Here is a 72,089-nt window from a genome sequence, read left to right as displayed (position 1 = left end):
TGAGATAAAAGTGAAGGTTATAGTTTTCTACATCATTACCTCTGTGACAGAGCATCATTTAGAGCAAAGTAGGTCTCATCTTCATAAATAACTTTATATACATGAAGTTCTGTATGTACACATATGCTCTAATCTCCTTTATATAAAAAATATGGATATTATATATCTTCATATAGATAATTACATATTCACAGGTCACTGTCTATACAGTCTGTCACAACCCACAGCAGTTGGAGTAAAATGTAGGGACTTACTTGCCTTTATGGCCCCTTACCGTTTCCCAATTATACTGTGTGCTAATATTTCTCTACTTACTTTGAGAATCACATGGAATTTATAATTTTGCTCCAACTGATATTTTGCTTCAAATATCAAACAATTTAGAGAACACAGTGAAGGAAAGTCCATTATACCTATGAGAGTTTTATTCTTTCTTTTCTTCTCTCTTTCTTCCTGATGATTCAAGATGCCTTCTTTTGCCGTTTCTTCTCTTTAGGAGTTCCTTCAGAGTGGGTCTGGTGGTGATACATTTTCTCAGTTTTTCTTTATCGAAGAATGTCTTGATTTCCCCTGCATGCCTGTTGATTTTTCTGGTGGATAGTCAATGGGTTTTATTATTTTTTTTTTATCAAAAAACAATGTTTTCTTTTTGTTTTTGTTTTGTTTTGTTTTGTTTTTAGAATCACGCAGTTAGTGTCTACAACTTTTCTGTCTTGCTAGCAGCCATTTTTGTGTTATTTTGACTGGAGAGAAAAAACATTGTGGAGACTTGAGTGTGTACCTGTTGGTGTCTGTGGTTTGCTAGGCTCTCTGACACCAGTCTATGTGAGGTAGAGGGAAATTCCGGGGAGCTCACCACCATGCCATTCCTCGGGTCTCCGGTGCTGGGATCTGTCAGCTTTCTCATTACCTTTCTAAATCTTATGTCATCTTATGTATAATGCTCAGAGATTGTAGCTGTATTGGTGGGAGGACTAGGGAAAAGTCTATCCACTCTTTCTTTCCAGAACAGGAATCTTGTCTGTGGTGGTTTTATTTTGAACGCTCCTAAAGTTAATAGTGTTCAGCATCGTTTCCTGTACTCACTTGCCATCTATACATGGTGTTTGGTGAAGTATCTACTGAAAATTTTTGCTAATAATTTTACCTTTTTTCATTGTATTTTGAGCATTCTTTATGTACCCTGGCGGCAAGTCTTTTATTAGATGTTTGCTTTGTAAATGTTTCTTCACAAGTTTATGACTTTCTTATCTCTTCAAAGAGCAGATATTATCTTGATGAACTACATTTCATCAATTCTTCTTTTATAGATTATGCTTTTGACATTCTGTCTAAAAAATCTCTCACCAACTGTAGGTCATGCGTTTTTTATAAAACATTTGAACTTTTTTATGTGTGATCAATTTTGAGCACTTTAATGTAGTAAAAAGTATATAATCATTAATCATATTTGATAGTCCATTGTTTCCAGAACATGTGTTGAAAAGACTCTACTTTCTCCACTGAATGGCTTTGCATTTTGGTGGAATTGTGCATTTCGTATTGTGTGGGTACAAATGTTGCCTTTCTCATCTGTTTAATTAATGTCCTTATGTATTTTTATGTCTGTTTTGTACTTGAAAGATCATCTTTTTTACTTTAAATGTTTATTAATTTATTTTGAGAGAGTGAGAATGCAAGCAGAGGGAGGGGCAGAAAGAGAGGGAGAGAGAGGCAGAGAATCCCAAGTAGGGTCCATGGTGTCAGCACAGAGCCTGACTTAGGGCTCCATCTCAGGAACCATGAGCAGTAATCAAGACTCAGAGGCATAAATGACTGATCTAGCCAGGTGCCCGCAAAATTGTCCTTTTTTAAACGGTGAATTTATTCAAGTTCACTTTCAGAGCTATGCTACCTATTCAGGATCGTTGCATGGATGTTTCCTATTCATTTATATCTTTCTAAAGGTTTTATGTAATGTTTATTATTTATTTATTTATTTTGTGTGAGAGAGAAAGTGCATGGGAGAGGGTCAGAGAGAGAGAGAGAGAGAGAGAGAGAGATGGAGACAGAATAACTTCCCAGCAGGTTCTGCTCTGTCAGTGCGGAACGCAATGCGGAGCTCAAACTCTTAACCCTGAATCATGACCTGAGCCCAAATCAAGAGTTGGACACTCAACCAATGAAGTGCCCAGGCACCCCGTTAGAAAGGTTTTTTAAAAATAAAAATAAATATTAGTTTTATCATTTACCTTCTGTATCACGGAAATCGCATCAATTGATCTTCTTTGCTAATGTGATAAATGAAGATTCTTTATGGCATTTCAAATATAATTACAAATGGCACTACTTCAATAAATCTGCTTATCATTGTTCTGATATGTAATTTCCTTCTCTTTTTAGTATTCCCATCAAAATCTATATGACACATATTTTATTAGCCTCCTTTTCTGACCTTACAATGATTTCTTTTTGCTTTTTAAACTGGCATTACATTTTTCTTTATTCATAAACATCTAAATACTTTCTAAGTGAGTGTGAAAAGTTTTCTGAATTACAGACAAAATTGTATTAGAAATTTTATTAAAAAATTTTTTTTAACATTTATTTATTTTTGAGACAGAGAGAGACAGAGCGTGAACAGGGAAGGGGCAGAGAGAGAGGGAGATACAGTATTGGAAGCAGGTTCCAGGCTCTGAGATGTCAGCACAGAGCCCGATGGGGGGGGGGTGGGGGCGGGGGGGTCTCGAACTCTCTCACGGCGAGATCGCGACCTGAGCCCAAGTTGAACGCTTAACAGACTGAGCCACCCAGGCGCCCCCTGTATTAGAAATTTTAAGACACTTCTGATATTTTTTTGTAGTTCTTTTGGTTCACACGGTGTATTTGGTAGGACTTTTTCCAATGTTCCCTCTAGTTTTAAATATATTTGCATTTCTTCATAATATTCTCCTTTGATACTTTTACTGTGGTACAAGGCACATACAGATGGGTCACATGGTACACGTGCCAACAGAGGGCCGAGTTTTCAGTGTCACACTACATGGAATGAGAAAATGAATATTACCAACACTGCAAAATGCCCCTATCAACTTCTTGTCTGCCTTTTGAAAACACTTTATAGAAATGGAATCATAGAGTATGCATATTTTATTTTTAGCATTTTCAGGCGAAGCCAAACTTGTGTGGTTCATCCATATGTAGCTGCATGAAGTTGTCAGTGGTCCACATCTCTTTGCTGTTCTGTTGTCCGATTGTCCTACGTTGCATTCGCCCATTCTATTGCGGATGCTCTTGGATATTTGGGTATTGGTCATTTGGGGCTGCTTTGAGTTATTCTACTATACATCCTTCACAATCAGCTTTTAGCTAAATGTATGTGTGTCGTTTCTTCCTTCTATAACCTTACCTGGCTCCTCTCTTATTGCTGCTTGAGAGGGAAGCAATTGAGATCGTGCATTGATAACATTCTTCCTTTGTGTGTGATTGACAAAGGTACCCATTGTCTGTAAACACTACTTTAGCTTCATCCTAAAAGCTTTGATGTATTCTCAGTTTATTATCATCCAGTACAAGGTAATTTCTCTCATCCAGGACAAGATACTTTCCAAGGTTTCATCTTTGAACTGTACATGTTTCAGAAGTCTCTCACTTTCCACATGTTAGGAAATTTCCCAGATTTCTTTCCATTGTTTCTTCTCATTTATTTCCTTGTCTTCAGAGGAAATACTTTGAATATTTCCATGCTTCTGTCCTTAAACTTTTTGATCCCTATGGATGACCTAGAATACTTTCTATATATGTCGGTTAAGTCAAGCTGGTTCCACTGTTTTGACAGTCTTCCACAGTCCTCCTGCTTTTGTGACAACCTGGTCTTACTGAAGGAAGAGATTTCAGTCTTCAGCTATACTCATTGAATTGTTTGTTTACCCTTCTAATTCTGTCAGTTTCTATTTCCTGTGTTTAAGGGTTCTGTTCTTAGGTAAATAATATATGTTTTTAATTGTTTGATCTTCCTCTTATATTGACAGGCTTAACATTTGGAAATGTTTCTTGTACTTTCTATTACTATTTCTTGTTTTAACAGCTGCTTTGATATTAGAACAGCCATTTCTGCTCACATCTTTGCTTACTGTTAGTAGGGTCTACTTTTTGTTATCCCTTTATTTTCACCTATTTGTGTCTTTGAATGTACAGTGTGTCAGTTACAGACAGCGTATAGGTGGATATTAGTCTTTTATTCAGGATGACACTTTCTATCTTATAATTGGAATATTTATTTAATTCACATGAGTATAATTACTGGGAAATTTGGATTTAAGTATCCCATTTGCTCTTTATTCTATACTTATCTCTTGTTTGCCTCTTCCACATTACCTCCTATCTTTTGTATTAAACACATGCTACATTAGTGTTGCATTTTACTTCCTCTATTGTTGTCTTTAGTATATTCTTAAGTTATTTCCTTAGCAATCATTGTAGGTATTACAAATCTATCTTTTGTTTGTTTTTGTGGAGATGATATTGGCATCTAACATTGCATACATTTAATGCTGACAATATGTTCATTTGATAAATTTATGTTTTGCCATATGATTACTGTGGCCATGTTAGATAACACTTTTTCATGTCACATATTTATCATTTTTTGTAGTGTCGAGAGAAGCTAAGAATTCGTCTTAGCAACTTTGAAGTTGATAATACAGCAATGATGTCTGTAATCACTATGTTGTACATTAAACCTCCAAAAATTATCTACTAGCTGTAAATTTGTATTCTTTTTTTTTAAATTTCAATGTTTATTTTTTGAGAAAGGGGGAGAGAGACAGACATGATTGGTGGAGGAGCAGAGAGAGAGGGAGACACAAGACCTGAATCAGGCTCTAGGCTCTAAGCTGTCAACACAGACCCCGACGTGGGGCTCAAACTCAGAAACCATGAGATCATGACCTGAACTGAAGTCAGACGATTAACCAACTAAACCACCCAGGAGTCATGTAAATTTTATTCTTAAACATCTTCACAAACCACCAACCCACAGTCCCTGATAAACACATTCTAATCTTTGTTTTTACCAGTTCAGTCTATTAGATTTCATGCGAAAGACAATGCAATATTTGTCTATTTCTGTGTGATTTTCGTCCCTTACCATAATGCCTTCAAGGTCCATCCATTTGTTACAAATGGCAAGATTTCTTTCTTTCTCCTGGTTAAATAATATTTCAGTGTGAGGATATGTGTGTGTCTGTGTGTTTGTACTTGTATATATATCACAATTTCTACAACTTATGCTGGTTCCCAGATACTCAGGCTCCTTCCATTTCTTGGCTATTGCACATAATGTTGCAATGAGCATGGGTGTACAGCTATACCTTTGAGATGCTGATCACTTACTTTGTTTATTTTGAAAAAAATTTTAATGTTTATTATTTTTGAGGTCTGGAGGGGCAGAGAGAGAGGGAGACACAGAATCTACAGGAAGCTATAGGCTCTGAGCTTTCAGCACAGAGCCTGATGTAGGGCTCATTCATATGAACAAGGAGATCATGACCTGAGCTGAAGTTGAACACTCAACCGAATGAGCCACCCAGGTGCCCCACTGATCACTCTCTGAAACACATATGTAAGAGTGACATGCTATTTTCCATTGTGGCAGAACCAATTTACATTTCCTCCAAAGGACTGGAGGAATTGCAATCCCAAAGAATTGCATTTCCCTGATTCTTGATATTGAACACCTTTCATGTACTTATTGGCCATTTGTATGTCTTCAGAAAAATGTACACTGAGGCACTTAGCCCATTTTTGACATTGGATTTCTCTCTTTGTTTTTATTCTGTTGTATGAGTTCTTTATATATATTGGATATTAGTCCCTTATCTGATATTGCTTTACAGATATTTTCTTCTCTTCTCTCCGTGATCCCTCAACTATTTGATTCTTTCCTTTGCTGGGCACAAGGTCTCTAGTTTAATGCAGTCCCTCTTTTATTTTTTAGTTTCTTTTGCTGTGATTTTTATATCTTATCCCTGAAATCATTGCCTACACCAAAGTCAAGGGTCTTTTTCCTTTGGTCTATACCAGTGATTTTATATTTGTTATATATTTTAATGTCACCAATTTTTGTCTTTTTGTTTCAATTTAATGAAATCCAATTAGCATTTCTGTAGGGCATGTCTAATGTCTTCTGACACATGGCTTTAACAACCACCACTGGAGTCATGCTGCTGCTTTCCCCAGACTGCCATCTGTGGCGAAAGTTTGATGCACCATCTTCTCGGATGCCGGGAGGTCTATCTCTTCTTCATTTCTGAATGACAGCTTTGCTGAGTAAGGGATTCTTGGTTGATTTTTTTTCCCCTTTGACCACTTTCAGAATGTCATCCCTTTGTCTCCTGCTTTCTACAGGAAGAAGATCTTGTGAGATGATCCTTTTTGGGGTCTGGTATGGCAAGCTGACCTCTGAGCCTTCACAGCAGTATTGGATCTGTTGCCCAAGATCAGGCACAGATGGAACTACCAAAGCCACTGGCTTTTGGTGCATAGGTTCATTTGTTGTGGCTGTGGTGCTGGGGTCACAGTTGTAGACATGTGTAGATATTCCACGCAAACTGTACCTGTGTCTCAGGGGCTCACCATTGCGACTCTGGCTAGCAGAGGATTGTAGCAAGTACAGAGGCCCTGGATGACAAAATTCATTGGTGACTGGGGCCATGGGCAGTGTGTGGTAGTAGCATATGCTGGGGTCGGGGAGTCCAAGTTTCCACTCTGTCCCAAGTGGCAAGTCCAAGATAGCAGCAGCATGATCCAGTGGTGGCTTGTGAAAGCCATGTGTCAGGACCCAGGGATCTGGACACAGACCTCTAGATTCTTGGTCTCCAATGACAGCTAAGGCTTTCAGTGGACGCTGAAAGTGTGTCTGGGGATGTAGCGGTATAGCAGCAGCAATGGTGATTCAGAGCCCTACATTTGGACCGGAGAGAAGACACTCAAGGCAGTGGTGACTTGGCCTACCAATGAAGGGTCAGAGCCTTGAGCTACCATAGGTGGAGAAAAGTCTTCAGGTGTTAGCCATGGCAGTTCAGTGTCTAGGCCTGGGAGGTTTTGGGTTTCCAAACAGCAAGAGCATCCTTGGCAATGAAGACACAGGGTATTAAATGGAACATGGTGAGTGGGGCTCAAGGCAGCAAATATCTGCACCCATAGTGGCAGTTAAGGCACATCTTAGGATCTGGGGTCAGGTTTCAGGAAATAGCCCCAGTAATGTGACACAATGCCCTAAGCTGGGACCAAGAGTGGGCAAAAATCAGACGCAGTTCTAGTCTTGTGTACACGACGTGCTATGGCCACCAATCCCTAAGAGCAGAATTGGAGCCCTTGAAGGCAAGTCTCATCATAGCAACACCTCCAGCCTCTGGGAGGAGGTGTAGAGGGCACACTCTGGGCTGCTCCAACAACTGGGATTAGAATGGACGGGCCCCTTATGTTGCAAAAGCTGCAGACATCCCCATAGTTGAAGCTTAGTGGGTTCTCCTGCTCCCCTTCTTTCCATGAGGTGACTCTCCATGAGGGGATTCCTCCAGGTGCCAAGTGGCTCTCAGCTGCAGGGTTGGGTCATGCAGGCCAAATGCTTCCTTTTCTTTCCTTGGGACCATCCTGGATTTTTGATCGGCACCAGATTTTTGGTGTTTCTTTGTTGTTTAGAGCTTTCCCTGAGCCATTTTTAGTTTGGAGTTGTTTAGTTACTGTTCTGACTGATTTTGTGGGCAGATGAGCATTATAACCTCCTAGTCTCCATCTTGCTAAAGGCACTCTTTACACATATACAATTAACTGATTGTCATCTACGCCCCATGAATCCTGACTAATTTCCAATAAAATATATTAAATTACCACTAACAAGCTCCTTTCCACCATCTATTATAGGTATGCCTCAACTTTCCAAAAATTTGGATTACCTCACTTTGCTTCTCTGAAAGCCCTACACCAATACCAGTTTTTGCTGAACAACAGAAATCTGAAGGGGATTTTTGTGTTTAGGACAAAAGGCGAAAAGTGAAAATTGTGTTCAGGGCTAGTTTTACTGTTTAGTGTCAGCTCACACCCCAAGCAGCAAGATTCGTCCTGTCAAGTTCATTTCTCAGAAACTATATAATCTGTATATCAGTATCAAGCATAGGTTTGAACTGTATTTTTGAGTGACTGTGCTTCATCTCAATTTATCTTTTGTATCCACTCACAAGGCGTGTCTTGAGGTGTCAGAAAAGCCTAAGGAGGTTATATGTGTTATGGGTTTTTGGGGGGTGGTTGCTTTTTATATCAGGAAATGCTCAATCATTTTTCCATGTAAATCAATGTTATTTGCTTTTTCACTTTACACCATTTCAGCTTCGGAAAGTTTTCATAGGAACAATCTGCTTTCAGAGAGAACGGGAAATCCATCCTTCTACCCACGTTGTAATGAGGCCAGCTAGCACTGGTTACTGAACACCAGTTATTCATCAACGTACCTTCTCTGCTTTCATGATTTCACATTAGAGACCTGAGATGAGGCATTCGTGTTGACTTTGCAACACAAACATTTATAACTGCTAAAAAATATAAGGTATATGGTATACACCCGACCATACAGTGTTATAAGAATGGCCTTGATAATCTTCTTTCTCAACATAATTCAGAGAGAAAAATACACAGGTTTTGAAATTTACTGACACATCTATCGTTTCTGCTGATCTCTATTCCTCCTCGTGGGTATGCATTACCATCTACATCAGTTACTTTTAGCTTGAAGAACATTTCTGAAAGGCAGGTGTACTAAGAAAAATTGTTAAGTTTTGTGTTTGATGTGGGGTCTTTATGCATCTTTTCTTTCTGAAAGACAGCTTTGCTGAATTATAATTCTTGTTTGACAGGTCTTTTTGCTTTGTTTTCTTTTGTTTTGGGTTTTTATGTGTGTGTGCGGGGAGTTGGTTTTGTTGTTGTTGTTGTTTTGTTTTTTTAAGTATTTTCTTGGTGAAACTTATCTATTAATCATATTGTCATTTTCCTAAATATACTGACTTGTTTTTCTCTTTCTCTTGCTATGATCACCTATTTCTGTTGGCTTGCCTTTCATTTTATTCTTAAGCTGTTGCAAACAAAACAAAACACAACAAAACAACATTTACCACATTACCCATGTTAAAAAAATAGACTACTTTGTTAGAGAAGTTTTAGTTTCATAGCAAAACTCAGACATAGCACAGAGGTTTTCTGCATTCCCCTACTGTCTGTGTGTTAATGCACAAGCAGTTCGTAGACTCATTTTCAAAATCCCTCAGTGGGTGGTTCACTTGCTACAACTGATAAACCTGTACTGACACCTCTTTATCACCCAAAGTCCATTGTTTACTCTCAGGTTTACTCTTGATGTTGTGCATTTTAAAAGTTTGCAAAAATATATAACGACACGTATGGAGTTATACAGAATAGTTTCCCGTCCTTCAAAATGCTCTGTGCTCCACTTATCCATCCTTCCTTCCCCTAAACCCTGTCAACCACTGATCTCTTTACTGTCTCCATAATTTTGTTTTTTCCAGATGGTCATATAGTGGGAATCATACAGTCTCACATCTTACATTGCATTTCACTAGATCATGCATCTTAACCAACGTAAGCACACATGTTAGGAGTGTTAACTATCACATTGTTGCCCAAAAGATATCTACAAACTTCACCTTGTAAAACGGAAACTCAACGCACTGAACAATAATTCCCCTTCTCCTCTTTCCCCTCAACCCTGAGCAATCACTATTCTACTTGCTCTATCACTTTTACTACTTTGGATACTTCATATAAGTGGAATCATGCAGTTTTATTTTTTACTTCGTATGTATGACTGGCTTATTTCACTTAGCATAATGTCCTGGAGTTTCATCCATACTGTAGTAGGTGATAGGATTTCCCTCATTTTTACAGCTGAATAATACTATAGTGTTATGTGTATACCACGCTTTCTTTTTCCATTCATCCCTTAGTGGATATTTGGGTGGCTTCTACCCCGTGGCTCTAATGAATAATGCTGCAGTGAGCATGGGTGTATATATATCTTTGAATTCTTGCTTTCAATTCTTTTAGATAGTTTCCTACATGTGGGATTGCTGATTCATGTGGTAATTGTATTTTTAATTTCTTGAAGAAGCTCCCTACACGTCTTCATAGGGGCTGACCAATTTACATTCCCAACAACCATGTGTAAGTCTCCTCCTTTTCGACCTCCTCACTGACACATTTTTAAGAAATGTTTATTTATTTATTTTGAAAGAGAGATAGAGAGAGAGAGCAAGCAGGGGAGGTGCCGAAGGAGGGAGAGAGAGAGCATCTGAAAGCAGATCCACACCATCAACAAAAGCCTGATGCAGGGCTAAACCCACAAACTGTGAGATCATGACCTCAACCAAAACCAAGATTCGGACTTTACCAACTGAGCCACCCAGGTGCCCCAACACATTTGTGTGTGTGTGTGTGTGTGTGTGTGTGTGTGTGTGTGTGTGCATGTTGCATCAATCACAATGAGTGTAAGGTGATAACTCATCGTGAATTTGATTTGCACTTCTCTACTCATTAGGTATATTGAGCATCTTTTCATAGGATTTTTACCATTTGTAGATATTCTTTGGAACTTTGTGTATTTCATTTCTTTATCCATTTTTTAATTGTGTTTCTGTGTTTGCTGTAGTCATTACCAACTTGTAGATTCCTTATGTATTTTAGATATGATTCCCTTGTTTGATATATGATTTGTAAGTGTTTTTTTTCCACTCTGTATTTTCATTGCTGATCATGCCGTTTAATGCACAGAAATGTTTCAGGTTGATATTGCCCACTTATCTACAATGGACTTTTCCTCTGTGTTCTGTGGTTTTGGTGGCATAGCCAAGAAATCATTGCCAAATACAATGCTGTTTAATATCCCCCCTTCTTTCTTTGAGGAACTTTATAGTTTTACATCTTACATTTATGTCTTTAGTTCATTTGAAGTTAATTTTAGTATACAGTGTAAATGTAAACATCCAACTTCATTCTTCTGCATGTGGATAGTCAGTTTCCAAACACCCTTTGAAAAGGTCCATTGTTTCCCTATTGAATCGTTCTGGCATCCTTATCAAACCTGATTAGACCGATTATATGTGGGTTTGTATCTGGATATTTTTAAGGGATTTTTTCCATGGGGGATTAAAGATCTGTGTCTTTCTTTTCCTTCATCTTGCTGCTTGTATCCTGTTCCAATCGGAACTATTGTGCAGGGCAGGGGTATGGATTCTGTGGTAGATAATGTGGCGTAAGGCTGATGGAGGTGGAAGACGTGTCACCCATCCCTGATTTTCACACTGACTTAAGTCACTTCACAATCCACTCTGTTCCCTCAAGACTATTTCTTTGTCTGTATTTGCCAGTGTTCTTTGGTCATTTCATTATGATGTCATGAGATGTGGATTTGTACGTGCTCATTCTGTTAGCAGTTGCTACGTCTCTGGTGTCTATAAATATTTTAAATGATATTAGTAAGCTGTTCATTCGTCGTACCTTAAGATTGTTGTCCTGTTTTTTTTTTCTGCCTCTTTTCTTCTCACGTTCTACTTAGCCTGAAATTGGCTTTCCTGACACTGTTTTGAAAGTCTCTGAATTCTGTAAATTCTTCTCTTTTTTCTGTCTCAACCCAAGATATAAATAAATTTTGTTACCCCTCCAATTTCATCAGTTCTTTTCTATTGCATCCCAGATTTTCTGTAGAGAAAATTTAGTGAATTTTCTATTTTAGGTATTTGTTCACTCAGATTCTCTGTGGTTTCTTCATATACTTTTATTTGTCTATTGATATTTCCTACTTGCTAAATTACTGCCATCACATGCTCCTGTAATTATTTCAACTAAGTTTTCTTATTAGTTTACATATCTTTATAAGTAGGACTTTTCAATGCTTTTTTCTAATATGTGCAACAATTACCCCATTAGAAGTTTCTATGACATATGCTTTCCCTTTGTTGGAAGGTATTTTCCAATTTCTCTTCACATGTTTTAACTTTTTATGTAGACACTTTTTAAAATACAGCTTAGTATATATGCATTCTGTTTCATTTCTACTAGATTTACTATGTTTTTTTGTTGTAAAAACTTTATGGCAGCATTGCTTACCTTTATGACCTTGTGACTTTGAAGCCTTGATGTTAATTACTAGTTTTTTGTTTGTTTGTTTGTTTGTTTGTTTGTTTGTTTAAGAAAGGATGTGTTCAAACACTGCAGGTCAGTACAGCTTCCACGTTCTGCAGTGTGACATCAGTGCCTGTGTGTGAATGCGGGAGGGGACTGTTCAGACCTTTACTCTCAGTTCCCAAGTGTCCTTGTGCTCTTACTTTCTCCTGGGTTCCTCTTGGTCTCCTCTCCATGTGTGTCTATTTTTTCCATAAGCTAAGAGTGTTAGAAAGCCAATGTCAACTCTTCCATTATATTCTCACATCCAGTATTTTTCCATTATATTTATGGGGGTCACAGTGCTTGACACAAACATAGCAACCTCCGACCAGGACAAGTATGGGTTTTCTTCATCATTACCGAGCGAAATCAGCACATGGAGCTGAAATTCAATGGGTACCCGTCCCATCCCCAGTGCTGATCAGGTCTCCCCCTGTGGCGCCAGCACCCTTGCTCTTTGCAGCTTCTCCCAGTTGTAACAGCTTCAGTCTTCTTATCACCGAGCCAGGGGTGGGCAGGTGGTGAGACACGGGAGCATCCTAGGCGAGAAGATGACAAATGTGCTTCTGTCTTGAATCTCCACTGTCCATATTTCATAAGTTACTAACCTTTGATCCATTTTCTAAACTCTGAAATTGTTTTCACGGTCAGTTTGTCCTCTTCACTTAGTCCTACTAAGATAATTTTATACTTTCGTGTCCACTGTGTAACATTATATTACAATTTGAAAGTGTCTACAAAGGAAGAAAGGATGAACTTTTTGTGTTAGTACAGAATTCAAATGAGTATAAGAGCTTGTATTTGACTCCCAATAAATTTTATTTTCTCATAGTTTTTGTTGAATTTACTCTCTATTACTACATGGATTAGAGGCTCCCAGAGAAGCAATCATAGTTCACCTGTGCAGCCAAAAGCCTTAACATTTTCTCCCGAAGTGTAAGTCCCATGACAACTTTTTATTTTTTGCCTCACAAGAATTGTTCTTAGAAACAAAAACAACAATGTGTGAACAATCGGATAAACACAGTAGTTGAAAGTTTTCCAGAGAAAAATGGTATGGGAAATCTTGAGTTGGAGATATATAAGTATCAGTCAAAATGGATGGTTAATTCATCAAAATACTGTGGTACATTGTAAGAAATATAAGTAATCTTATGGTAAGATTAATGAGATTTAATTCTCTGTATTTCAGGTTGTCAGTATCTTCAGAGATTGACAAGAATTGTCCATATATAGATTTTCATACAAAAAAATTTTATTTTGCACCGTGCTCAGTAAGAAGACGATATGTTTGTAAGCACCAGGCATTGTAGTTACCTCATTTTGGTAGAATGCAGTTTCACCATTGATAAGGAATCCATCACTCATTACTTCAACAGCCATACAATTGTTTTCATTGCACATTTTGAAGATAATGTTTTTTAGTGTAATTTTCGATTCACAACAAAACTAAGAGGAAGTTCCAGAGAACCCTCTATTGCCCCTGTCTGCACACGTGCATGGGGTCTTCCATTATCACCATCATTCACTAGAACGTTTCATTTTTTATCAAGGATGAATCCGTATCAATGCATATATATCACCCAAAGTCCAACGTGTACCTGAGGCTTCATTTTTGTGGTATAGAACTGTTTCTCAAATTTAATTATATTAATGTAAACAATATATACTGAGGTATATATTATTTGTTTCTTATGCTTTTGCTATTTAGTAACATTAATTATATGTATATGTCTGTGTGTATATATATATATATATATATATATATATATATATATATATTACAAATAATGATATTGTAAAAATTCTCAACAAAGTGAATAATTCCATTTGTATTTCCAAATTAATTAATTTGTCCTAACCCTTAAAGGACCTCAAATGAGGATTGAACCATCCAGGGTGATGAGGTTATCAGTCTGAAATGAGTCAGGAGACAGAAACAAGGGGACACTTGAAGTAAACATTTATCCACTTAAGAGAAAGTTTACTAAAAGGAAAGGATACTAGTTAAAGAAAATTACAAAGAATATCCTAGAATTAAAGGACAGATCACTGAAGCCAGATCTACTCTCTGAAGATGGGATTCAGATGTCATTGAAGACGATGTGGCTACACACAGCTTCACGGCTGACAGACTCACTGGATTGGCATGGGACAGATCAGCTCCACACTCCACAGGCTGAACTTGATTAGGAAGGACTCAGGCTGTGACTGGCACACAGGAAGAGCTCCCTGTCAGAGCGCCAGGAGGAAACACCAGAAGACAGGAAACTGACAGATTGCCTACAAGAACTTGCTGGAGGACGAATACACGTGACTTCCTGCAAGACTGCCACTGGCAACCAAGCCATGGCGGCCAAATGAGAGACAACACCATGAAGCCAGGAAGAAGAGCCCTTTCTGCTGCACTGGCTCTCCATTGTCTTTTACTGACAAAAGTCAACTTCATGTGAAATGACAAGAGAGAAAATGGATAGGATCTTCCACTGTTATCTGAGAACAGGGCACAGAGGGTGGATTTGGAGCTGAGAGTACTAAAAGAACAGCCTCTTGAGGTTATCATAGAACAACCACAGGGATGCTGTATAAGAGCCATTCAGATTGGCCCACTTCCTCCGATGATGGAACCAAAGTGTACTCTCCAAATATCTCTTGGTACCACACTATCAAAGGTTAAACTCATTTTGAGGTAGAGATGGCTTTCTAGTTGGATAATAACCGGTGTCTTATTTGTTGTTTTCCTCACATGGATTCATATATTTTGGAAAAGATTTATTTTTTAATGTTTTCATGCACACACCTCTGTCAGTCTTTACGACTGTGCAAAAAAATACTTTGAGGCAAATAAATAAAATGTTCAGTAATAGAGAAAACAAAAAATTAAAATGTACAAAAATTAATGTGGGTCAAATCTTTAGTTATTGCCAGAATTCAAGACAAACTTGAGTAATTTGTTGACGATTCAGAGATATTTCTACCCTTATTCAATTATAAGAGGGAAAGAGATTAACCTTATTATTTGTAAACCAAATTCATATTTCACACATATTTATATCTGTGAAGTGAGACATATTCTTTATATTCTCTGTACATAATCCTTATAGTCTTCTAGAAAAATTATATCAATATTCCAAATGAATTGAATAGTTGTTAATGGGAACTGTAACTAATTACTAAAGTGTGTTTCATAGTACCCAAGTTTGCAATGACATTGAAAATTACACATTAATCTTTCATTTACCTGTTGTGGTTTGACTATGTTATAACTGATCAAGGCTGGACTTGACTCCAGACTACTTGTTATAGCTGATCAAGGCTGGACCTTACTCCGGACTGCATACACGTTCAGCTCAGATCCCTGTATAGATTTCATTTTGAGAAGATCGGGCTGCCTGGTCTATGATTTTATAGCAGAGATAACAGCTAGCAGAAATGTGTTTCTTAGTGCCTGGTCTCTGAAGTCATGAGCTATCACATTCCCACTCACATTACATTGTGAAAACAAGTGATCACATCCTTACATTATATTGTGAAAACAAGTCACAAGGGCCAACTTCTCGTGGTTGTCTGTAGAGTATACTCTTTTCAACATTGTCAGAGGGAAGAAATGTAGATTCACTGAAAATAACCTAATCTACCACTATAGCCATAGGAATGTTTTTTTATTATATTGCTTGATTTAGATAAATTTGTAAAAGAAAATATGGATAGTTTCTAAAAGATATGTTTGCAAAAGTAAATGATTGGGAAATGGATTAAAAATTTAGTACTTTCTTGGGGCGCCAGGGTGGCTCAGTCGGTTAAGCGTCCGACTTCAGCTCAGGTCATGATCTCACGGTCCGTGGGTTCGAGCCCCGCGTCGGGCTCTGTGCTGACAGCTCAGAGCCTGGAGCCCATTTCAGATTCTGTGTCTCCCTCTCTCTCTGCCCCGCCCCTGTTCATGCTCTGTCTCTCTCTGTCTCAAATATAAATAAACGTTAAAAAAAAAAAAATTTAGTACTTTCTTAACTTCCCAACTGGGTCTTTTTCTTCTGTGCTGAAAATCCTCAAAAGCAGTTTTCTACAGTGACAGACATAATGGTATAGGTGCTTTCACCACGGTCCTTGATCAACTTACAAATAAGGAATAAGCATAAAAGTGTAAAGTAAGGATATTGGCAGTGAACGCGGTCACTTCATGAAATTTCTAAGTGCACACTTGTAGTCTTGGGGCTCAGTTTTGTAACTGCTCTGGCTCAGTTTCCTCCTCTAGAAATTATGGAAGAAATAGTATCTTATTCATAGTTACTTGAAGAGTATTTGAACAGTACCTCTTGGCCCATGAGCGTTCACTAGATCTGAGTCGTTTTGGCTTAAGCGTTTGATGCTTTTGTGCCATCACCTGTGACATGATGACCTTAATTGTAACAACTTATGTAGGAATAAATAAAAATAAACAATATGATGCCGATAGATCCTTGAAATAAAGCCTAAGTCCATTAAGTTCTTCCTGTCTGTGATCTCTTCGTACTGTGCTTTTCTCAATGTTCAATAAAGGCCATTTTCCAATAAAACTGTTGTTCTGTCTTCTTCCTTCCCCCCAGTGAAATAGTAGGATATCAGAAATGTAATCTGACAACCATTTTGACCTTATACACCACAGAAATCTGCATCAAAAAAGGTGAGAAATTCAAGACACATCATGTATGGACAGTAGAGTAATTTCTTCCATATGTGTGTTTCATATTTTGAAATCAAGTCGCAATTACTGTTCTTTCCCTTATCGGCCAAGAACCCCAGTCTCCTCACAGAGTCTGTTATTTGGGCATATGTAAAGACTGTCTCTTTTGGATTTGAAGAATTTGAAAGGGATTTTCAAGCTGTGACACGATAGCCTGTTTGATTAGTAGATTTGGGGATCCTACATGGTCCAAGGTGAAGAAGGGATTGAAATGTCCTTTCCCTTCCAATGTTGGAGTATCCCATCCACAACTATGCATCTGTTACCATAAAGAATGGAGAAAAATAAGGGACGCTGCTAAATACATTCTGATGTAGAACCCCTCCCAGTTTTCTCCCAAAGCTTTTTTTACATTTCTACATACATGCCTAAAAGAGTGCAAAAATTATTACTTATACCCATAAGAAGGCATGGAAATTATTTATGAGCTTGGGTTAGGGGATCCACCAACACCACTGGAGATATATAAATATGGAACATTATTAGGGAGATGATCATTAAGAATAAATTGAGAATAGAAAGAATCACACAGAAATCAGGGATATCAAGATCAAATTGGTAATTTTCTCTGTGTCTACCTTGTGAGATTATGCATAGGTATTGTACATATTGGGCTCATTACTTTGGCTGCCATAATGCAGAAAGGACTGAGCTGTGTATCCAGATTCTCTTGTCCCAAATTTACTAATATTAAAATTTTGTGTTCTGGTAATTAATGGGTGTAAAGTTGGAGGTAAATCTCTGGGGCACCTGGGTGGCTCAGTCGGTTGAGTGTCTGACTCCTGATTTTGGCTCAGTTCATTATCTCATGGTTCATGACACTGAGGCTCACATCACATCAGGCTCTGCACTGACAGCTTGGAGCCTGCTTGGGATTCTGTCTCTCCCTCTCTCTGCCTCTCCCTCTTTTCTCTCTCTCCCTCTATCACCCTCAAAATACATGAAGTTATTTTAAAAAGAGTCCTTGAAAACTAATTCACCTTGCCATCATATTCCAAAGATATTTTCACATCTAGTTCATCTGTCGTACCTAGGTCACCTGGTTTGCCATTATTAGAAACATTACATACTTGATATCATAAAAAGTAAACTCTAATTACCCATATTATTTTGAGTAATTTTGAGTGTGGTGTTTTTTATACTGCTAGGCATAGATTTCATTAAAGTTAAACACCAAAAATGGGAACCCATGTGTCTACGTGTCACAAAGCACAATATAAATTGTTTAATTTAAAACGTAAATGTGTATAAATACAGGAATAATAGATGTAAGTACCTCCAACTTCAGAAGACATTAGTGAATTTTACATGATTCGGCATCATTGATGAATGCTTTGGATTAATCCTACCTATATATAGAAAGAAGCAGTCAAACAAAACGAGGAGATAGAGAAATACGTTCCAAATGAAAAAAAAAGATAAAATCTCAGAAAAAGATGGACATAAAAAGGAGATAAGCCATCTACCTGATAACCAGTTCAAAGTAATGATCATCCACATGCTCAGCAAACCCAAGAGAAGGGTAGATGAACACAGTGAGAACCTCAACAAAGAAATGGAAAATTTAACAAATGAAACAATCAGACCTGAAGAGTACAATGATGCAAATTAAAGACCACATTAGAATGAATCAATAACAGATTAGGTGATGCAGAAGGATCATCTATCTGGAAGACAATGTAGTAGAAATCATGCAAACAGAACAACAGCAAGAAAACATTAGTTTTATTTTATTTTATTGTTATTTATTTTTATCTTGGGGAGAGTGAGAGCATTTGAAAAGGGAGAGGGACAGGAGAGAGAGAAAGAGGATCTCAAGCTGGTTCCACACTCAGTGCAGAGCCAGACATGGGGCTCCTACCCTTGATCCTGTGATCAAGACCTGAGCTGAGATCACGAGTTAGAGTCTCAACTGATTGAACTACCCAGGCATCCTCATTCTACAAAATTTTTCAAGGGAGTAGACACCTCTGCATCTTAAATTAGTCTCAAAACTGAAGACAATGGAAAGTTTCCAAATTCATTCCATATGGATAGCGTTACCCCGAAACCAAAACCAAACAAGGAAATCAAACACACCCAGACACACACACACACACACACACACACACACACACAGTATACGCCAATATCCCTGATCACATGCAACAATCCTCACTCAAGTATTAGCAAACTGAATTCCACAATACAAAAAAAGGTTCAAACACCATGATTGCATGGGTTTATTCCACTTATGCAAGGATGCTTCAAGACCTGCAAATCCATCAACCTGTCACACCACGTTAACTGACTGAAACATCAAAATCATGTGTTCGTCTCAATGGATGCACAGAAAGCACTTGACAGAATTAAACATCCATTTATAGTAAAAACTTCCCAGAGTGTGTAGAGAAGGAATTTCCCTCCATATAATAAAGTTCATATATTGCAAGCCCACAACTAACGTCATTCTCAACAGGGAAAAGCCAAATCTTTCCTTTCAGATCAGGATCAAGACCAGGAAGTCCACACTTACCACTTTATTCAACACAGTACTGGAGGTCCTAGACACAGAGATCTGAAAAGAAAAATCAATCAAAAACATCCATGCTGATAAAGAAAATGCAAAACAGTCACTATTGGCAGATGACTTAATTTTCTAGAAAAAAAAAATGAGACACTACACCAAAGTAACCTATTATAATTAATAGGTGAAATCAGTCAAGTTGCAGGAAACAAAATTAATATATAGAAATCTTTTGGACGTTATACAGTGGTATTAATCTGTGAGAAAGAGAAATCAAAACAATCCCATTTATAATTGCAATTATAAGAATCAATTATCAAAGAATATTTTAACCAAGGAGTGGATTTCTTACACACTGAAAGTTTAAGCTAATGTTAGAAGAAATATGAGGATGACACAAATAAATAAATAGGAAGATATATACTGTGCTTATGGAATGGAAGATATAATATTGTGAAAATATCCCAGTTATGCAAAATGACCTATAGATTCAATGTAATCGTTAAGAAATACCAATAGCATTTTCACAGAACTAGAATAAATTACCTGAAAATTTGTATGGAACCACAAGAAACTCTGAATACCCAAAGCAATCATTAGAAAGAGGAACAAAACTGGAAGAAACATGCTCTTACATTTCAAAGACTACTACAAAGCTTCATCAATCAAAGCAGTATAGAACAAGAGACACATAGATCAAAGGATTGGAGGAAAAAGCCCAGAAATAAATGTGTGTCTGTGTGATCAATTAAATGTGACAAGAAGGCAAGATGGGACACAAGGGAACAGAGAGTCTTCAGTAAATGGTGTTTATAAAACTGGAAAAATATGTGTTAAAGAATCAAACTGGACTACTTGTTTATACCAAGCCCAAAAGAAACCTAAAATGAATTAAAGCGGTAGGGGTAAGGCCAGCAACAATAACTCCTAAAGAAAGCATAGGCAATAAACTCATGGAGATCGTTCTCCTCGGTATTCTTTTGTATCTGTTTTCATACAGAATGGCAGCAAAATGAAAAATAAACAATATGACAAACCACAAGGCATTTCCCTAGCCAAGGAAACGGTCAATAAAAGAAAAAGGCTACCTACTGAATGGGAGATGATATTTGCAAATGATATATATCTGACAAGGGGTTAATATCCAAAATATATGAAGAATTCCTCCATATTAACACAAAAGGAATGCAAACACGTGATTCAAAAATGGAGCAAGGACCTGAATAGATATTTCCTGAAAGAAATGCAGATATGCAGATCGCCAACAGACATGTGAAAAGAGGCTCAGTATCACTAATCATCAGGAAAACATAAATCAAAACCACAATGAGATATCACCTCCCACATGTCTGAATCCAAAAAACATGAAATAACAAATATTGGTGTGCATGTGGAGAAAAGGAAATCTTATGCACTGTTGGTGACAATTTAAATTGGTGTCGTCACAATGGGCAACAGGACGGAGGTTTCTCCAAATATTTTCCACATTTTTGACACAGTTGATGGATCTAGAGGGTTTTATGCTAAATGAAATGAGTCAGACAGAGAAAGGCAAATACCATATGTTTACCTTATGATGTCAAAACAAAAAGAAACAAACAAATAACAATAAACTCACATACAGAGAGACCAACTTTGTGATTTCTGTAGGGGAGTGGGGACGAGGGATGGCTGAAAGAAGCGAAAGAAAGTAGGTGGTACAAACTTTCCGTTATAAAATAAATAATTCACAGGGATGTAAATTACATCATGGAGAATAGAGTCCATACCATTGTATTAATTTTGTATGGTGATGGGTGATCACGATGAGTTATCATGATGATCATAGCATAATGTGTATAAATGATGAATCATTATGTCTACACCTGAACTTAATGTGATGTCACATGTCAGCTATACATCTGGGAAAATAAATACATGAAAATGAAAATAGTATTGTCAACCCATTTTGCCAAACACAAAACAAAACAGAACTACAGACCAAAGGAAACATGCACGTGAATATGCCCAAAATTATTACCAATTCAAATCCAACAATGAAAACAAAGGAAAGAATTCCAGTGATGCAAAGTAGGTAATTTAGATATAAAGTTTTATTGCTTGGATGTTCATGTTATTTAATTGTGTTCTGAAAGTACTTTTAAAAGTAGTTTCTCTGCCCTACACCAATATTTTGAGTTAAGTGAAATTGTTAAACACTCATTAATTTTCCCCTACAGAGTTAGACTTAGGCTTTTTGTTTTTTTGTTGATAACAAATATTCCTATTTAAATACAGACACCTAGTTACCATTGGAGAATGAATAAGTAAATAACATGAAAACTATTTAACATTCAAGTCTCTGGAAAGGTGCTATTGCTCAATATTATTCAATGTTTTTTCCCTCCCACAGGCATTTATTTTTTCCAGCATAAACTTTAATAACCTATTTACAAATAATACAAATGGAATGTAGGTATGTTAAAAATGAATGTAAAATTTGAGAAGATCCATTCAGAAATTGATGTCTTTATGGCAGTCGCAAAAAAAATTGAAAACGTAGTCATTTTTCACTCTTAGTGTCAAATATAATTAAACACCCGTCTACGGGTTGATGATTTTAGAATATTTTCAGTGAAATAGAAATGACATATCAAGGGCATAAGAAAAAGAAACACATATATCTAGATGTAGCAAATTTGCCTAAAAGTAAAACATAAGCCTCTAAGATATTTTACACAAGGCCTAAGTCCTCAGTGTTTGTCATTCAGATGGAAGTAAGTGAACAGCCTGGGTGGTTAAGTCTCTGACCCCAGCATCTCGTGGAACATAAAATTTGTCAGAGGCATTTGCTGAAGGACAAGCGAAATGCCACACTGCAAGCTCAAAGCCTCTACATTCTGGAGCTGTGTGAGGAGATAAAGTGTCTTCAAAATAGCCCAAGGACAAGAATTTCCTGTTCAAATTTGAAGTGACACATTGATGAGAAATCTACTTTTACCACTATTGCTTCACTCTCAGCTCTCACAGGGCCGGCAGGCTGTGAAGACCACAGACACTGTCTGGTCACGAGAGGAACCTGGTTCCCTCTGGACGGTGCATGACTGTCTGGCCAACGGAAGGTATGTGTCACCACGGTCCTGCCTTTCTAGTAGTCACCCCAGTGAGTGGGAGATTATAAATGCTGGTGGGATGCACCTGAGGCACAGCTAATATACAATGAAATCACAGAGAACATTGGTATCTGCATTCCAACAATTCAGGGTAACAAACAAGAATGAGTATGAGATACATTAGAGATCTTACAATATTCAAATTCTTGCCCGTGGAGAAGTCATTAAGAACATATGCATATACCTATGCATAGGTTTGCAAATCAATATAATTTAAGGTGAGATCACAGAAGCATCAGGACAAAGAACACATGATTTGGATTTGTCATCAGTTGTCATCAAGAATATATTATATATATTCGACATTGGTCCAGTCTTTAAAAATAAATCCCGAAAATGAGTCCATTATAGCATAAAGGTCAAATGGAAATCCTCATATATTTATTTCAATGAATGAAAGCAGTTTGATTCTTCATAAAACGCGAGGTACCTTGCGCAAAAATGCTAATTTAAACTTAACTATAAACAATCCAAAGACTTTTTATAAAACTGAACAAAACTTGGCCAAGAAAGATATTCAATACTGAAAGACGCTCTTGTGCAATGAATTGTTACATGGTCTAAAGTGATATGAATCAGTAATGATAAATGGTTACTGTGTTAAAAATAATTAAAATTGGGGCTCCTGGGTGGCTCATTCGGTTGGGCGTCCAAATTCTGCTGGGGTCATGATCTCACTGTCTGTGAGTTCGAGCCCTACATCAGATGCTGTGCTGACAGCACGGAGCCTGGAGCCTGCTTCAGATTGTGTGTCTTACTCTCTCTAACCCTGCCCACTCACGGTCTGTCTTACTCTCTGTCTCTCTCTCAAAAGGAAACAAAACAATTTTTTAATAAAAATAATTAAATCACTAACACATTATTGAGAACTTAGACCACTCAGATTGAGTTTAAGTGCTTTATATGTGTTATAGTGTACGTCTTTTAATTCCTATTTTAGATTACTAAACTAGATAGCTAGACATGAAATAAATCTTTTTAATTTTTATTTTTTTTAAATTTTTCATGTTTATTTATTTTTGAGAGACAGAGAGAGACACAGAAGGAGCAGGAGAGGGACAGAGAGCAGGAGACACAGAATCTGAAGCATGCTCCAGACTATGAGCTGTCAGCACAAGCCCCGCGTGGGGTTCGAACCCACGAACCATGAGATCATGACCTGAGCGAAAGTTGGTCGCTCGACCAACCGCTCAACTGACTGAGCCACCCAGGTGCCCAACGAAATAATTTCTGAAGGTGATACTTTGTACTTGGAGAGACAAGAATAATTCCAGAGATCACTGACTGCATCGCTCCTTGACTGAAGTCTGAAATTACATTTATGTGAGTTTTAGTATAACTATACAACTAGAGTTACCCTAACTGCCTTTGAAGTCATAGATCTTTCTAGACGTTTGTAACAACTGTGTTCTTCCATAAATGATCTACTCTATTATTTATCATTTTATGGTTTCATATCTTTGCCATTAAATCAGTTGTCACTCTGATGTTAAGTCCTCTTGTAAAAAACGCTTTGTTTCCTTTTCTTTTCACTATTGTTCCTGCTCTGGGCAATTTTAGTGTGTCGTGTAACATTTTGCAACATATGAAACATTTCTTCTTAAATTTAACAATTCTCAGAACTCTGCAGATGTTCAAAATAAAATATCACTTTGATAGCACTGCAGTCCTTTTTAGAAACACAATTTCAAACCACAAATAAAAGTCATTTGCAACAGGAAATTCCTATATGTGCTAAAAATTATATTCTCCCATCTAGGGGACTTAATTTTTAACCAGTAATGGGTTTTAACATTGTCAAAATTGATACAACACTTTTTTCAAATACAGTATTTTAATTACTCTGGTTATTCTAATAGTGTTGAAATATGTCTGTGGAATCTGACCTTACTTTAATGAGGACACTATTATTCATGAATTCCTTTCTTCTTCACTAATTTAGTGCTTTACATGTTTTCCAATCAGTATTATTATGCTATTATTGTAAATAAAAAACATTTATTCTATCATGAAACACTTATTTCAATCTCTACACAAGTTAGTACCAGACTTTATATTGTTCAACTGCAAATGAGTAGCATCCCTCACCCTGCACCCCACCCGGTGTCACTGTACTAGCAATGTCGTCAGCACATGACACACACTCTTGATCAAGACCTTCAGGGCAGTTTCATCCACATTGTAGCTGACACTACTCAGCTGCAGACATGAACAACCAAGGCGTGACTTATGCGGAACTCCATCATGCTAAGGGCTCAAAAAGACAGCAAGTGGAACCTAAGGGCACGAAAAGTTCCATTTCAGTAACTGAGGAGGAGATTGCCTATGCAGAATTAAGTCTTCAAAATGCTTCTCGGACCCTTCAAGGGAATGGCAAGAACTCTCCCTGCAAAGGTAAAACATTTAATACAAGCAGGTATATCTGTTTTAGGATGTGAAGGTAGGGTGCAGGTGTGGGGAAAGAGTAGGATTTCACATAGTTTTCATTTGTGAGGACCAGAGCTGGAGGTTGGAATATGGTATTGTAATTGAATGCATTGGTATATTCTGAGAGAAGATTCCAATGATAGTGATGGGTTTGAGGTGCAGGTTATTGTATGTGATTCCCTGTGCATTGTCGGTTCTTTTGCTTGTATATCTCCTAAATGATTGTTTCCAGGCATCCTTTCTCAGTGTTTGCCTTTCTCTTCCTACTACTCACCTTCATGTCCAGAGAAGCTCATTGCCGGTATCTTGGGAACCCTCTGCCTCGTCTTGATGTCCACTGTGGTAACAATAGCTGTTATTCCCTGTAAGTACGTGTTTGAATGACTAAAAGGGAATTTTCACCTTACTGATCATTAGTTCCTCAACATAGTGTGTAAACACTTTGAATTTATTGTCTCATTTTAATGCATTTTTAATGCATGCTCTAAGTGTGGAATGATTATTTAGAGGTTATCTAAAGTAGAAATAACAGAATACATTTAGGGAGAATTAAACATATATTTGGATTTAATAACTCAAAGGCAAGTCATAGAAGAGACTTTATGGTGAAATACTCATTAATTCTTGAGATTGCTTAAACCAAATATTGTAAGAGATGGCGAGATTTGGTTTTTTAAGCTTTTGAATTATTTTCTCTCTCATGTTCCTTACTGTATTAAATTTTTCTGGTAAAATAGCACACCTAATTTTAAACTAAGAAATTCAACATATTATGATTCATTTCATTTAATATTATGTTTTTTTTGTGAATTGCTTTATGTTCTAGCTACTGAAGGACCAGCGCAGAGCGAAACATCCCTGGAAACGACAATCCAGAAAGGTACAACATCCCTTGCAAAATTCTGTTATTAGTTTAGTGTCTATTTTAGCTCTATCTTCAAGTAGGCAAAGAAGATAACAGATTCTTTTGGAAAAGTGAATTCAAAAATTGCTTAATGATCACCATACCTGTTGTTAACAATTGCCCCACATTTCCTCCTTCTATAACATGATAAAACATAAATCATTCCATAAAGATGGTTTGTTCACTGACTCTCATGACATGTAAGAATGGACATTTTTGTGGTTGCTTTATTTGGGCACTTAAATTAGGAGATGAAAGCCTAAGTCTTCTCTGAGAGCGTGTGTGTTTTGTTTTAACTTTATCAGCTTGTGAAGGTATATGAATATGGAAGGTACACATACGTGTATCCATATACAGTATGTAAATTTTCATTTTGTAATATTCAAAGCTTTTTGGATAATATCTCGTATTATCTCTCTCCAGCGTGTCTCTGTTGTCATTGTCTGAAAGAGTGGTTTACGTATTCCAACAATTGCTATTACATTAGCACTGAGGGAAAATCATGGAACGAGAGTTTGGCATCCTGTGCTTCTAACAACTCTAACCTGCTCTACTATGATGATGAAGAGGACAAGGTAAGTTTTCAAATGTTTCCAGATTCTATTAAAAGCTTGTCATTAAATGGGGCTCCTGAGTGGCTCAGTGGATTAAGCCTCCGACTTTGGCTCAAGTCATGATGTCAAGTTTTGTGAGTTTGAGCCCCACAGCGGGCTCTGTGCTGACAGCCCAGAGCCTGGAGTCTGCTTCAGATTCTGTGTCTCCTTCTCTCTCCGCTTCTCCCCTGCTCGTGCTCTCTCTCTGTGTCTCAAAAATAAATAAATGTTAAAAAAAGAAAAAGAAAAAGGTTGCAATTAATATTATGCTTGTATAATTCATCCATAATTTTATATGTATTTGTAGTTTATTTCTTTTAAAATGTTTAATATTCCATGGTTTGACTCTATGACACATTATTTATAGTTTTATACCTTGAATATACATTTGATAATTTCCAGTTCTTGCTTTTCATAGGATCCTGTGCTTCTAGAAATGCTCTTTTGTCTGAAATTAACTTTACTATTTCATTTTACAACACATCAAGGAAACTAGACATATGATTGTACACATTGATTACAATAGACTTAGAATCACACAATTCTAAATTACATCAAGAGACAGAAGTTTAGAGCCTTTATCAGGCCTGTCCATTTTCCTTTTATGAAATATCTCTGCTTATTTTGGGGCTGTATATCAATGGAATCATTCAGGGTGCATTTTTATGTGTGTCTCCCTTCTCTCCCAGGTGCTACTTGTAATCCATCTTAGTAACACACTTGTCTACAGTTTGTGAATATTCACTGCTCTCATATGAATATGACATTTTAAAAACCATTCTCAGAAATTTAGTTCCTTTTTCGTATGTGGTTATTATGAATAATCATGTTAGGAAAAGTCTTTTCTATGTCTTCCTCCACATATCATATTGATAATCATTTATTGCACATAGCGACATATTATATATTTATGTAAAATAAATGTATGGTTTTTGTAATAAAATAATAATATGTAAATGTAACATAATTGTATTCATGTATAATTATACTACACTTCTCTGTAAGCATTAGTAGGAAATTGCACAGTGATAGATATGTGTATATTTCACTATTATAAATTATCCCTACATTTTTCTGTTTTATTGTGTAAAATACATTGTACCAAATAGGCCTTTGATCCGAAACTCAGCAGTCTCAGGAAAATTAATTAAATGTTCTGATGGTTAGAATGGTTAGAAACACTACCATTTTCCTGGGTTGCAAATCTCAAGGCTATTCTCTTTTGTGAGAATGAGAAGTGCTGGGTTGTGTCTCTTGCCCATTTCTCCAGGACGGTGTCTTCTTTTCACTTCTCAGGAGTCTTTGTCATATTTTAGATCTGAGCTCTTTTTTGAGCTTTTAAGATGCAAATACCTGCATCTGCATTTTTACTCTCATATTGGAGTCTTTTAAAGATCAGAATTTTAATGTTACCATGGTCCTACTTAACGTTTTGTATGTTACAATGAGTATTATGGACCTATTTCAGAAGTTAGCCAAAGTTCATGAATAGAATTTCCTATATTATTTTCCTGTATTTACCTTTTTCTTTATTTCTTTATATTTTAACTTTCCATTATGATTTATGATCCAATTAGAATTTATTTTTTGTGATGCTTTATGTCTGAGGCTGTGAGATAAGAGTGAAAGTTGTATATGTCTACATCATTACCTCATTGACGGAGCATCATTTATAGCAAAGTAGGTCTTTTCTTCATCAGTAACTTTATATACATAAAGTTATATATATATATATATATATATATATATGTGCTCTAATCTCCTTGATATAAGTAATATAGATATTATATATCTTTATATAGATGATTGTATATTCATAGATCACAGTCTACACAGTCTATCACAGCCCACAGCAGTTCGAGTAAAATGTAGAGACTCACTTGCCTTTACGGTCCATTACCGTGTTCCATTTATACTACAAGTGGCCTAAATATTTCTCTGCTTACATGGAGAATCACTGCATGTTATAACTTTGCTTCAACTGATACTTTTGCTTCAAATATCAAACGATTTCGAAAACACAGGAGGTGAAGGAAAGTTCATTAGACCTGGTAAGAATTTTATTCTTACGTTTGTGCTCTCTTTCTTCCTTATGATCCAAAATGCCTTCTTTTACCATGTATTCTCTCTAGCAATTCTTTCAGAGTGGGTCTGGTGGTCATACATTTTCTTAGTGTTCCTTGATCGGAGAATGTCTTGATTTCTTTTGCATGTGTGTTGATTCTTTTGGTGGGTAGTCCATGGTTTTTTAATAGAATCACCCAGTTAGTGTCTAAAACTTTTCTGTTTATCAAGCATGCCTTTTTTTTTTCTGTTATTTTGACCAGAGAGAAAAAATATTTAGGAGACTTGGGTGTGTACCTGTTGGTGTCTGTGGTTTGCTAGGCTCTCTTACACCAGTCTACGTGAGTTAGAGGGAATTTCCGGGGTGCTCACCTCCATGTCATTCCTCGGGTCTCCAGGGCTGGGATCTGTCAGCTTTCTCATTAGCATTCTGAATCTTATGTCACCTTCTGCATAATGCCCAGGGATTGTAGCTGCATTGGTGGGAGGAACAGGGAAAAGTCTATCCACTCTATCTTTCCAGAACAGAAAGTCTGGTGTGGAGTGGCTTTCATTTGAATGCTCCTAAGATTAATAGTGTTGGACCTATTTTTCTGTACTCACTTGCCATCTATGCATGGTGTTTGGTGACATATCTATTGAAATATTTTGCTAATAGTTTTACTTTCTTTTTCATTGTATTTTGAGCATTCTTTATTTACCCTGGCGGCAAGTCTTTTATTAGACGTATGGTTTGTAAATGTTTCTTCACAAGTTTATGACTGTCTTTTTTCTTCCAAGAGCAGATATTGTCTGGATGAACTACACTTCATCAATTTCTTCTTCTATGGATCGTGCTTTTGTACTCTATCAAATCTCTGGCCAACTGTAGGTCATGCATTTTTTTATAAAATATTTGAACGTTTTTATGTGTGATCAATTTTGAGCACTTTAATGTAGTATAAAGCATATAATCATTAATCATATTTGATACTCCATTGTTTCCAGAAAATTTGTTGAAAAGACTGTACTTTCTCCACTGAATGACTTTGCATTTTTGTGCAATTCTGCATTTCATATTGTGTGGGTACAGATTTTGCCCTTTCTCATCTGTTTAATTAATGTCCTTATGTATTTTTATGTCTGTTTTGTACTTGAAAGATCGTCTTTTTTATTTTAAAAGTTTATTAATTTATTTAGAGAGAGTGAGAATGCAAGCAGAGGGAGGGGCAGAGAGAGAGAGAGAGAGAGAGAGAGAGAGAGAGGCAGAGAATCCCACGCAGGGTCCATGGTTTCAGCACAGAGCCTGACCTGGGGCTCCATCTCAGGAACCATGAGCAGTAATCAAGAGTCAGAAGCATAAATGACTGATCTACCCAGGTGCCCACAAAATTGTCCTTTTTTAAATGGTCAATTCATTCAAGTTCATTTTGAAAGTTATGCTACCTATTCAGGATCTTTGCATGGATGTTTCCTATTCATTTCTATCTTTCTGAAGTCTTCATTCAATGTTTATTTTTTAGTTATTTATTTTGTGTGAGAGAGAAAGTGCATGGGAGAGGGACAGAGAGAGAGACAGAGAGAGAGAGAGAGAGAGAGAGAGAGAGAAAGAGAGAGATGGAGATAGAAAAACTTCCAAGCAGATTCCTCCCTGCCAGTGCAGAACCCAATGCGGAGCTCAAACTCACAGACCCTGACATCATGACCTGAGCCCAAATCAAGAGTTGGACACTCAACCAAAGGAACCTCCCAGTCACCCCTTTATAAAGGTTTTTTAAAAATAAAAATAAAAATAAATATTTTTTTTATCATTTACTTTCTTTATCACAGAAATCACATCAATTGATCTTCTTTGCTAATGTCATAAATGTGATAATGTGGGAATGTGATAAATCCCTCAGTGGGTGGTTCACTTGCTACAACTGATAAACCTGTACTGACACCTCTTTATCACCCAAAGTCCATTGTTTACTCTCAGGTTACTCTTGATGTTGTGCATTTTAAAAGTTTGCAAAAATATATAACGACACGTATGGAGTTATACAGAATAGTTTCCCATCCTTCAAAATCCTCTGTCCTTCACCTGTCCATGCTTTTTCCCCCCTAAACCCTATCAACCACTGATCTCTTTACTGTCTCCATAATTTTGTTTTTTCCAGATGGTCATATAGTGGGAATCATACAGTCTCACATCTTACATTGCATTTCACTAGATCATGCATCTTAACCAACGTAAGCACACATGTTAGGAGTGTTAACTATCACATTGTTGCCCAAAAGATATCTAGAAATTTCACCTTGTAAAACTGGAATTCAACGCACTGAACAATAATTCCCCTTCTCTTCTTTCCCCTCAACCCTGAGCAATCACTATTCTACTTGCCTGTCTATCACTTTTACTACTTTGGATACTTCATATAAGTGGAAGCATACAGTTTTATTTTTTACTTCGTATGTATGACTGGCTTATTTCACTTAGCATAATGTCCTGGAGCTTCAACCATATTGTAGTAGGTGATAAGATTTCCTTCCTTTTTACAGCTGAACAATATTACAGTGTTATGTGTATATTACGCTTTCTTTTCCATTCATCCATCAGTGGATATTTGGGCTGCTTCTATCACATGGCTTTTATGAATAATGCTGCAGTGAGCATGGATATATATATATATATATATATATATATATATATGTATATATATGTATATATATATATATATCTTTGATATCTTGCTTTCAATGCTTTTAGATAGTTTCTTATATGTGGGATTGCTGATTCATGTGGTAATTGTATTTTCGATTTCTTGAGGAAGCTCCACACATGACTTCATAACGGCTGACCGATTTATATTCCCAGCAACCGTGTGTGGGTCTCCTCCTTTTCGACCTCCTCACTGACACATTTTTAAGAAATGTTTATTTACTTATTTTGAGAGAAAGAGAAAGAGAGAGAGCAAGCAGGGGAGGTGTCGAAGGAGGGAGAGAGAGAGCATCTGAAACCAGATCTACGCCATCAACACAAAACCCGATGCGGGGCTAAACCCACAAACTGTGACATCATGACCGGAACCAAAACCAAGATTCGGATGTTAACCAACTGAGCCACCCAGGCACCCCGACACGTGTGTGTGTGTGTGTGTGTGTGTGTGTGTGTGTGTGTGTGTTGCATCCATCGTAATGAGTATAAGGTGATAACTCATCGTGAATTTGATTTGCATTTCTCTGCTCATTAGTGGTATTGAGCATCTTTTCATACGGTTTCACCATCTGTATATATTCTTTGCAAATTTGTGTATTTCATTTCTTTGCCCATTTTTTCATTGTCTCTTTTGGTATTGGCTATAGTCGTCACTGACTTGCAGATTCCTTGTATATTTTAGATATGATTCCCTTGTTTGATATATGATTTGCAAATGTTTTTCCCACTCTGTATTGTCTTTGCTGAACATGCCTTTTAATGCACAGAATTGTTTCAGGTTGACATTGCCCAGTTGTCTACAATGGACTTTTCCTTTGTGCTCTGTGGTTTTAGTGGCCTAGCCAAGAAATCATTGCCAAATACAATGCTGTTTAATATCCCCCCCTTCTTTCTTTGAGGAACTTTATAGTTTTGCATCTTACATTTATGTCTTTAGTTCATTTGGAGTTAATTTTAGTATAAGGTGTAAATGTAAACATCCAACTTCATTCTTCTGCATGTGGGAAGTCAGTTTCCAAACACCATTTGTAAAAGATCCATTGTTTCCCTATTGAATCGTTCTGGCATCCTTATCAAACCTGATTAGACTGATTACACCTGCATTTGTGTCTGGATATTTTTAAGGGATTGTTTCCATGGGGGATTTAGGGTCTGTGTCTTTCTGTTCCTTCATCTTGCTGCTTGTATCCCGTTCCAGTTGGAACTAGTGTGCAGGGCAGGGATATGGATTCTGTCCTAGATAATGTTGCGTAAGGCTGATGGAGGTGGAAGACGTGTCACCCATCCCTGATTTTCACACTGATTTGAGTCACTTCACAATCCACTCTCTTCCCTCAAGAGTATTTCTTTGTATTTGCCACTGTTCTTTGGTCTTTTCATTATGATGTCATGAGACGTGGATTTGTATGTGCTCATTCTGTTAGCAGTTTGCTATGTCTCTGGTGTCTAAAATATTTTAAATGATGTTAGTAAGCTGTTCATTCGTCGTGCCTTAAGATTGTTGTTCTATTTTATTTTCTGCCTCTGTTGTACTTCTCATATTCTACTTAGACGTAAGTTGGCTTTCTGGATACTGTTTTGAAAGTCTCTGAATTCTGTAAATTCATATATAAAATTCTCTTTTTTCTGTTTCACCCTAAGATATGAATAGATTTTGTTACTCCTCCAATTTCATCAGTTCTTTTCTACCGCATCCCAAATTTTCTGCAGAGAAAATTTAGTGAATTTTCCATTTCAGGTATGTATTTGTTCACTCAGATTCTCTGTGATTTCTTCATATAGTTTTATTTCTCTATTGATATTGCCTACTTGCTAAATTACTGCCATCACATGCTCCTTAACTATTTCAACTAAGATTTCTGTATAGTTTACATATCTTTATAAGTAGGACTTTTCAATGTTTTTTTTAATATGTGCAACAATTACCCCATTAGAAGGTCTATTGACATATGCTTTCCTTTTGTTGGAAGATATTTTCCAATTTCTCTTCACATTTTTTAACTTTTTATAGAGACATTTTTATAAATACAGTTTATTAAATATGGATTCTCTTTCATTTCTCCTAGATTTACTATGTTTTTTTGTTGTAAAAACTTTATGGCAGTATCTTCTCCACTGAAGTCTCTTTGCTGATAGTTTTCTTCAATTTTTCCATGTTCTTATTGCTTACTTTTATGACCTTGTGACTTTGAAGCCTTAATGTTAATTACTAGCTTTTTTTTTTGTTTTTGTTGTTTGTTTTTTTTTTGTTGTTTTTTAAGAAAAGATGTGTTCAAACACTGCAGGTCACTACCGCTTCCACGTACTGCAGTGTGACCTCAGTGCCTGTGTGTGAATGCGGGAGGGGACTCTTCAGACCTTTACTCTCAGTTCCCAAGTGTCCTTGTGCTCTTACTTTCTCCTGGGTTCCTCTTGGTCTCCTCTCCATGTGTGTCTATTTTTTCCATAAGCTAAGAGTGTTAGAGAGCCAATGTCAACTTTCTGTTTCTTTCTCCCATCCAGTATCTTTCCATTATATTTATGGGGGTCACAGTGGTTGACACAAACACCACAACCTCTGACCAGCACAAGTATGGGTTTTCTTCATCATCACCGAGTGATATCAGCACTTGGAGCTGAAATTCAATGGGTGCCTGTCCCCATCCCCAGCGCTGATCAGGTCTCCCCCTGTGGCGCCAGCACCCTTGCTCTTTGCAGCTTCTCCCAGTTATAACAGCTTCAGTCTGCTTATCACTGAGCCAGGGGTGGGCAGGTGGGGAGACACGGGACCATCCTAGGCAAGAATATGACAAATATGCTTCTGACTTGAATCTCCAGGATTTTTTCCAATGTACGTATTTCATAAGTTATTAACCTGTGATCCATTTTCTAAACTCTGAAATTGTTTTCACGGTCAGTTTGTCCTCTTCACTTAGTGCTACTAAGATAATTTTATATTTTCATGTCCACTGTGTGAAATTATATTATAATTTGAAAGTGTCTACAAAGGAAGAAAGGATGAACTTTTATGTGTTATGACAGAATTCAAATGAGTATAAGAGCTTGTATTTGACTCCCAATAAATTTTATTTTCTCATAGTTTTTGCTGAATTTACTCCGTGCTACTACATGGATTAGAGGCTCCCAGAGAAGCCATCATAGTTCATCTGTGCAGCCAAAAGCCTTAACATTTTCTTCCAAAGTGTAAGTCCCATGACAACTTTTGATTTTATGCCTCACAAGAATTGTTCTTAGAAACAAAAACAACAATGTGTGAACAATCAGATAAACACAGTAGTTGAAGGTTTTCCAGAGAAAAATGGTATGGGAAATCTTGAGATGGAGATATATAAGTATGAGTCAAAATGGATGGTTTATTCATCAAAATACTGTGGTACATAGTAAGAGATATAAGTAATCTTATGTATTAATGAGATTTAATTCTCTGTATTTCAGGTTGTCAGTATCTTCAAGGATCCACAAGAATTGTCCATATATCGATTTTCGTACAAAAAAAATTTATTTTGCACCGTGCTCATTTAGAAGACGATATGTTTGTAAGCACCAGGCATTTTAGTTACCTCATTTTGGTAGAATGCAGTTTCACCATTGATAAGGAATCCATCACTCATTACTTCAACAGCCATACAATTGTTTTCTTTTCACATTAGAAGACAATGTTTTTTAGTGTAATTTTAGATTCACAACAAAACTAAGAGGAAGTTCCAGAGAACCTTCTATTGAAGCTGTCTGCACACGTGCATGGGGTCTTCCATTATCACCATCATGCACTAGAATGTTTCATTTTTTATCAAGGATGAACCCATATCAATGCATCTATATCACCCAAAGTCCAACGTGTACCTGAGGCTTCATCTTTTGTGGTATAGAACTGTTTCTCAAATTTAATTATATTAATATAAAAAATATATACTGAGGTATATATTATTTGTTTCTTAAGCTTTTGCTATTTGGTAACATTAATTATATATATATATATGTATGTATATATATATATATATATATATATATATATATATATATATATTACAAGTCATAATATTATTGTAAAAATTCTCAACAAAGTGAATAATTCCATTGTAATTCCAAGTAATTAATTTGTCCTAACCATTAAAGGACCTCAAATGAGGATTGAACCACCCAGGGTGATGAGGTTATCAGTCAGATATGAGTCAGGAGACAGAAACAAGGGGACACTTGAAGTAAACATTTATCTACTTATAAGAGAAAGCTTACTAAAAGGAAAGGATAGTAGTTAAAGAAAATTACAAAGAATATCCTAGAATTAAAGGACAGATCACTGAAGCCAGATCTACTCTCTGAAGATGGGATTCAGATGTCATTGAAGACGATGTGGCTACACACAGCTTCACAGCTGACAGACTCACTGGATTGGCATGGGACAGATCAGCTCCACATTCCACAGGCTGAACTTGATGAGGAAGGATCTCAGGCTGTGACTGGCAAACAGGAAGAGCTCCCTGTCAGAGCACCAGGAGGAAAGACCAGAAGACAGGAAACTGACAGATTGCCTACAAGAACTTGCTGGAGGACGAATACACGTGACTTCCTGCAAGACTACAACTGGCAACCAAGCCATGGCGGCCAAAGGAGAGACAACACCATGAAGCCAGGAAGAAGAGCCCTTTCTGCTGCACTGGCTCTCCATTGTCTTTTACTGACAAGGGTCAACTTCATGTGAGATGACAAGAGACAAAATGGATAGGATCTTCCACCGTTATCTGAGAACAGGGCACTGAGGGTGGATTTGGAGCTGAGAGTACTAAAAGAACGGCCCCTTGAAGTTATCATACAACAACCACAGGGTTGCTGTATAAGAACCATTCAGATCGGCCCACTTCCTCCGATGATGGAACCAAAGTGTACTCTCCAAATCTCTCTTGGTACCACACATCAAAGGTTAAACTCATTTTGAGGTAGAGATGGCTTTCTAGTTGGATAATAACTGGTATCTTATTTGTTGTTTTCCTTACATGGATTCAAATATTTTGGAAAAGATTTATTTTTTTAATGTTTTCATGCACACACCTCTGTCAGTCTTTACGACCGTGCTAAAAAATACTTCGAGGCAAAAAAATAAAATGTTCAATAATACAAAAAACAAAAAATTAAAATGTACAGAAATTAGTGTGGGTCAAATGTTTACTTATTGCCAGAATTCAAGACAAACTTGAGTAATTTGATGATGATTCAGAGATATTTCTACCCTTATTCAATTATAAGAGGGAAAGAGATTTACCTTGATTATTATTTGTAAGCCAAATTCATATTTCACATATATTTATATCTGTGAAGTGAGACATACTCTTTATATTCTCTGTACATAATCCTTATAGTCTTCTAGAAAAAATTATATGAATATTCAAAATGAATTGAATATAGTTGTTAATGGGAACTGTAACTAATTACTAAAGTTGTGTTTCATAGTACCCAAGTTTGCAATGACATTGAAAATTACACATTAATCTTTCATTTACCTGTTGTGGTTTGACTATGTTATAACTGATCAAGGCTGGACTTGACTCCAGACTACTTGTTATAGCAGATCAAGGCTGGACCTTACTCCGGACTGCATACACGTTCAGCTCAGATCCCTGTATAGATTTCATTTTGAGAAGACCCGGCTGCCTGGTCTATGATCTTTTATAGGAGAGATAGCTAGCAGAAATGTGTTTCTTAGTGCCTGGTCTCTGAAGTCATGAGCTATCACATTCCCACTCACATTCCCACTCATGTAATGTACATTGTGAAAACAAGTGATCACATCCTTACATTATATTGTGAAAACAAGTCACATGGGCCAACTTCTCGTGGTTGTCTGTAGAGTATACTCTTTTCAACGTTGTCAGAGGGAAGAAATGTAGATTCACTGAAAAGAATCTAATCTACCACTATAGCCATAGGAATGTTTTTTTATTATATTGCTTGATTTAGATAAGTTTGTAAAAGAAAATATGGATAGTTTCTAAAAGATATGTTTGCAAAAGGAAATGATTGGGAAATTGATTAAAAATTTAGTACTTTCTTAACTTCCCAACTGGGTCTTTTTCTTCTGTGCTGAAAATCCTCATAAAGCAGTTTTCTACAGTGACAGACATAATGCTATAGGTGCTTTCACCACGGTCCTTGAACAACTTACAAATAAGGTATAAGCATAAAGGTGTAAAGTAAGGACATTGGCAGTGAACGCGGTCACTTCATGAAATTTCTAAGTGCACACTTGTAGTCTTGGGGCTCAGTTTTGTAACTGCTCTGGCTCAGTTTCCTCTGCTAGAAATTATGGAAGAAATAGTATCTTATTCATAGTTACTTGAAGAGTATTTGAACAGTACCTCTTGGCCCATGAGCGTTCACTAGATCTGAGTCGTTTTCGCTTAAGAGTTTGATGCTTTTGTGCCATCACCTGTGACATGATGACCTTAATTGTAACAACTTATGTAGGAATAAATAAAAATAAACAATATGATGCCGATAGATCCTTGAAATAAAGCCTAAGTCCATTAAGTTCTTCCTGTCTGTGATCTCTTCGTACTGTGCTTTTCTCAATGTTCAATAAAGGCCATTTTCCAATAAAACTGTTGTTCTGTCTTCTTCCTTCCCCCCAGTGAAATAGTAGGATATCAGAAATGTAATCTGACAACCATTTTGACCTTATACACCACAGAAATCTGCATCAAAAAAGGTGAGAAATTCAAGACACATCATGTATGGACACTAGAGTAATTTCTTCCATATATGTGTTTCATATTTTGAAATCAAGTCACAATAACTGTTCTTTCCCCTTATTGCCAAGAACCCCAGTCTCCTCACAAAGTGTGTTATTTGGACATAAGTAAAGACTGTCTCTTTTGGAATTGAAGAATTTGAAGGGGATTTTCAAGCTGGACACGATAGCCTGTTTGATTAGTAGATTTGGGGATCCTACAGGGTCCAAGGTGAAGAAGGGATTGAAATGTCCTTTCCCTTCCAATGTTGGAGTTTCCCATCCACACCTATGCATCTGTTATCATAAAGAATGGAGAAAAATAAGGGACGCTGCTAAATACATTCTGATGTAGAACCCCTCCCAGTTTTCTCCCAAAGCATTTTTTACATTTCTACATACATGCATAAAACAGTGCAAAAATTATTACTTATACCCATAAGAAGCCATGGAAATTATTTATGAGCTTGGGTTAGGGGATCCACCAACACCACTGGAGATATATAAATATGGAACATTATTAGGGAGATGATCATTAAGAATAAATTGAGAGTAGAAAGAATCACACAGAAGTCAGGGATATCAAGATCAAATTGGTAAGTTTCTCTGTGTCTACCTTGTGAGATTATGCATAGGTATTGTACATATTGGGCTCATTACTTTGGCTCCCATAATGCAGAAAGGACTGAGCTGTGTATCCAGATTCTCTTGTCCCAAATTTACTAATATTAAAATTTTGTGTTCTGGTAATTAATGGGTGTAAAGTTGGAGATAAATCTCTGGGGCACCTGGGTGGCTCAGTCGGTTTATGTCTGACTCCTGATTTTGACTCAGTTCATTGTCTCCTGGTTCATGACACTGAGTCTCACATCAGACTCTGCACTGACAGCTTGGAGCCTGCTTGGGATTCTGTCTCTCCCTCTCTCTGCCTCTCCCTCTTCTCTCTCTCTCTCTCTCTCTCTCTCACCCTCAAAATAAATGAAGTTATTTTAAAAAGAGTCCTTGAAAACTAATTCACCTTGCCATCATATTCCAAAGATATTTTCATATCTAGTTCATCCATCGTGCCTAGGTCACCTGGTTTGCCATTATTAGAAATAGTTAGATACTTGATATCATAAAAAGTAAACTCTAATTACCCATATTATTTTGAGTCATTTTGCGTGTGGTGTTTTTTATACATCTAGGCATAGATTTCATTAAAGTTAAACACCAAAAATGGGAACCCATGTTTAAACGTGTAACAAAGGACAATATAAATTGTTTAATTTAAAACTTAAATGTGTATAAGTACAGGAATAATAGATGTAAGTACCTCCAACTTCAGAAGACATTAGTGAAATTTACATGATTTGGCATCATTGATGAATGCTTTGGATTAATCCTACCTATATATAGAAAGAAGCAGTCAAACAAAACGAGGAGATAGAGAAATACGGTCCAAATGAAAAAAAAAAAGATAAAATCTCAGAAAAAGATGGACATAACACGGAGATAAGCCATCTACCTGATAAACAGTTCAAAGTAATGATCATCCACATGCTCACCAAACCCAAGAGAAGGGTAGATGAACACAGAACTTCAAAAAAGAAATGGAAAATGTAACCGAAGAAACAATCAGGCCTGAAGAGTACAATGATGGAAATTAAAGACTACATTAGAATGAATCAATAACAGATTAGGTGATGCAGAAGGATCATCTACCTGGAGGACAATGTAGTAGAAATCATGCAAGCAGAACAACAACAGGAAAACATTAGTTTTATTTTATTTTATTGTTATTTATTTTTATATTAGGGAGAGAGAGAGAGAGTTTGAAAAGGGAGAGGGACAGGGGAGATTGAGAAAGAGGATCTCAAGCTGGTTCCACACTCAGTGCAGAGCCGGACGTGGGGTTCCTACCCTTGATCCTGGGATCATGACCTGAGTGGAAATCACGAGTTAGAGTCTCAACTGACTGAGCTACCCAGGCGTCCTAATTCTACAAAATTTTTCAAGGGAGTTGACACCTCTGCATCCTAAATTAGTCTCAAAACTGAAGACAATGGAAAGTTTCCAAATTCATTCTATATGGACAGCGTTACCCCAAAACCAAAACCAAACAAGGAAACCAAACAAACACACACAGACATACACACACACACACACACACACACCCCACAGTATACGCCAATGTTCCTGATCAACATGCAACAATCCTCACTCAAGTATTAGCAAACTGAATTCCACAATACAAAAAAAAGTTCAAACACCATGATTGCATGGGTTTATTCCACTTATGCAAGGATGCTTCAAGACCTGCAAATCCATCAACCTGTCACACCACGTTAACTGACTGAAACATCAAAATCATGTGGTCGTCTCAAGAGATGCAGAGAAAGTAGCTGACAGAATTAAACATCCATTTATAGAAAAAACTTCCCAGAGTGTGTAGAGAATGAATTTCCCTCCATATAATAAAGTTCATATATTACAAGCCCGCAACTAACATCATTCTCAACAGGGAAAAGCCAAAAGCTTTTCCTTTCATATCAGGATCAAGACCAGGAAATTCACACTTACCACTTTATTCAACACGGTCCTGGAGGTCCTAGACACAGAAATCTGAAAAGAAAAATCAGTCAAAGACATCCATGCTAATAAAGAAAATGCGAAACAGTCACTATTTGCAGATGACTTAATTTCTAGAAAAAAAATGAGACACTACGCCAAAGTAACATATTAGAACGAATACATGAAATCAGTCAAGTTTCAGGAAACAAAATTAATATATAGAAATCTTTTGGACTTTATACAGCAGTAATAGTCTGTGAGAAAGAGAAATTAGGTCAGTTCCGGAAGATGGCGGCGTAGGAGGACGCGGGGCTCACAGCGCGTCCAGCCGATCACTTAGATTCCACCTACACCTGCCTAAAGAACCCAGAAAACCGCCAGAGGATTAGCAGAAGGGAGTCTCAGGAGTCAAGCGCAGACTAGAGGCCCACGGAAGAGGGTAGGAAGGGCGGCGAGGCGGTGCGCGCTCCACGGACTGGCGGGAGGGAGCCGGGGCGGAGGGGCGGCTCGCCGGCCAAGCAGAGCCCCCGAGTCTGGCTGGCAAAAGCGGAGGGGCCGGACAGACTGTGTTCCGACAGCAAGCGCGACTTAGCGTCTGGGAGGTCATAAGTTAACAGCTCTGCTCGGAAAGCGGGAAGGCTGGAGGACAAAGGGAGGGAGAGCTGCTGAGCCCCCCGGACGGCAGAGCTCAGCTTGGCGGGGAACAAAGGCGCCAGCGCCATCTCCCCCGCCCATCCCCCAGCCAAAATCCCAAAGGGAACCAGTTCCTGCCAGGGAACTTGCTCGCTCCGCGCAAACACCCAACTCTGTGCTTCTGCGGAGCCAAACCTCCGGCAGCGGATCTGACTCCCTCCCGCTGCCACAGGGCTCCTCCTGAAGTGGATCACCTAAGGAGAAGCGAGCTAAGCCTGCCCCTCCAGCCCCCGTGCACCTTGCCTACCCACCCCAGCTAATACGCCAGATCCCCAGCAACACAAGCCTGGCAGTGTGCAAGTAGCCCAGACGGGACACGCCACCCCACAGTGAATCCCGCCCCTAGGAGAGGGGAAGAGAAGGCACACACCAGTCTGACTGTGGCCCCAGCGGTGGGCTGGGGGCAGACATCGGGTCGGACTGCGGCCCCGCCCACTAACTCTAGTTATACACCACAGCACAGGGGAAGTGCACTGCAGGTCCTCACCACGCCAGGGACTCTCCAAAATGACCAAACAGAAGAATTCCCCTCAGAAGAATCTCCAGGAAATAACAACAGCTAATGAACTGATCAAAAAGGATTTAAATAATATAACAGAAAGTGAATTTAGAATAATAGTCATAAAATTAATCGCTGGGCTTGAAAACAGTATACAGGACAGCAGAGAATCTCTTGCCATAAAGATCGAGGGACTAAGGAACAGTCACTAGGAGTTGAAAAACGCTTTAAACGAAATGCAAAACAAAATGGAAACCACGATGGCTCGGCTTGAAGAGGCAGAGGAGAGAATAGGTGAACTAGAAGATAAAGTTATGGAGAAAGAGGAAGCTGAAAGAAAGAGAGATAAAAAAATCCAGGAGTATGAGGGGAAAATTAGAGAACTAAGTGATACACTAAAAAAAAATAATATACGCATAATTGGTATCCCAGAGGAGGAAGAGAGAGGGAAGGGTGCTGAAGGGGTACTTGAACAAATTATAGCTGAGAACTTCCCTGAACTGGGGAAGGAAAAAGGCATTGAAATCCAAGAGGCACAGAGAACTCCCTTCAGACGGAACTTGAATCGATCTTCTGCACGACATATCATAGTGAAACTGGCAAAATACAAGGATAAAGAGAAAATTCTGAAAGCAGCAAGGGATAAACGTGCCCTCACATATAAAGGGAGACCTATAAGACTCGTGACTGATCTCTCCTTTGAAACTTGGCAGGCCAGAAAGGCTTGGCACGATATCTACAGTGTGCTAAACAGAAAAAATATGCAGCCGAGAATCCTTTATCCAGCAAGTCTGTCATTTAGAATAGAAGGAGAGATAAAGGTCTTCCCAAACAAACAAAAACTGAAGGAATTTGTCACCACGAAACCAGCCCTACAAGAGATCCTAAGGGGGATCCTGTGAGACAAAGTACCAGAGACATCACTACAAGCATAAAACATACAGACATCACAATGACTCTAAACCCATATCTTTCTATAATAACACTGAATGTAAATGGATTAAATGCGCCAACTAAAAGACATAGGGTATCAGAATGGATAAAAAAACAAGACCCATCTATTTGCTGTCTACAAGAGACTCATTTTAGATCTGAGGACACCTTTAGATTGAGAGTGAGGGGATGGAGAACTATTTATCATGCTCCTGGAAGCCAAAAGAAAGCTGGAGTAGCCATACTTATATCAGACAAACTAGACTTTAAATTAAAGGCTGTAACAAGAGATGAAGAAGGACATTATATAATAATCACAGGGTCTATCCACCAGGAAGAGCTAACGATTATAAATGTCTATGCGCCAAATACCCGAGCCCCCAGATATATAAAACAATTACTCATAAACATAAGCAACCTTATTGATAAGAATGTGGTCATTGCAGGGGACTTTAACACCCCACTTACAGAAATGGATAGATCATCTAGACACACAGTCAATAAAGAAACAAGGGCCCTGAATGATACATTGGATCAGATGGACTTGACAGATATATTTAGAACTCTGCATCCCAAAGCAACAGAATATACTTTCTTCTCGAGTGCACATGGAACATTCTCCAAGATAGATCATATACTGGGTCACAAAACAGCCCTTCATAAGTTTACAAGAATTGAAATTATACCATGCATACTTTCAGACCACAATGCTATGAAGCTTGAAATCAACCACAGGCAAAAGTCTGGAAAACCTCCAAAAGCATGGAGGTTAAAGAACACCCTACTAACGAATGAGTGGGTCAACCAGGCAATTAGAGAAGAAATTAAAATATATATGGAAACAAACGAAAATGAAAATACAACAATCCAAACGCTTTGGGATGCAGCGAAGGCAGTCCTGAGAGGAAAATACATTGCAATCAGGCCTATCTCAAGAAACAAGAAAAATCCCAAATACAAAACCTAACAGCACACCTAAAGGAAATAGAAGCAGAACAGCAAAGGCAGCCTAAACCCAGCAGAAGAAGAGAAATCATAAAGATCAGAGCAGAAATAAACAATATAGAATCTAAAAAAACTGTAGAGCAGATCAACGAAACCAAGAGTTGGTTTTTTGAAAAAATAAACAAAATTGACAAACCTCTAGCCAGGCTTCTCAAAAAGAAAAGGGAGATGACCCAAATAGATAAAATCATGAATGAAAATGGAATGATTACAACCAATCCCTCAGAGATACAAACAATTATCAGGGAATACTATGAAAAATTATATGCCAGCAAATTGGACAACCTGGAAGAAATGGACAAATTTCTAAACACCCACACTCTTCCAAAACTCAATCAGGAGGAAATAGAAAGCTTGAACAGACCCATAACCAGCGAAGAAATTGAATCGGTTATCAAAAATCTCCCAACAAATAAGAGTCCAGGACCAGATGGCTTCCCAGGGGAGTTCTACCAGACACTTAAAGCAGAGATAATACCTATCCTTCTCAAGCTATTCCAAGAAATAGAAAGGGAAGGAAAACTTCCAGACTCATTCTATGAAGCCAGTATTACTTTGATTCCTAAACCAGACAGAGACCCAGTAAAAAAAGAGAACTACAGGCCAATATCCCTGATGAATATGGATGCAAAAATTCTTAATAAGATACTAGCAAATCGAATTCAACAGCATATAAAAAGAATTATTCACCATGATCAAGTGGGATTCATTCCTGGGATGCAGGGCTGGTTCAACATTCGCAAATCGATCAACGTGATACATCACATTAACAAAAAAAAAGAGAAGAACCATATGATCCTGTCAATCGATGCAGAAAAGGCCTTTGACAAAATCCAGCACCCTTTCTTAATAAAAACCCTTGAGAAAGTCGGGATAGAAGGAACATACTTAAAGATCATAAAGGCCATTTATGAAAAGCCCACAGCTAACATCATCCTCAACGGGGAAAAACTGAGAGCTTTTTCCCTGAGATCAGGAACACGACAGGGATGCCCACTGTCACCGCTGTTGTTTAATATAGTGCTGGAAGTTCTAGCATCAGCAATCAGACAACAAAAGGAAATCAAAGGCATCAAAATTGGCAAAGATGAAGTCAAGCTTTCGCTTTTTGCAGATGACATGATATTATACATGGAAAATCCGATAGACTCCACCAAAAGTCTACTAGAACTGATACATGAATTCAGCAAAGTTGCAGGATACAAAATCAATGTGCAGAAATCAGTTGCATTCTTATACACTAACAATGAAGCAACAGAAAGACAAATGAAGAAACTGATCCCATTCACAATTGCACCAAGAAGCATCAAATACCTAGGAATCAATCTAACCAAAGATGTAAAAGATCTGTATGCTGAAAACTATAGAAAGCTTATGCAGGTAATTGAAGAAGATATAAAGAAATGGAAAGACATTCCCTGCTCATGGATTGGAAGAATAAATATTGTCAAAATGTCAATACTACCCAAAGCTATCTACACATTCAATGCAATCCCAATCAAAATTGCACCAGCATTCTTCTCGAAACTAGAACAAGCAATCCTAAAATTCATATGGAACCACAAAAGGCCCCGAATAGCCAAAGTCATTTTGAAGAAGAAGACCAAAGCAGGAGGCATCACAATCCCAGACTTTAGCCTCTACTACAAAGCTGTCATCATCAAGACAGCATGGTATTGGCATAAAAACAGACACATAGACCAATGGAATAGAATAGAAACCCCAGAACTAGACCCACAAATGTATGGCCAACTCATCTTTGACAAAGCAGGAAAGAACATCCAATGGAAAAAAGACAGTCTCTTTAACAAATGGTGCTGGGAGAACTGGACAGCAACATGCAGAAGGTTGAAACTAGACCACTTTCTCACACCATTCACAAAAATAAACTCAAAATGGATAAAGGACCTGAATGTGAGACAGGAAACCATCAAAACCTTAGAGGAGAAAGCAGGAAAAGACCTCTCTGACCTCAGCCGTAGCAATCTCTTACTCGGCACATCCCCAAAGGCAAGGGAATTAAAAGCAAAAGTGAATTACTGGGACCTTATGAAGATAAAAAGCTTCTGCACAGCAAAGGAAACAACCAACAAAACTAAAAGGCAACCAACGGAATGGGAAAAGATATTTGCAAATGACACATCGAACAAAGGGCTAGTATCCAAAATCTATAAAGAGCTCATCAAACTCCACACCCGAAAAACAAATAACCCAGTGAAGAAATGGGCAGAAAACATGAATAGACACTTCTCTAAAGAAGACATCCGGATGGCCAACAGGCACATGAAAAGATGTTCAACGTCGCTCCTTATCAGGGAAATACAAATCAAAACCACACTCAGATACCACCTCACGCCAGTCAGAGTGGCCAAAATGAAGAAATCAGGAGACTATAGATGCTGGAGAGGATGTGGAGAAACAGGAACCCTCTTGCACTGTTGGTGGGAATGCAAATTGGTGCAGCCGCTCTGGAAAGCAGTGTGGAGGTTCCTCAGAAAATTAAAAATAGACCTACCCTATGACCCAGCAATAGCACTGCTAGGAATTTATCCAAGGGATACAGGAGTACTGATGCATAGGGGCACCTGTACCCCAATGTTTATAGCGGCACTCTCAACAATAGCCAAATTATGGAAAGAGCCTAAATGTCCATCAACTGATGAATGGATAAAGAAATTGTGGTTTATATACACAATGGAATACTACGTGGCAATGAGAAAAAATGAAATATGGCCTTTTGTAGCAACATGGATGGAACTGGAGAGTGTGATGCTAAGTGAAATAAGCCATACAGAGAAAGACAGATACCATATGGTTTCACTCTTATGTGGATCCTGAGAAACATAACAGAAACCCATGGGGGAGGGGAAGGAAAAAAAAAAAAAAAAGAGGTTAGAGTGGGAGAGAGCCAAAGCATTAGAGACTGTTAAAAACTGAGAACAAACTGAGGGTTGATGGGGGGTGGGAGGGAGGGCAGGGTGGGTGATGGGTATTGAGGAGGGCACCTTTTGGGATGAGCACTGGGTGTTGTATGGAAACCAATTTGACAGAAAATTTCATATATTAAAAAATAAAAACAAAATGTGTATAAAAAAAAAAAATAAATAAATAAAAAATAAAAGTACTTTCTCTGCCCTACACCAATATTTTGAGTTAAGTGAGATTGTTAAACACTCATTGATTTTCCCCTACAAAGTTAGACTTAGGCTTTTTGTTTGTTTGTTTGTTGATAACAAATATTCCTATTTAAATAGAGACACCTAGTTACCATTGGAGAATGAATAAGTAAATAGCATGAATAATTATTTAACATTCAAATCTCTGGAAAGGTGCTATTGCTCAATATTATTCAATGTTTTTTCCCTCCCACAGGCATTTATTTTTTCCAGCAGAAACTTTAATAACCTATTTACAAATAATACAAATGGAATGTAGGTATATTCAAAATGAAGGTAGAATTTGAGAAGATCCATTCAGAAATTGATGTCTTTATGGCAGTCACAAAAAAATTGAAAATGTAGTCATTTTTCACTCTTAGTGTCAAATATAATTAAACACCTGTCTACGGGTTGATGATTTTAGAATATTTTCAGTGATATAGAAATGACATATCAAGGGCATAAGAAAAAGAAACACATAATATCTACATGTAGCAAATTTGCCTAAAAGTAAAACAAAAACTTCTAAGATATTTTACACAAGGCCTAAGTCCTCAGTGTTTGTCATTCAGATGGAAGCAAGTGAACAGCCTGGGTGGTTAAGTCTCTGACCCCAGTATCTCCTGGAACATAAAATTTGTCAGAGGCATTTGCTGAGGCACAAACTAAATGCCACACTGCAAGCTCAAAGCCTCTACATTCTGGAGGTGTGTGAGGAGATAAAGTGTCTTCAAAATAGCCCAAGGACAAGAATTTCCTGTTCAAATTTGAAGTGACACATTGATGAGAAATCTACTTTGTCCACTATTGCTTCACTCTCAGCGCTCACAGGGCCGGCAGGCTGTGAAGACCACAGATACTGTCTGCTTACGAGAGGAACCTGGTTCCCTCTGGACGGTGCATGACTGTCTGGCCAACAGAAGGTATGTGTCACCACGGTCCTGCCTTTCTAGTAGTCACGCCAGTGAGTGGGAGATTATAAATGCTGGTGGGATGCATCTGAGGCACAGCCAATATACAATGAAATCACAGAGAACATTGGTATCTGCATTCCAACAATTCAGGGTAACAAACAAGAATGAGTATGAGATACATTAGAGATCTTACAATATTCAAATTCTTGCCTGTGGAGAAGTCATTAAGTACATATGCATATACCTATAAATATAGGCAAATCAATATAATTTAAGGTGAGATCACAGAAGCATCAGGACAAAGAACACATGATTTGGATTTGTCATCAGTTGTCATCAAGAATATATTATAAATATTTGACATTGGTCCAGTCTTTAAAATAAATCCCTAAAATGAATCCATTATACCATAAAGGTCAAATGTAATACCTCATATATTTATTTCAAGAAATGAAAGCAGTTTGATTCTTCATAAAACGTGAGGTACCTTGCGCAAAAATGCTAATTTAAACTTAACTATAAACAATCCAAAGACTTTTTATAAAATTGAACAAAACTTGGCCAAGAAAGATATTCAATACTGAAAGACGCTCTTGTGCAAAGAATTGTTACATGATCTAAATGCTATGAATCAGTAATGATAAATGGGTACTGTGCTACAAATAATTAAAATTGGGGCTCCTGGGTGGCTCAGTCAGTTGGGCGTCCAAATTCAGCGGGGGTCATGATCTCACTGTCTGTGAGTTCGAGCCCTACATCAGACTGTGTGCTGACAGCATGGAGCCTGGAGCCTGCTTCACATTCTGTGTCTTACTCTCTCTAACCCTCCCGACTCATGGTCTTTTTGTCTATGTCTCTCTCTCTCAAAAGGAAACAAAACAATTTTTTAATAAAAATAATTAAATCACTAACACATTATTGAGAACTTAGACCACTCAGATTGAGTTTAAGTGTTTTATATGCGTTATATTGTACGTATTTTAATTCCTATTTTAGATTACTAAACTACATAGTTAGACATGAAATAAATCTTTTTAATTTTTATTTTTTTTAATTTTTCATGTTTATTTATTTTTGAGAGACAGAAAGAGACACAGAATGAGCAGGAGAGGGACAGAGAGAGGGAGACACAGAATCTGAAGCATGCTCCAGACTATGAGCTGTCAGCACAAGCCCCGCGTGGGGTTCGAATCCACAAACCATGAGATCATGACCTGAGCAAAAGTTGGTCACTCGACCAACCGCTCAACTGACTGAGCCACCCAGGTGCCCCACGAAATAATTTTTGAAGCTGATACTTTGTACTTGGAGAGAGAGGAATATTCCAGAGTTCACTGACTGCACAATTCCTTGACTGAGGTCTGAAATTACATTTATGTGAGTTTTAGTATAACTAAACAACTGGAGTTACCCTAACTGCCTTTGAAATCGTAGATCTTTCTAGAAGTTTGTAACAACTGTGTTCTTCCATAAATGATCTGCCCTTTTATTTATCATTTTATGGTTTCATATCTTTGCCATTAAATCAGTTGTCACTCTGATGTTAAGTCCTCTTGTAAAAAATGCTTTGTTTCTTTTTGTTTTCACTATTGTTCTTGCTCTGGGCAATTTTAGTGTGTCATGTAACATTTTGCAACATATGAAATATTTCTTCTAAAATTTAACAATTCTCAGAACTCTGCAGATGTTCAAAATAAAATATCACTTTGATAGCAGTGCATTACTTTTTAGAAACACAATTTCAAACCACAAATAAAAGTCATTTGCAACAGGAAATTCCTATATGTGCTAAAAATTATATTCTCCCATCTTAGGGGACTTAATTTTAACCAGTAATGGGTTTTAACATTGTCAAAATTGATACAACACTTTTTTTTCTAATACAGCATTTTAATTAATCTGGTTATTCTAATAGTGTTGAAATATGTCTGTGGAATCTGACCTTACATTAATGAGGACACTATTATTCAAGAATCCTTTCTTCTTCACTAATTTAGTGCTTTACATGTTTTGCAACCAATACTATTCTGCTATTATTGTAAAAATCCACTTATTCTATCATGAAACACTTATTTCTCTCTCTACGGAAGTTAGTATCAGACTTTATATTGTTCAAATGCAAATGAGTAGCATCCCTCACCCTGCACCCCACATGGTGTCACTGTACTAGCAATGTCATCAGCACATGACACACACTCTTGATCAAGACCTTCAGGGCAGTTTCATCCACATTGTAGCTGACACTACTCAGCTGCAGACATGAACAACCAAGGCATGACTTATGCGGAACTCCATCATGCTAAGGGCTCAAAAAGACAGCAAGTGCAACCTAAGGGCACGAAGTGTTCCATTTCAGTAACTGAGGAGGAGATAGCCTATGCAGAATTGAATCTTCAAAATGCTTCTCGGGCCCTTCAAGGGAATGTCAAGAACTCTCCCTGCAAAGGTAAAACATTTAATACAAGCAGGTATATCTGTTTTAGGATGTGAAGGTAGGGTGCAGGTGTGTGGGGAAAGAGTAGGATTTCACATAGTTTTCATTTGTGAGGACCAGAGCTGGAGGTTGGAATATGGTATTGTAATTGAACGCATTGGTATATTCTGAGGGAAGATTCCAATGATAGTGATGGGTTTGAGGTGCAGGTTATTTTATGTGATTCCCTGTGCATTGTCGGTTCTTTTGCTTGTATATCTCCTAAATGATTGTTTCCAGGCATCCCTTCTCAGTGTTTGAATTTCTCTTCCTACTATTCACCTTCACGTCCAGAGAAGCTCATTGCCGGTATCTTGGGAATCCTCTGCCTCGTCTTGATGTCCACTGTGGTAACAATAGCTGTTATGCCCTGTACGTACATGTTTGAATGACTAAAAGGGAATTTTTCAACTTGCTGATCATTAGTTCCTCGACATAGTGTGTAACACTTTGAATTTATTATCTCATTTTAATGCATGTGTGCTCTAAGTATGGAATGATTATTTAGAGGTTATCTAAAGTAGAAATAAGAGAATAAATTTAGGGAGAATTAATCATATGTTTGGATTTAATAACGCAAAGGCAAGTCATAGAAGAGACTTTATGTTGAAATACGCATTAATTCTTGAGATTGCTTAAACCAAATATTGTAAGAGATGGCGAGGTTTGGTTTTTTAAGCTTTTGAATTATTTTCTCTCTCATGTTCATTACTTTATTAAATTTTTCTGGTAATATAGCACACCCAATTTTAAACTGAGAAACTCAACTTATTATGATTCATTTAATTTAATATTATGTTTTTTTGAGAATTGCTTTAATGTTATAGCTACTGAAGGACCAGAGCAGAACAAAACATCCCTGGAAATGACAATCCAGAAAGGTACAACATCCCTTGCAAAATTCTGTTATTAGTTTAGTATCTATTTTAGCTCTATCTTCAAGTAGGCAAAGATCATAACAGATTCTTTGGGAAAAAGTGAATTCAAAAATCGTTTAATGAACTTCCGGACTGAGGGGGAAATATTCATTCAAAATCACCGTAACTGCTGTTAACAATTGCCTCACATTTCCTCCTTCCATAACATGATAAAAGATAAATCATTCCATAAAGACGATTTTGTTTACTGACTCTCAGGACATGTAGATGTGGACATTTTTGTGGTTCCTTTTTGGGCACATAAATTAGGAGATGAAAACCTAACTCTTCTCTGAGTGTGTGTGTGTTTTGTTTTAACTTTATCAGCTTGTGAGGGTATTTGAATATGGTAGGTACACATATGTGTATCCATATACAGTATGTAAATTTTCATTTTGTAATATTCAAAGCTTTTTGGATAATATCTCGTATTATCTCCCTCCAGCATGTCTCTGTTGTCATTGTCTGAAAGAGTGGTTTACGTATTCCAACAATTGCTATTACATTAGCATTGAGAGAAAATCATGGAAGGAGAGTCTGACGTCCTGTGCTTCTAACAACTCTAACCTGCTCTACAATGATGATGAAGAGGACAAGGTAAGTTTTCAAATGTTTCCTGATTCTATTAAAAGCTTGTCATTAAATGGGGCTCCTGAGTGGCTCAGTGGATTAAGCCTCCGACTTTGGCTCAGGTCATGATCTCAAGGTTCGTGAGTTTGAGCTCCACATCGGGCTCTGTGCTGACAGCTCAGAGCCTGGAGCCTGCTTCAGATTCTATGTCTCCCTCTCTCTCCGCTTCTCCCCTGCTTGTGCTCTCTCTCTGTGATTCAAAAGTAAATAAGTGTTAAAAAAATTAAAAAGAAAAAGCTTGCAATTAATATTATGCTTGTAGAATTCATCTATAGTTTTATGTATATTTGTAGTTTATTTCTTTTAAAGTGTTTAATATTCCATGGTTTGACTCTATGACACATTATTTATAGTTTTATACCTTGAATGTACATTTGATAATGTCCAGTTCTTGCTTTTCATAGGAACCTGTGCTTCTAGAAATGCTCTTTTGTCTGAAATTAACTTTACTATTTAATTTTACAATACATCAAGGAAACTAGGCATATGATTGTGCACACTGATTACAGTGTAGTTAGAATCACACAATTCTAAATTATATCATGAGACAGAAGTGTAGAGCCTTTGTCAGGCCTGCCCATTTTCCTTTTATGAAATATCTCTGCTTCTTTTGGGGCTGTATATCAATGGAATCATTCAGGGTGCATTTTTATGTGTGTCTCCCTTCTCTCCCAGGTGCTACTTGTAATCCATCTTAGTAACACACTTGTCTACAGTTTGTGAATATTCACTGCTCTCATATGAATATGACATTTTAAAAACCATTCTCAGAAATTTTGTTCCTTTTTTGTAAGTGGGTATTATGCATAATTATGTTAGGAAAAGTCTTTTCTATGTCTTCCTCCACATATCATATTGATAATCATTTATTGCACATAGCGACAAATTATATATTTATATAAAATAAATGTATGGTTTTCGTAATAAAATAATAATGTGTAAGTGTAACACAATCATATTCATGTATGATTATACTACACTTCTCTGTAAGCATTAGCAGGAAATTGCACATAGATATGTGTATATTTCACCATACTAAATTATCCCTACATTTTTCTATTTTATGGTGCAAAATACATTGTACCAAATAGGCTTTTGATCCAAAACTCAGCAGTCCCAGAAAAATTCATTAAAGGTTCTGATGGTTAGAAACAGTACCATTTTCCTGGGTTGTAAATCTCAAGGCTATTCTCTTTGGTGAGAATGAGAAGTGCTGGGTTGTGTCTCTTGCCCATTATTCCAGGACGGTGTCTTCTTTTCACTTCTCAGAAGTCTTTGTCATATTTTAGATCTGAGTTCTTTTTTGAGCTTTTAAGATGCAAATACCTGCATCTGCATTTTCACTCTCCTATTGGAGTCTTTCAATGATCAGAATTTTTATGTTACCATGGTCCTACTTAGCGTTTTGTTCATACAATGAGTATTATTGGACCTATTTCAGAAGTTAGCCAAAGTTCATGAATAGAATTTCCTATATTATTTTCCTGTATTTACCTTTTTCTTTATTTCTTTATATTTTAACTTTCCATTATGATTTATGATCCAATTAGAATTTATTTTTTGTGATGCTTTATGTCTGAGGCTGTGAGATAAGAGTGAAAGTTGTATTTTTCTACATCATTACCTCATTGACGGAGCATCATTTATAGCAAAGTAGGTCTTTTCTTCATCAGTAACTTTATATACATAAAGTTTTATATATATATATATATATATATATATATATATATATATACACACGTGCTCTAATCTCCTTGATATAAGTAATATAGATATTATATATCTTTATATAGATGATTGGATATTCATAGAGCACAGTCTACACAGCCTATCACAACCCACAGCAGTTCGAGTAAAATGTAGAGACTTACTTGCCTTTATGGTCCGTTACCGTGTCCCATTTATACTATAAGTGTCCTAAATATTTCTCTGCTTACATGGAGAATCACATGCATGTTATAACTTTGCTTCAACTGATACTTTTGCTTCAAATATCAAACAATTTCGAAAACACAGGAGGTGAAGGAAAGTCCATTAGACCTGGTAAGAATTTTATTCTTACGTTTGTCCTCTCTTCCTTCCTTATGATCCAAAATGCCTTCTTTTACCATGTATTCTCCATAGCAATCCTTTCATTGTGCTCAGGGCTACTTTTACTGTTAGAGAAGCAGCTCACAGCCTGAGGAGCAAGACTGTTCCTGTCAAGTTCATTTCTCAAAAAACAATCCACTCTGCATATCAGTATCAGGCATAGGTTTGAACTGTATTTTTGAGTGTCTGTGCTTCATCTCAATTTATTTTCTGTACCTCTTCATTCACAAGGCTTGTCTTGAGGTATCAGAAAAGCCTAAGGGAGGTTATTTTTTGTGTTTTGTGTTTGGCGGTGGTGGTGAATTTTTGGAACAGGGATGCTCAGCAATTTTTCCGTGTAAATTAATGATATTTGCTTCCTCATTTACACTATTTCAGCTTAGGAAAGTTTTCATAGGAACAATCTACTGTCAGAGAGAGGGGAAATCTGTACTTCTAACAGTGCTGTACTGAAGCCAGCTCCCACTCGTTTCTGAACACAAACTATGCATCTCTTTACCTTCTCTGCTTTCATGCTTTCACGTTGGATACCTGAAGGGAGGCATTCATGGAGACTTTGTACCACACACATTAACAAATGCTAAAAACCATAAGGTTTATAGTATAGATTCCACCATACAGTGTTATAATTATGGCTGCAAATGATCTTGTCTTTTCAAGAAATTCAGAGAGGAAAATACACATGCAGATCTAAACATTTACCGACCTATTTATCATTTCTGGTGATCTCTATTTCTTCTTGCGGATATGCGTTACCATCTAGTGTCATTTTACTTGTAGCTTGAAGAACTTTGTTGAAAGGCAGGTGTAGTAAGAATAAATTCTGTTCGTTTTTGTGTCTTATGTGGGATCTTTATGCATCTTGTTTTCTAAAAAACTATTTTCTGAATGTATAATTCCTGTTTGACAGGTTTTTTTGCTTTGTTTTGGTTGTTTGTTTGTTTTGTTGTGTGTGTGTGTGTGTGTGTGTGTGCACAGGTAGTGGGTTTCTTTCTTTTTTTTCCCACTATTTTTCCAGTGAGAGCTCATCTTTTAATCATATTGTTATTTACCTAAATATAATGAGTTGTTTTTCTCCTGCCCTTGTCAAGATCACCTCTTTTTGTGGGTTTGACTTTGATTTTCTTTTTTAAGCTGTTGCAGAAAATTCCATGACCCCATAACATAGAATTTAACACATTACCCATGTTAAAAAAATAGCCTAGTGTCTTAGAGCAGTTTTAGGTTCATAGCAAAACTCAGACATAGCACCGGTATATGCTGTATTCCCCTACTGTCTATGTGTCAATGCAGGAGCAGTTCATAGACTGTCTCATTTTCAAAAGCCCTCAGTGGGGTGGTTCACTTGCTACAACTGATACACCTATAGTGACACATCTTTATCAGCCAAAGACCATAGTTTACTTCAAAGCTTACTCTTGAGGTTGGGCATTTTATGCGTTTGGAAAAGTATATAGTGACATGTATCAAACATTATGGAGTTCTACAGAATAGTTTCCCGTCCTTCAAAATCCTCTGTGCTCCCTATCCATCCTTCCTTCCCCCTAAACCCTGTCAACCACTGATCAATTTACTGTCTCCATAATTTTGTTTTTTCCAGAGTGTCATATAGCGGGAATCCTATACTCTCGCATATCTTACATTGCATTTAACTAGATCATCCATCGTAACCAGTTGAAGCACCCAGTTTAAGTTAGGAGTGCCAACTATCACATTGTTGCAAAGGATATCTAGAGCTCTCCCCTTGTAAAACTGGAACTCAACTCACTGCACAATAATTCTTCTTCAACGCTTTCCCCTCAACCTGAGCAACCACTATTCTACTTGTTTCTATCACTTTTACTACTTTGGATACTTTCTATAAGTGGAATCAAACAGGTTTTTTTTTTTTCATCTGTATGACTGGCTTATTTCACTTAGCATAATGTCCTGGAATTTCATGCATATAGTGGCAGGTGATAAGATTTCCTTCCATTTACAACTGAATAATATTACAGTGTTATGTGTATACCACGCTTTCTTTCTCCATTCATCCATCAGTGGACATTTGGGTGGCTTCTGCCCCATGGCTCTAATGAATAATGCTGCAGTGAGCATGGGTGTATATATATCTTTGAGATCTTGCTTTCAATTCTTTTAGATAGTTTCCTACAGTTGGGATGGCTGATTCATGTGATAATTGTATTTTCAATTTCTTGAAGAAGCTCCATTCCCTTCTTCATAACGGTGACCGATTTACATGCCCAACAACAGTGTGTAGTATCCTCCTGGTTGACCTCCTCACTGACCCTTTTTTAAAAAATGTTATTTATTTGTTTTGAGAGAGAGAGAAAGAGAGAGAGCAAGCAGGGGAGGTGGAGAGGGAGGGAAAGGGACAGCATCTGAAGCTGGCTCTGCATCGTCAACACAGAGCCTGATGCAGGACTCAAACCCACAAATGTGCGATCATGACCTGAGTCGAAACCAAGAGTTGGAAACTTAACCAACTAAGCCACCCAGGCACCTGAGCTTTTTTTTTTTTTTATACCATCCATCCTAATGAGTATGAGGTGATAATTCATTGTGATTTTGATTTGCATTTCTCTGATCATTAGCATCTTTCCATATGATTTTTCACAATTTTTATTGATTTTGGAAATATGCTTTTTTAATTTCTTTGCCCTATTTTTTAATTGTGTTTTGGTGTTTGTTGTTGTTGGTATTAACTTGTAGATTAATTTTATATTTTAGATGCAATTCCCTGTTTGATGTATGATTTGCAAGTGTTTTTTCCACTCTTTCTTTTCATCGTTGATCATGCCCTTTAGTGCACAGAAATATTTAGGTTGATATCACACATTTGTCTACAGTGGACTTTTCCTTTGTGCTCTGTGGTTTTGGTGGCAGAGCCAAGAAATCATTGCCAAATACAGTGTTGTTTATTCCCCCCCCCCCAATTTTTCTTTGAGGAACTTCTACACCTTACATTTATGTCTTTAGTCCACTTTGAGTTAATTTTAGTATACGGTGTAAATGGAAACATCCAGCTTCATTCTTCTGCATGTGGGAAGTCAGTTTCCCAACACCTTGTGTAAAAGATGCTGTCTTTCCCTATTGAATGGTCCTGGCACCCTTATCAAACCTGGTTAGACTGATTATGTGGGGGTTTGTGTCTGGACATTTTTAACGTATTGTTTCCATGGGGGATTTAGGGTCTGTGTCTTTCTGTTCCTTCATCTTGCTGCTTGTATCCCATTCCATTCGGAACTAGTGTGCAGGGCAGGGATATGGATTCTGTCTAGAGAATGTGGTGTAAGGCTGATGGAGGTGGAAGACGTGTCACCCATCCCTGATTTTCACACTGAATTAAGTCACTTCACAATCCACTCTCTTCCCTCAAGTGTATTTCTTTGTCTGTATTTGCCAGTGTTCTTTGGTCATTTCATTTATGATGTCATGAGATGTGGATTTGTACGTGCTCATTCTGTTAGCAGTTGACTAAGTCTCTGGTGTCTATAATTATTTTAAATTTTGTCCTGGTCTTTTCTGCCTCTGTCGTTCTTCTCATATTCTACTTAGACCTAAGCTGGCTTTCCTGATACTGTTCTGAAAGACTCTGAATTCTGTAAATTGTTCTCTTTCTTCTCTCTCATCTTAAGGTATAAATAAATTTTGTTACTCCTTCAAATTCACCGTTTTTTTCTACTTGAGTGGATTTTCCATTTCCAGTATGGATTTATGCACTCAGATTCTCTGTGGTTTCTTGATATAGTTTTATTTCTGTATTGATATTTCCTACTTGCTAAATTGCTGCCATCACATGTTCATGCAATTATTTCAACTAAGTTTTCTTTATAGTTTTCACATATTTATAAATATGAATTTTATTTTTATTATTTTAAAAAATTTCAATGCTTTTATTTATTTTTGAGAGAGAGAGACAGACAGAGCATGAGCAGGTGAGGAGCAGAGAGAGGGAGACACAGACTGGGAAGCAGGCTCCAGGCTCTGAGCTGTCAGCACAGAGCCAGACGCGGGGCTCGAACTCACGGCCTGTGAGATCATGACCTGAGCCGAAGTCAGACGCCCAACCAACTGAGCCACCCAGGCACCCCAAAATATAACTTTTAAGTACCTTTGTTCTAATATGTGCAACAACTTATCCCAGCAGACGTTTCAATTGACCAATGCTTTCCTTTCGTTGGAAGACATTTTTAAATTTCTCTTCATATTTTTTTTTTTTTACTTTTTAGGTAGACACTTTGTAAAAATATACTTCAGTAAACATGCATTGTATGTCATTTTTCCTAGATTTACTATTTTTTGTTGCCAAACATTTATGGCAGAATCTTCTCCACTGAGGTCTGTCTACTGATAGTTTTGTTCAATGTTTTCCAAATTCTTATTGCTTATTTTTATGACCTTGTGACTTTTACCTTTGATGTTAATTACTGCTGATCAGGTCTCCCCCTGTGGCACCAGCACCCTTGCTCTTTGCAGCTTCTCCCAGTTGTAACATTTCAGTCTTCTTGATCGCTGAGCCAGGGGTGGGCAGGTGGGGAGACACTGAGCATCCTAGGTGAAAAGATGACGGATGTGCTTCTGCCTTGAATCTCCAGGAATCTTTCCAATGTTCATAAGTTATTAACCTGTGATCCATTTTCTAAACCCTGAAATTGTCTTCACGGTCAGTTTGTCCTCTTCACTTAGTCCTGCTAAGATAATTTTATACTTTCGTGTCCACTGTGTAACATTATAATTTGAAAGTGTCTATAAAGGAAGAAAGGATGAACTTTTATGTGTTATTACAGAATTCAGGTGAGTATAAGAGCTTGTATTTGACTCCCAATAAATTTTATTTTCTCATAGTTTTTGTTGAATTTACTCTCTGCTACTACATGGGTTAGAGGCTCCCAGAGAAGAAATCATAGTTCATCTGTGCAGCCAAAAGCCTTAACATTTTCTTCTGAACTGTAAGTCTCCTGACAACTTTTTATTTTATGCCTCACAAGAATTGTTCATAGAAACAAAAACAGCAATGTGTGAACAATCAGATAAACACAGTAGTTGAAGTTTTTCCAGAGAAAAATGGTATGAGAAATATGGAGATTGAGATATATAAGTATGAGTCAAAACGGATGGTTTATTCATTAAAATACTATGGTACCTAGTAAGAGATACAAGCAACCTTATGGTAAGATTAATGAGATATAATTCTCTGTATTTCAGGTTGTCAGCATCTTCAGAGAGTGACAAGAATTGTCCATATTTCGATTTTCATGAAAAAAAAACGTATTTTGCACCCTGCTCAGTAAGAAGACCATATGTTTGTAAGCACCAGGCATTTTAGTTACCTCATTTTGGTATAATGTTATTTCACCATTTATAAAGAATACGTCTCTCATTATTTCAAAACCCATATGATTATTTTCTTTGCATATTTTTAAGATAATATTTTTAGTGTAATTTTAGGCTCACAACAAAATTAAGAAGAAGCTCCTAAGATTTCCTTGATTGTCCCTGTCTGCACATGCGCATGGCCTCTTCCATTATCAACATCACTCACTAGAATGTTTCATTTCTTACCAAGGATGAATCCGCATCAATGCATATATATCACCCAAAGACCAAAGAGTACTTGAGGCTTCATTCTTGGTGTTATGGGACTGTTCTCAAATGTAATTATATTAGTGTAAAAAATATACTCGGTATATATTATTTATTTCTTATGCTTTGCTATTTATTAGAATAAAATATGTTAATTACAAATCATAACATTAATGTAAAATTCTCAACACAGTGAATAATTCCATTTCTATTTCCAAATTAGCTGATTTTTTCTAGCCCTTTAAGGGCCCCAAATGAGGATTGAACACTCCAGGGTGACAAGGGTATCAGTCAGAATTGAGTCAGGAGACAGAAACAAGGAAGGAAGTTGAGGTAAACAATTATTATCTACTTGTAAAGGAAAGCTTACTAAGAGGAAAGGCTACTAAGTTCAATAAAATTACAAAGAATATCTTAGAATTAAAGGAGGGATCACTGGGAAGCCAGGTCCGCTCTCTGAAGATGGGATTTAGATGTCATCGAGGACCATGTGGCTACACACAGCTTCGTGGCAGACATGCTCACTGGATTATCCTGGGACAGGGCAGGTCCACAGTCCTCCGGCTGAACTTGGTGAAGTTGGATCTCAGGCTGTGACTGGCAAACAGGAAGAACTCCCTGTCAGAACATCAGGAGGAAAGACCAGAAGACAAGAAACTGACTGACTGGCTACAGAAAGTTGCTGGAGGACCAGTACACAGGACTTCTTGTAGGACTGCAACTGGCAACCAGGCTATGGCAGAAAAGGAGACACAACACCATGAAGCCAGGAAGAAGAGCTCTTTCTGCTGCACTGTCTCTCCATTGTCTCTTAGCGACAAAAGTCAACTTCATGTGAGATGACAAGAGAGAGAATGGATGGGATCTTACATCGTTGTCTGAGAACAGGGCACTGAGGGTGGACTTGGAGCTGAGAGTACTAAATGAACAGCCCCTCGGGGTTATCATGGAACAACCACAGGGTTTCTGTATAAGAGCCATTCAGATCGGCCAACTTCCTCTGATGATGGAACCAAAGTGTACTCTCTGAATCTGTCTTAGTGCAGCACTATCAAAGATTAGATTTATTTCAAGGTAGAGATTGGTTTCTAATTGGATAATATCCAGTGTCCTTTGATACCTTTTCTTATATGTTGTTTTCCTCAACTGGGTTCATGTATTTTGAATGACATTTAGTTTTTTTCAATTTTTTATGTACCCACTTCTGTCAGTCGTTACAGCCATGCTAAAAAACACTTTGTTGTCTTTCCCTGTGTGACTTATTTCATTTAGCTTCCAATTTGACAATAAATTTCACATTAAAAAATAAAAAAATAAAAAAATAAAAAACAACTTTGATGCAAAACATAAAGTGTTACATAAGAAAACCAAAAATTAAAATCTACAGATATTTGTGTAGGTCAAAGGCTGGTTATTGCCAGAATTCAAGACAAACGTGAGTAATTAGAAAATGATTCACAGATATTCCTATCCTAATTCAATTATAAGAGGGAAAGAAATGAAACTTGGTTATTACTTGCAAAATAAATTCATATTTCATATGCATTTATATCTGTGAAGATAGACATATTCTTTGTATTCTCTCTATATATTCCCTACACTCTTCTAGAAAAATTATGTGAATATTCAAAAGGAAATGAATATAATTGTTTATGGTAGCTGTAACTAATCCCTAAAGTTGTGTTTCATACAACCCAAGGTTGCAATGACATTGAAAATTAAGCATTTAATTTTCATTCACCTGTTTGTGGTTTGGCTCTGTTAGGGTTGATCAAGTCTGGGCCTTTATGGACTTGACTCCAGACTACACACAGATGCAGCTCAGATCCTGGTATATGAGCTTGCATAGCGGAGATAGCAACTAGCAGAAATGTGTTTCTTAGTGCCTGGTCTCTGAACTCATAACCTATCACATTCCCACACACGTTATATTGTGAAACAAGTCACGGGGGCAAACTTATCATTTGCTGTCTGTAGACTACACTCTTTTCACAGTGGTCACAGGGAAAAATCGTAGATTCACTGAAAATAACCTAATCTACCATTAGAGCCGTAGGAATATTTTTTTAAGTAATACTTTATGAGATAGATAAGTTTGTAAAGGATATTGTTTGGAAATAGATTAAAAATTTAGTACTCTTAACTTCCCATTTGGTTTTTTTTTTCTTGCCTTCTGTGCCAAATATCCTTGTAAATCAGTTTTATACAGTGACAGACATGATAGTATAGATGTTTTCAACATGGTCTTTGAGGAAATAAGTTATAAGCAGAAAATTAAAAAGTGTAAGGACATTGGCATTGAAAGTGGTCACTTCATGATTTCTAAGTGCCCACTCCTAGCCCTGGGACTCAGTTACATAACTGCTCTGGCTGTTTTCTCTGCGGAATATATGATGGAAATAGTATCTTATTCATATTTACTTGAGGGTATTTGAACAGTACCTCTCGACACAAGTAGTCACTAGATTTCAGTGGTTTTGGCTTAAGAAATTGATGCTTTTGTGTCATGATGGTCTTAAATGTAGCAACTTCATAGGGCTGTTCTGAGGAATAAATAATAATAAATGATATAATGCCTACAGATCCTTAAAATAAAGCCCAAGCACATGAAGTTCTTGCTGTCTGTGATCTCTTCATGTTTTGCTTTTCCCAGTGTCCAATAAAGGCCATTTTCCATAAAAACCAAAGCCCTATAACTGTCTTCTTCCTTTCACCCAGTGAAACAGCCAGGCATCAGAAATGCTATCTGGCAACCATTTTGATCATATACATTAAAGAAATTTGCTTTTAAAAAAGGAGAGAAATTCAATACGCATCATGTGTGGACACTAGAGTAATTTTTTCGGTGTCTGTGTTTCATGTTTTTTTGAAATCAAGTTGCAATTACTGTCCTTTCCCCCATTGCTCAAGAACCCCAGTCTCCTCACAAAGTGTGTTATTTGGGCATCTGTATAGGCTGTGTCTTTTGGAATTGAAGAATACAAAGGAGATTGTCAATCTGTGACAGGATAACCTGTTTGAATCCTAGATTTGGGGATCCTACAGTGTGCAGGGTGAAGAAGGGACTGAAATGCCCTATCTCTTCCAATGTTGGAATATCCCATCTACACATATGCATCTGTTACCATAAAGAATGGAGAAAAGTGAGAGATGCTGCTAAATGCATTCTGATGTAGAACACCTACCATTTTGTCCCCAAGTATATTTCACATTTATAAATACATACAAAAAACATTGCAAAAATTATTACCTATACCCATAAGAAGGCATGTGTCACCACTGTCCTGTCTGTCTAGTGAGTGGGAGATTATACATGCTGATGGGATGCACCTGAGGCACAACTAATCAGCAATTACATCACAGAGAAATTGGTATCTTTATTCCAACAACTCAGGGTAACAAAGCAGAATGAATATGCAATATATTAGAGATCCATTGATTTGACACGCTGCCACTTTGCTGAATTCATGTATCAGTTCTAGCAGTTTTTTGGTGGGATTTTTTGGATTTCTCACAGAAAGTATCATTTCAGCTGAGAAGAGTGAAAGTCTAACTTCCTCTTTGCCTATTTGGATGATTTTACTTCTTTTTGCTGTCTGATTGCTGAAGCTAGGACTTCCAACACTATAGTGAATGACAGTGGTGACCGTGGACATTGTTGTCATCTCCCTGACCTTAGGGGTAAAGGTCTCAGTTTTTCCCACACTGACAACAATATTACCTGTGGGTCTTTCGAATATGGCCTTTATGATTTTCAGTTATGTTCCTTCTATCCCTATATTTTTGAGGGCTTATATCAAGAATGGGAGCTACATTTTGTGAAAGGTTTTTTTTTTCTGCATCTATGGGAGGATCTTGCAGTTCTTATCCTTTCTTTTATTAATGTGATGTAAAATATTGACTGACTTGCAGTATTGAACTAGACCTGCATCCAGGAATCAATCCCAGTTGATCAGGGTGAATAATTCTTTTAACGTATTGCTGGATCCAATTTGCTAGTATTTCGTTGAGAGTTTTTGCATCCATGTTCACAAAGGAAATTGGTTGGTATTTCTTCATTTTAGAGGGGTCTTTGGTTTTGGAATCAAAGTAATGTTGGCCTTGTAGAGTGAGTTTGGAAGTTTCCCTTCCATTTCTACTTTTTGGAACAGATTCAAAAGAATAAGGGTTAACTCTTCTTTAATGTTTTGCAGAATTCCCCTGGACAGCCGGTCCTGGAATCTTGTTTGTGGGAGATTTTTGATTACTGAAGCAATTTCTTTCTTGCTTATGGGTCTGTTCAAAATTTTCATTTCTTCCTGTTTCAGTTTTAGTAGTTTAAATATTTCTAGGTGTTTGTCCATTTCATCTAGATTGTCCCATTTGTTCGCATATAATTGCTCATAATATTCTCTCATTATTGTTTGTATTTCTGTGGTGTTGGTGGTAATATCTCCTCTTCCAGTTGTGATTATATTTGGGTTCTTTCCGTGTTTCTTTTTGACCAGTCTGGCTACGGGGTTATCAATTTTGGTAATCTTTCAAAGAACAATTTCCTGCTTTCCTTGATCTGTTCTTTTTTTTAATGTAAATATCATGGATTTCTGCTCTAATCTTTTTTATTTCCCCTTTCCCACTGCTTTTGGACTTTATTTGCTGTTCTTTATCCAGCTTTTTTAGGTGTAACTTTAGGTTGTGTATTTAAGACCTTTCTTCCTCCTTCAGGAAGGCCTGGATTGTTATGTACTTCCTTCTTATAACCATTGCTGCATCGCAGAGGTTTTGGAATATCTTGTTTTCATTTTCATTGTCTTCCATGTACTTTTTAGTTTCCTCTTTAATTTCGTGGATAGCCCATCCATATTTTAGTAGGATGTTCTTTAATCTCCAAGTAAATATGGTCCTTTCAAAAGTTTTGTTGTGATTAATTTCAAGTTCATAGAGTTGTGGTCAGAAAATATGCACAGTATGGTCTCAATATTTTTGTACTTGTTGAGGGCTGACTTGTAACCCAGTATGTGATCTATTCTGGAGAATGTTCCATGTGTACTCAAGAAGAATGTGTATTCTGCTTTAGGATGATGTGTTCTGAATGTATCTGTTAAGTCCATCTGGTCCAGCGTGTCATTCAAAGCCAGTGTTTCCTTGTTGATTTTCTGCTTACATGATTTGTTTATTACTGTAAGATGTGGGTGTTGAAGTCTTCTACTCTTATGGTATTATCATCAATGAAATTTATGTTTGTAATTTATATATATATTAGGATGCTCGCACATTGTAGGAATATGCATTTACAATTGTTAGATCTTCTTGGTGGATAGACCCCTTAATAATGGTTTAATGCCCTTTTACTCTTGTTACAGTCTTTATTTTTAAATCTAGTTTGTCTGATATAAGTCAGCTACTCCAGGCTTCTTTTGATGGCCATTAGCATGATAGATGGTTCTCCATCCCCTTATTTTAATCTGTAGATGACTTTAGGTCTAAAATGAGTCTCTTGTAAGAAGCATATACCTTGTTTTCTTATCCATTCTGATACCCTATGTCTTGTCATTGGAGCATTTAGTCCTTTTCCACTTAGAGTGAGTACTGAAAGATATCAATTTAGTACCATTGTGTTCCTTCTAGAGTTGATGTTGCTGGTGGTGTTCTCTGGTCCTTTCTAGTCTTTGTTGTTTTTGGTCTTTTTTGTTTTGTTTTGTCTTTTCTCCACTAAAAGAGTCCTGCATAAAATTTCGTGCAGGGCTGGCTTAGTCGTCATGAACTCTTTTATTTTTTGTGTCTCTGGGAAACTCTTTATCACTCCTTCTATCCTGAATGACATTCTTGCTGGATAAAGAATTTTTGACTGCATATTATTCTGAAATAGCACGTTGAATATATCCCTCTAGGTCTGCAAAGTTTATGTGGCTACGTCAGCTGCAAACTTGATGTGTCTTCTCTTATAGGGTAAGGACTTTTTTCCCTTGCTGCTTTCACAATTCTTTCCTTGTCAGTATATTTTGTGAATTTTACTAAGATATGCCTTGGTGATGGTCAGTTTTTGTGGAATCTAATGGAAGGTCTCCATGCTTCCTGGATTTTGACATCTGTGTCCTTCCCAGATTAGGAAAATGTTTTGGTATTTTGCTCATCTAAACTTTCTGCCCCTTTCGCTCTCTCTTCATCTTTTGAAACACCTCTGTTTTGGATGTTTTTCCTTTCTACTAAGTCACTGAGCTCTAAAAGTCTCGTATCCTGCTCTTTGCCTTTGTTCTCTCTTTTTTCTGCTTCATTATTCTCCATAATTTTATCTTCTATGTCACTGATTCGCTTCACTGCCATATGCAGCCTTGCCGTCATGGCATGCATTCATTTTGAATCTTGGTTGTAGCATTTTTACTATCAGCCTGAAGAGATTTTATTTCTATCTCTGCAGAAAGGGATTGTCAGGTGCCTTCTATGCTTTTTCAACCCCAGCTGGTATTCACATTATCGTGGTTATTAATTCTAGTTCAGCCATCTTACTTTTGTGTGTGTTGACTAAGTCTGTGGCTGTGATATCTTCCTGTTCTCTCTTTTGGGGTTAAGTCCTTTGTTTTGTCATTTTGAAGGAAGAAAAAAATTAAGAAAATAAAAAATTAAAATTTGAAAAGAAAACAAAAAATCAAATAAAGGAAGCTAGATCCTAGGAGTGTTTTGATCTGCATATTGAAAAAAATCTCGGTAGAATAGAGAGGAAAAGGAAAGGAAAGGAGAAAAACTAAGAAAAAAATTTAGAAATTAAAAATATATATAATAAAGTAGAATAAAATAAAATACAAAAATGATCTGAAATAGGAACTTAAAAAATAAAAAAAAACAAGTTAAAAATAAAACCATTTTTTTCTGTATCCAAGAAAATAAAGAAAATTAAGGGGGGGGAAATAATTTAAGGTATAACAAAAGCAACATAAATGAGCAAATAAGTGAACCAGCAAACACAATGAAACCCAAATGAAGTGACATCCAGTTTCCCCTAGAACTGAAACGATGAAGCCTCCTCTATTTCATGCACTAGGCAGGTGGAGTGACTTGTGCTGGTCTTCTGGGGGGTGTGCTTGGAGGGCACAGTTGGGCAGGGCTTGGTGTAATGGCTCCATTCCTCACTAGGTGGCCGTGCTTAGGTTACGGTGATGGATCAGTGTGGCACCCATGTGCTTGCGTGGGAGAGGTGGAAATGGGTTCACCCAGTGTCCTAGTCTTTGGCACAGGGACTTGCGCTCTCACTGCCCCACCAGCAAGCACCCCTCCTTGGCTGCAGTCCTCTGCCCACTCTACACCTCTACCCTGTCCATGTCTAAGCTGTCCACCTTCCAGGTGAAACCTCTCTCCAGAGTTTTATCTCAGACAGTGTTGTGTTTCAGAACCCCACATTTCAGAGACCGCTTGCTTCGATATGCACTGACTCTCTGGGGGAGGGTATTGCTGAGCAGTGGCCAGGTGCAGTCTTGCCTCAGAAAATGTTCATGTGATTGCACAGTGGCAGAGGTTCAGAGATTATAGGAAATCACAACACACAGCTAGATCCAGTTTTGTGGCACTCTGGCATCTTTGTCCCATTACTAACAAATGTAGCTGTCTCTGGGGTCTGCTCGGACCTTTGCCCACTGTGAAGCTATATGGCCACTACCAACTGCACTCCAAGCAGGGAACAGCTTCTCTCTCTACAGCACATAGACGGTTCAGACAGCACTGCCTGCTCCTGGGGATTCGCCCCACTTCCTCACCAGAGCACCACCAACCTCTGTGCTCTGAATCAACTGTTTATAGAAACTCCGCTCTACTGTTTATAGAAACCCTGGCAGTACTGACTACCTCTCCTTTCCCCCTGTCAGTGGTTTTGGGGGACAGATTTCTTCTTCAGTCCCCTATGAGTATTTTCACTCTTTCTGTCTCTTTTATCCAGCTGCTTTCAGGGAGGAGTGCTTTTCTTGCAGGATCCCAATGCACCACATTCTCCCCCTTTCTTTCTCTCTGTCTTCTCTGCATGAAAATGGCTCCCTACTCTCTTCATCTTTTCTCCCCTCCGTTCACCTCTCGCCCTGCATAACCGCCTACTTCTATGTCTCAGGTTTTGCAGGTTATTGCTACACTCCTCAGATCAATTTCCTAGGTGTTCCAAATGGTCTGGTGCTTCTCTAGCTGCATTACAGGGAGGAGACAAAATTAGCGTCTCCATGCCATTCCAACACCTTAACTCCTCCCACCCATGAAGTAACTTTTAGAAGGTGATGCTTGTAAGTTTGAGAGCCAGGAGTAATTACAGAGTTCATGGACTGCAGACCTCATTGACTGAAGTATGAAATTTCATTTATGTGATTTGGTACCATTCCTCTAGAAATAAAGCTACTCTCACTGCCTTTGAAATCATAGATCTTTCCAGAAATTTGCACCAAGTGTGTTCTTCCATAAATGATTTACACTTTTATTTATCATTCTATACTTTCATATTTTTGCCATGAAATCAATTGCCATTTTCAGATGTTAAATAAGTGTTTTTTAAGAATATGGGTTTTGTTGTTGTTGTTTGTTTTCACCATTGTTCATGCTTTGGATAAGTTTAGTGTGTCACATAATGTTTTGCAACATATAAAATAGTCCTTTTAAAATCAACAAAACTCAGAATTCCACAGGTTTCAGCCTAAAATATCACTTGATAGCATTGTATTACCTTTTAGTAAAGAAACCTAAATCCCCAAAGAAAAGTCACTTATTATAGGAAATTCCTATACATGCTAAAACTAGTATTCCCTAGTCTCACAGTACTTTATTTTTAAGCAATAATGGATTTTCACCATCACAAAAATTGGTGCAACAGGATTTCTCTAATACAGCCTTTAATTTTAATCTGGCTAGTCTAATAGTGTAGAAAGGTGTCCCTGGATCTGACCTTACAGTAATGAGGTCAGTATTATTCTTGAATTATTTTCTTCTTCACTCATGTATTGTTTACACTTTCCCAACCATTACTACAGTGTCAAACATTGTGTCACTGTAAAAGCCAGTTATTCTGTCACGAAATACTTATTTAAGCTCTAAGGGAAGTGGAGCTAGATTTTGCATTGTTGCACTTCAAATGAGCAGTATCCCTCACCCCGCACCCCACTCAGTGTCACTGTACTAGCAATGTCGTCAGCACATGACATACACTCTTGATCAAGACCTTCAGGGCAGTTCCATTCAGCACTGTGCCTGACACTACTCAGCTGCAGAGACGAATAACCCAAGACTAACTTAGGCAGAACTCAGTCAGGTTAAGGAGTCACAAAGAGGGCGAGTGAAACCTAAGAGCATGAATAGATCCATTTCAGTAACTGAGCAGGAAATGGCCCATGCGGAATTCAATCTTCAAGTTGCTTCTCAGGAGCTTCAAGGGACTGACAAGAACTATCTCTGCAAAGGTAAAATATTTAACAGACATGTATATCTGTTCCAGGATGTGATGTTGGGGTGCAGAGGTGTAGGGAAACAGTAGGAAATGATCTCACGTAGTTTTCATTTGTGAGGATCAGAAATAGAAGTTGGAATATGGTAGTGTCGTTGAACTCTGGGGACTCACTTTGTTCCAGTGTTACAATCCGTAGTGTTTACCAACCTGTCATGGAGTAGTATGTTGACTGCAAATGCAATGGTATAATCTAAGAGAAGATTACAATTGTAGATATGGGTTTGGGGTCCAAGGGTTTACATTTGATTCCCTGCAGGTTGTTGCTTCTCTTGTTTGTAAATTTCCTAAATGATTATTTCCATGCATCTTTTGTCAGTGTTTTCATTTCTCTTGTGTCCAGGGAGGTACATTGCTGAGATTCTGGGAATCATCTGCCTTGTCTTGATGTCCACTGTGGTAAAAATAAACGTTATTCCCTGTAAGTCAGTGTTTGAATGACTAACAGGGAGTGTTTCACGTTAATATCATCAGTTCTTTGAAATGTTATATAACATATGGAATTTTATTATCCCATTTTGATGGATGCATGCTCTAAAGGTGGAATAGTTATTCTGAATTTATCTAAAGTAGAAATAACACATAATTGTAGGAAGTATTAAACATTTTTCAGAATTTTTATAACTCACAGTCAAGTTATGTGAGAGACTTTATTGATATATACAAATGAATTCTTGAGATTGGTTAAACCAAATACTGTAAGAGATGGTGAAATTTGGTTCATTAAGCATTTGAATTCTTTTCCCCCTCTCATGTTCATTACTTTATTAAAATTTTACTGGTAAAATCAATTTTATTGCAGCATTTTCTAATTCTAAATAATATACCAAATTTCAAACTAAGAAATTCAAATTATTGCGATCCACTTAATTTAATGTTATGTTTCTTGAAGATTACTTTAATGTTCAAGCTACTGAAGGACCAGAGCAGAACAAAACGTCCCTGGAAACAAAGATCCAGAAAGGTACAACATCACTTGCAAACATCTGTTATTAGTCTTCTGTCTATTTTAGCTCTATCTCCAAGTAGGCAAAGATGATAACAGACTCTTTTGGAAAAAGTGAATTAGAAAATCGCTTAATGAACTTTCAGAAATAATGATTCTAGGAGACTATTACTTCTTAGGCAACAATATGAAGAAATGCTCATTTAAAATCACCGTACCCGTTGTTAACAATTGCCTCACATTTTCTCCTCCTATAACATGATAAAAGATAAATCGTTCCATAAAGATGGTTGTGTTCAGTGATTCTCAGGACATGTAGAGGTGGACATTTTTGTGGTTGCTTTATATGGGCACATAAATTAGGGGATGAAAGTCTGACTCTTCTCTGAGTGTGTGTGTGTGTGTGTGTGTGTGTGTGTGTGTGTGTGTGTTGCTTTAATTTTACCAGCTTGTGAGGGTATATGAATATGTTATGTACACATATGTGTACACATATACAGTATGTAAAGTTTCATTTTGTAATAGTCAAAGCTTTTTGGATAATACCTCGTAATCTCTTTCCAGCATGTCTCTGTTGTCATTGTCTGAAAGAGTGGTTTACGTATTCCAACAATTGCTATTACATTAGCACTGAGAGAAAATCATGGAAGGAGAGTTTGACGTCCTGTGCTTCTAAGAATTCTAACCTGCTCTACTATGATGATGAAGAGGACAAGGTAAGATTTTAGATGTTTCCAGATTCTATTAAAAGCTTGTGAGTGAATATTATGCTTGTAGAGTTCATCCATAGTGACATATGTATTTGTAGTTTATTTAAAGTCTTTAATACTCCACATGTTGACTGTATGACACATTATTTATATGCTTATACCTTGAATGTACATTTGATAATTTCCAGTTCTTACTTTTCATAGAAACCTGTCTCTCTAGAAATGCTCTTTTTCCTGAAATAAACTTCACATTTAATTTTACAAGACATCAAGGAAACTATGCATTTGTGCACACTGATTATAAAATATATAGTATCACACAAATACCAATCACATCATGGGACAGAAGTTTACAGCCTTTATCAGGCCTGCCCATTTTCATTTTATGAAATATTTCTGCTTATTTGGGGGCTTTATATCAATGGAATCATTCAGTGTGCATTTTTATATGTGTCTCCTTTCTCTGGCAGATGGTATTTGTAATCAATCTATATTAACACATTTGTCTATAGTTTGTGAAATTTCACTACTCTCTTATATGAATATGACAGTTTCAAACCATTCTCAGTAAAATAGTTCTTTTTTATTATGTGGGTATTATGAATAATTGTGTTATGAAAATTCTTTCCTATATCTTCCTCCACATATCATATTTATAATCCTTTATTATATATAACTACATCTTACAGAGCATATTTATGTAATATAAATGTTATGGTTTTCATAATAAAATAACCTATAAATACAACATAATTATATTTATGTATAATTGTAATACACTTCCCTGTAAGCGTTAGTCTGAAATTGCACACTCATTGACATGTGGAAATTTCAATATATTAAATGTTCCCTACATCTTTTATTGTATTGTGTAAATATCCATTGTATCAACTAGTCTTTTGACCCAAATCTCAGTAGTCTCAGTAAAAGTAATTAATAATTTCTGATGGTTATACACAGTACCATTTTTCTGTGTTGTAAATCTTAAGGCCATTCTCTTTTGTGAGAAAGAGAAGTACTGGGCTGTGCCTCTTGCCCATTTCTCCAGGATGGTGCCTTTTTTTCACCTCTTAGAAGCCTTTGTCATATTTTAGATGTGAGCTCTTTCTCAAGTTTTTAAGATGAAAATATTTGTGACATGCATTTTTTACTTTCATAATGGAGTCTTTTAATGATCAGAATTGTATTTATTTATTTTTTAATATAATTTATTGTCAAGTTTCTAACATACAGTGTATACAATGTGCTCTTGGTTTTGGGGGTAGATTCCTGTGATTGATGCCAGAGCTCATCCCAGCAAGTGCCTTCCTCAATGCCCATCACCCATTTTCCTCTCTCCCGCACCCCTCTATCCACCCCCAGTTTGTTCTCTGGATTTAAGAGTCTCTTGTGGGGTGCCTCCCTCCCTCTCTGTTTGTAACTGTTTTTTTCCCCCTTCCCTTCCACCTTGGTCTTCTGTTAAGTTTCTCAACGTCCAAGTATGATTGAAAACATATGATATCTGTCCTCCTCTGACTATTTCACTCAGCATAATACCTTAAGCCATATAGTTACTTTGT

At 37.2% G+C, this 72,089-nt stretch overlaps 1 protein-coding gene and 1 long non-coding RNA gene across 3 annotated transcripts; both read left to right on the top strand.

Annotated features, from left to right (window-relative positions):
• Positions 1–24,759: 24,759 nt before the first annotated feature.
• On the top strand, positions 24,760–59,274 carry LOC122225563 (NKG2-A/NKG2-B type II integral membrane protein-like). Of its 2 annotated transcripts, none has more exons than XM_042948419.1 (6): positions 24,760–24,982; positions 25,248–25,379; positions 51,033–51,086; positions 51,568–51,719; positions 58,692–58,795; positions 59,052–59,274. In XM_042948419.1, the coding sequence occupies exons 1-6, from the start codon at positions 24,796–24,798 to the stop codon at positions 59,170–59,172; spliced, it is 750 nt and encodes a 249-aa protein (XP_042804353.1). In that variant the 5' UTR covers positions 24,760–24,795; the 3' UTR covers positions 59,173–59,274. The 2 variants fall into 2 exon arrangements, with proteins under 2 accessions (XP_042804353.1, XP_042804354.1); XM_042948420.1 differs by lacking the exons at positions 24,760–24,982; positions 25,248–25,379 and adding exons at positions 47,653–47,741; positions 50,500–50,577.
• On the top strand, positions 32,709–34,423 carry LOC122225565. Its single transcript, XR_006205238.1, has 3 exons — positions 32,709–32,806; positions 32,895–32,991; positions 34,333–34,423. It is a non-coding gene; the product is annotated as an uncharacterized LOC122225565 (long non-coding RNA).
• Positions 59,275–72,089: the final 12,815 nt, after the last annotated feature.

This window comes from Panthera leo, chromosome B4 (assembly GCF_018350215.1).
Source record: "Panthera leo isolate Ple1 chromosome B4, P.leo_Ple1_pat1.1, whole genome shotgun sequence".
Taxonomy (NCBI): domain Eukaryota; kingdom Metazoa; phylum Chordata; class Mammalia; order Carnivora; family Felidae; genus Panthera; species Panthera leo.
The sequence above is the reverse complement of the archived record's forward strand: the minus strand, read 5'-3'. Positions and strand labels throughout refer to the sequence as shown.

Excerpts from the sequence above, each read along its gene's own strand:
- LOC122225563 (XM_042948419.1), top strand. The coding sequence starts at position 24,796 with ATGAACAACCAAGGCGTGACTTATGCGGAACTCCATCATGCTAAGGGC. Across the intron at positions 25,380-51,032 it reads AACAATAGCTGTTATTCCCT|CTACTGAAGGACCAGAGCAG; the intron begins GTAAGTACGTGT and ends TTAATGTTATAG. Across the intron at positions 58,796-59,051 it reads TTAACATTTTCTTCTGAACT|GTTGTCAGCATCTTCAGAGA; the intron begins GTAAGTCTCCTG and ends TCTGTATTTCAG.